We start from the raw sequence: 62,429 nt of genomic DNA on the forward strand, positions 1-62,429 counted from the left end.
AACAAAGTAGAACCTATAGTGATGAACACAAATGAACAATAACAATTAAAACAATTGACAGCGTAAAACCAAATGGCACTGGCAGCGATTTCCTTCTAAGAGCAGAACAGGAGATATATGATCAGCCAGGGTTGGTGAGGAAAGCCACCCTGAAAAGCAGCCTTTTAAGTTGCCTCCTAAATGTTAACAGGGATGGAGACAGGTGTAGCTCCTCTGGAAGCTGGTTCTAAAAAGCCGGTGCCACTGCGATGAAGGCTCTGCCTTTTGTGGAGGGGTGGCTACATGGAGGAGACTAGTGAAGATTTGGTGGGAAGAGGCGCTCTGACAAGTAATTGGGGGGGGAGCCTTTGTAAGCATCAAAACCCTGAACCTGATCTGAGACACAATGGGCAACTAATAAAGATGAGCAAGAACATGGCCATTCTCCAAGAACTTGTCAAGCCATTTAAACAGTGTGAGGGCAAGAGGAGAAGGGGACGACAGAGGACGAGATGGTTGGACAGGGTCACCGAAGCGACCAACATGAATTTGACCCAACTCTGGGAGGCAGTGGAAGACAGGAGGGCCTGGTGTGCTCTGGTCCATGGGGTCATGAAGAGTCAGACACAACTAAACGACTAAACAACAACTCCTCATTTTTACCCCACTGCCCTGCTTTTTTTTTTTTTAATGAGCTCTCCTTCCTCTTATGAAAATGGTTCGGAGGAGTAATGACCATGTCAAATCCAGGAAGAGGAAAACTGAAAAGTTAACCTTGGTAAGAAAGCTCAACTGTGATGAAAAAGAAACTTAAAACCAACAAGCAACTGGGTTTTCAATTATCCCATAATGGGGGCGGGATGGGAGAATCCGCCTCTAATACTTAAACTGGTCTCTTCAGGAACACTTAGGCGGGCATTCTTCTTGGCGGGGTGGCCATATGGAAATGAAGCTTTGGCTCCCTCTCTGTCTTCCTAATCCTGCCTTCTGAGGCATTTAATTATACTCCATCATAAAATGCAGCATGGTGCCTGACAAGAACAATATTCACCTTACTCCTATTGTGGTCAACAGGGCCCTTGTATAGTCAAGGAAGGTGAGAAACCTTTAGACCGCCTCACGGGGGATCGAAAAGGGGGCCATGCCTTTCAGGGATCCCATCACATCCCCAGGCTTCCTTGGAAGGCTATACACTTGCAAATTTCTAACCCTCCCTCCTGCAACATGGACACTTGCACAATGAGCCCATTCAAGGGAACTCTGCCGAGGCAAAGAGGGGAGAGCGCAAAGGTCACGGGGTCCTGAACTTTGATCTATAGTTTCGAATTTGCCTGGTCCTGAAAAACACCCCTCCTGCTTCAGTGGGTTCCAAAGAAGAATGACATCCGAAGAGCTGTGATCTCAGCCCTGCGTCGGATTAGCTGCCTCGGGGATGGTGCTCTGTGAAGCTTAAAGATCTCATCAAGGGGTATAATGAGAAGCCCGGGCGATGCAAAGGGTGATGGGCAGAGGGGGAGAAAGCAGCTCTGGAATTTATTATTTTTTTTTCATTATGCAAGGCCCAGATTTTGAAATGGAAGTTAGCTGGGACATTGTCTCTTTGCAACCAACCGCTCAGAGCATCTTCTGGCTAGTAAAAGCAGGATGGCAGTGGTTTGTTTTTTCCCCTCTCTCCCTCAAATACACTGAAACACAAAAACAAATAAGGGCTCATACTTGGAAGAAAACAGAAATAAGCAAAAGGTATGAGGAAGGGTATCCCCCTCCAGTTCCAGAACAAAAATTGCTTTTCCCCCCCTCTGCAGCGCACCACCCTCAGAGGTTTCTCGGCCCTTTTAGAAGAAAGAAATGGATCTCCTTGTGCTTAAGAAAAATGAAGATCCGTCCTTTTTTTAAAAAAAGGCCTTTGGTTGAAAAGGAGAGACTGTAAATGGTCTAGATTATGTACCAAGTTTCATTCCTGTGCTATAAATAGAATTTTTTTTTATGTGTGGTTCCCTGCTTAAATTAAAACTGGCTCTGCTAGAGCATTCCATCCTAACCAAGATTGTCTGTACTAAAATGAAGATGTTTCAGGTCCTTCGCGACCCAATGGTTTGGAATCCCTGTTTTTTCCACAAGGATGATTATTACCATAACATTATCATGAATCTCAACCTAACAATATGATTTCCTCGGGGAGGAAGCAGCCGCATGTTGAAAGTGGGGGAGTCCTTGGCTTAAACTGTGGAAAGTGACTGGGTGTAACTCTGTTGCTGCTCTTAGACTTTGGAACTCTCTCCCACAGGAGGCCAGGCTGCCCCCATCTTTGTTGTCCTTCCACAAGAAGGTGAATGGGGGCAAGGATTATGGAGGGTCACACCTGATGATCCATTTCAGGTGGTTTTTACAGCTGTGTTCTCCCACTGTGATTTTTCTCACCTCTTTATCTCGCATGTGGCGTGCCTGGTTTTTCACCAGAAGATGGATTCGCAAATCTTGACTGATAAAGCAGAACAACAGGGATGGAGACACACACACACAAAATCATAAGGACCAAACATATCCTTGTAACACCCAGTTTGACCCTGAGTTTCCCTCATTGGTGAAATACTCTGCATACTCAGAGCATAAGGAAACAGAAAGGCACATATGGAAAAATGCTGTACGAAATCCCGGCCGTAGAGACATGACTGCAGAGTGAGCTTCTGTGGCAGGCCCATCTATCATCACGCTAATCCCTTTGCTTCCACCTCGATGACGGAGCATTTTTGACCTACAGTGTATTCCCTTCGCTTCTCATGTATCAACGGGGAGTGAAGAAAGGTTCGCAGGAAGAAGTAAAGAATTGTTAAGATGGAAAGAGGGGGAGGAAGGTCTCCTCCCGGTGAGAAGGCAGCCAGAGGAATCATTGTTCTCAGAGAGACGGCCAGATCCAGCCAACTTCACATGTTACCGATACATCTCTTGATTGTTCCAAAAAAAAAAAAAAAGGGAAAGAGAGAGCGAGAGAGAGACAGAGGCTCCCTCCTAGCCTCCATGAAGGAGGGCTTATATTTAAAAGCAATTATTATTTGTTGGAATTCACCCTTCAGGGCAGGAAATTCCCTGCAAGAAAGAGAGAAAAAAGGGGAGGGATTTTCCATTGCCACAAGAGTAGGCTTGATGACAGCTGTACCCCCAAGGTGGTTGAAACAAGGAGAAGTTGTTAGAAAGTTCGTTGGAAGGATCACTAGATCGTCTCTCACTTTGGGAGGTGTCAAGGATGAGTAGCCCCAGTTTTGGATTTGAGGAAGGGAGGAAGCGAGGGAAGAAAGAAAGAAAGAAAGAAAGAAAGAAAGAAAGAAAGAAAGAAAGAAAGAAAGAAAGAAAGAAAGAAAGAAAGAAAGAAAGAAAGAAAGAAAGAAAGAAAGAAAGAAAGAAAGAATGAACACGCCTTGGTCAGACCATGGTCCAGGATTTTGATGAGCTGCAATGGTCAGCGGTAGAATGGTCTCTTGTGTGAGACCTTCACTCACTTGGACCAGAACGGTCCAACAGCATCTTCTGCCAGCAGAACTGCTGAAAGTCTCCACCTCTGCAATGGGAAACTGAGAGATCCGAGTTGAACTATGGTGGCAGTGTGTTATCCTACTCTGGTGTTCAACAGGGTTCAGCTACCAAACCTGGAAGATCTTCTGGAATATTTCTGCAGACTAGCAAAATGGCACCAGCTCTCTCTGTCGCACTTTCTCTCTCCCCCACTTCAGTTTTCTCTAACTGGAACATCTGTGAGGCACAAATATAACCCCTTCCTTTTTTTAAAAAAAAAATTATTTCACTCAGTGCTGAGGGGTCACCATATTTAGTCTCCCATGATGCTCTGGGACGATGTCGCCTCTGTAGCCTTCTGCAAAGTTGAAAAGGCAGCTACTCCCCATTGATCTCAGGAATACTGCCTGGCAAGGTAGGAAGGCTGGATGGATCTTCAACAGAAGCCCATTCCGTAACGCTGCGGCCACAATGAAGAAGGCTGTACTCCTAATGGAGACCTTGGTCGCTTCTTTCTGCATGGACACCTCTAGGAGCAGGAGTGGGAAAGCCTGGTGGAAGGAGGAGACGGTCTTTGTGGAGATGCTCCAACAGATAACGTGGCCCCAAGGCATTACAGGCTTTGCAGGTTAGTACCAAAACCTTGAACCTATCTCAGAGAAGAACAGGAAGCCAGTGCAGAGAAAACCGGACGGCAAATTCTAGACGATGCAGTATTAAATGAGGGAAATTGCATGCTCAGATCTTCTACCACCCATAAAAGGACTCCCTGGACATGGAAGAAGGAAGAGCACTACCCCCCCCCCCAAAAAAAGAGTACACCATGCTCCACCAACCCAGGTCTCTATGTGCAGAGAATTTTTGAGAAGGGGAGCATCCATGCATGGATACGCCAAAGTGACATGCTCAGACTTCCCTCTCACCTCTTCCTGTTGAATGTTTCCACCAGCCCCCAGGGGTGCCAGGAAAGGCAGGTGGCAACACCTAAGAGGTCTGACATGGCACTCCGGCGTAGCAGGAACAGAATGCACATTTAGTCTCTTCTGGCGGAGGACAAGATTTTTAACGGCACTCGGAGAAGAGGGAGTTGCCAGGGCACCTCGGCTGCCAGCATGGATCACAATGTCATGTTCACGCTGCCTCTGGAAGCAATTTGAAAATGCTGCCATTAGAAGGAGCTGGGAAACCTCCCCCTCCTTCCCACCCGATGCCAGAAAAGCTCATTTGTTCCAATGCACTCCTTCCCATTTTCTCCTCGAGATGTCACTGAGCTATCTCTTCTCCTTGGCAAGGGAAGCGAGCAATGAGACTACAACTGCAAAACACTTTATAGTGATGGGCTCTCCAGGAAAAACTGGGGACCCCCCATAATGGATTAGGGTGTCACTGTAACAGAGCCAAAAAAGAGAGCTAAGGGGGGCAGGTTACAGACATGTGTGTAACTCATGCCCTTGCAAATGTCTGTGGATGGTAGTTCCACATTTAGAGATCATTACTATAATTTATATGTTCCCAAGGCGGAATATGGGTTTGCCTGGGGCAGTAAAAGCCCCAGAACCTTAGGGGTGCCTGAATGGCTAGCTGGTTTTGTTTGGCATCAGCTTTCGGAAACCATTGCGCACATCATCAGATCATCGTCATCTTAGAACTGCAGAGCCGGAAGGGACCCCAGAGATCATCCAGTCCAGGAGGCCCAGGTGGGGGAATCGAACTCCCAGCCAGAGGCCTGAACCACTGGGCCATTGAGCAGTGCATGCCAAATAAATCATACCAGCTTCAAGGTAGCAGAAGACTCTGGGTGCTCGATGCAAATAGAAATGCGCTCCATCTCAGAAATGGGTGGAGAAAGTGTGACTGGTAATCTCCCAGTTGAGGGCCTGATCCCTGTTGGTGTCGGCCACACTGGAAGAGCCATCATCAATATTGGACGTTCTTTGGAATGGGGGAGTCATGGAGCTAGCTGGCTGCCGCAGAAGAGGAGCATGGAAGAAGGAACGCCCACATTCCACACGCTTTTGGGAAAACGGGCACGTGCCCCAGATGAATCACAGCCTCCGCTGCCCGTTAAAGTGAGGATGACAGCATTTGCTTATTTGATGCCTTGCTGCCTTGCAAGTGTGGCCAAAAGGGGACCAGCCAAACATCCGTGAGATCCATCCCCATCCACTCCTTGCCACTAAGGAGACCCAAAGTGAACAGGCAGTGGGAGGTCCGTGGTCTAATCATTTTGGAGATCTTAGTTCTGCCGTCCTTCCTTTCTCAAAACAAGGGGAAATGTTCACAGAGGCAATGAGCTAATGGGTTCCAGAAATGGACAGGTGATTTTACCGGGGGTGGGGGAACTATCCTTTATATGCACTGTCCATAATATTTTGGTGCACATTCCGAGAAAGACAGATTTACATGGAAAGCTAGCTGTTTGTTCAGGTTGTTTTGTTTTTTCAAAAAATAGTCTGATAAGAAATCCTATGTCTTTGCTTAAGAACCACCCTGGCAACCTTAATGACTTGATTTTGGATGCTCTGGTTTATCTTTAACAAGCCAAAAACTTTCAAAAGCAAGGATCACGTCGGTCCCTGCTAGGGCTGCTCTTCAATCCAGGGGGATAAGAGGGACGCCTCTGATTGCAAATGTTTGTGTACTTTCAAAAGGAAAGAAAAATGAGATGCAAATATCCTCCAGGGATGCAACCTCAAGAAGCTAAGAAGATGGATCTTTTATCCCGTTTGCTGGTGGCTTTGCTCAACACTCATAGACTTCAACGGGCTGCTTTTAATAGGGTGCACTATACTTCTCACACTTCTAAGAAGTGTTTTAAATTGGGGTGTATGGGTTTTTTTTTTTCATTTTTAATATGATTGCATGCTTCCTGTCATAATTAATTGGTACTTTTAGCTGTATCTGTTTTTTAACCATGCTGAATCATCCCTCTACTGGGAGGGGCAGTTCAGAAATATAAACGATAAGGAGATATGAGACCAAATTCATCATCATTTTCGAACTTCAAAGGGCCCTATGGATCATTGTGTCCAGCATCTATCAAGGAGGCACAGTAAGGAATTGAACTCCCAACCTAGACACCGAAACCATCAACAGTTCTTTTACACTGGTAACTGACATGAAGTGAAAAAAAAATACAGACTTATCTCCGTTCCTCTCCATCATCAAGCGAAGACCTCACAACGCTCAGACATGATGCTAGGATAGTTTTCCTGAACCTTGTGCTCTCCAGAGGTTCAAGACTATGCTTCCCATTATTCCAAACCATTGGTACCTGATGAGAGATGAGGGCCAGGAAAAACACCAACCCACACATCCGGAAGACAGGCGGAGTGAGAAAGTCGGATGAAGCCATGTTCAAAATGCCACATAGGCCTCACGCATGTGCCGATTCTTCAGGAAGGTGGGAGAAAGTATTCATTTCAACTGAGATGGTCCGATGCAGTGCAGTTTATTTATTATTTTATTCAAAATATTTTTTAAAAAAAATATTTTAAAATAAAATTTTACATAAAAATTTTTTTGAATAAATTTTTTTAAAAATAAAAATATTTTAAATAATTTTTAAATTATTTAAAATATTTTCGTTCTGTCCTCCTTAGTCTCACTGTGTTGAGGGGTAGGATGGCCATCTGAGTTAATCAGCAAGGTGGGATTTTTAGGATCCCGAATACCTCCCGAGTCTGCTTTTAAGGCTCTGTCCTTCTTTCCTCTCCTGATAGCTGGAGAGACACGTTGAACCAGATGTGGGGAGAGTGCGCCTGTCTGAACAGGCTTCAAACCACAGACCCTGCCTTTTCCATGGTGATAAAAGTTGGCCTGCAAATCTTGGCTGGAGGCCCGCCGGATTGACTGGGAAGCCGCTTTGGCAGAGGGAACGAGTTTGACGTGAAAGAGAAGACGGAAGGCTGAGAGCTTCTCTAAATAATTAATTTCAGATTACTGTGCAATCCAGGAACCCTGTTGATTTTCAGGCCATTAATTGCTTGTTAGGCTCCATTAAAGCCACTGTGAAAGGCACGTCAAAGGTTTCTTTGCAAAGGAGGAGAAGACTGAGATTAAAAGACACTTGCCTAATCCTGACCCCCACCTCCTATAGCTCCGAGTTGGACAGGAGAAAGAACTTCAGGCACAAGAGAGAAAGGGTATACAAATTGAGTGCGTCCGTGTGGTTTCCCACCCCCACCCTCTTTTTAAAAATGACCTGTTTTATCTGGAGATAATGCCTGAGCCATAATAGACCTGGTTTCTACTGGCACTGAAATAATTCCCCATTGCTTTCAATGGGATGCATGCCAGTCCTGCTAGCTGTAAATATGGAATGAGCATCCTACAGCCATTTCCCTGGGAGTAAGCTTTGCTGCAATCAATGGGCTCACTTTGGAGTAGAGAAGGTAATCTATTCTACTGCAAAATCTAGACTCCCATCCGCACGTAGCCTCACTGGTCAGAATCCTATCATTCGTGTGACTCAATTCTCTGGTGACTCAGTTCTGGTTGGGAAATTGAGATTTGCAACCATAGAAACCGGAACTGGGGGCTTCACCATCTATGTTTAGGGTCGATTCTCCTCCTGCACTATCCCCAGGAAGATTTCCCATGAATAGACAAAACAGTAAGTTTGTTTTCTTCCGCAAGGTAGTGTTCCAGACAATTCTAACAGAAACGTGAGAAATACAGAAGACAATATGCTAATTTATTTATCATCATCCGCCTGGCTATTACCTATGCGACTATTAAGAAGGAGGACATAACCCTTTCCTAAGACCAATAAATAGCCCCCAGACCACAGCTCTATGGGGCCCCATTATCAATTTGTTTTTCAACGCCCCAAAGTTGATTGTGCTCCTGGCTATTCATCAACTGGCACTTGCCATCTCAATACCTCACCCTGACTTTAGTCAAAGAATAATAAAAAGGTTTTGTAAACAGCTTAAGACAATTTAATTTTCTTAAAATCGGGTTTTTTTAAAAAAAAAAAAGATTTCAGATTGACTTCCTGCTGTAAAACAGCTTCGTGTTGCCGTTTGGCGAGGTTGCCACAACCGACACCAACACCCCCATCAGTTTGACGTTTTTTCATGACGGTCATAAAACAATCGTAAATCAAAGACCAGCTCACTCCAGATGTGAATGACACCATTATGAAAGGAAAAGGACCAGCAGCCACTTGTAAAGTGGAAGAAGGATGCAATTATTTCCAACAGGAGATTCTGAAGAGGAAGAACCCCCTGCAGTTGAAAGGGCTTGAGAATTAACTGTATAATTTAAGATTCTACCCATTTTTACTACTATGTGATTGCACCCAGGGTAGTGTCAGCGGTCCCATTTTACGCTGTTTTTCTGAGGTTTATGGCCACCACTAAAAATAATGTTCTGTGTTGGAACACATTTTGAAAGGGCCGGTTGTTTCTTTTTCTTCTGATGTGGCTTTATGGCTGGCCCGTTTTATTATTTCTGTCTGTTCGGGGAGCTCCCAGTGGACCTGAGTGTAGAAATAAACAAGCCAGCAAGTTCTGGCCCCTCTCTCCACAAATCCAGGATGATTTTTTTTTTTTTTTTTCAGAATTTAGCAGAGAAACAATAAGGTCTCTGCCTGCCCTTTCATGAGTAATCAGCAATGAACTCCCAAAGTTCGTATGAACCCAGTTCGTGATCATAAAGTACTCCAGGCACAACTGAGCAAAACTCTGTTGTGACTAATGTTCTAAGTGGCATTATGTCTCTCTGAATTTAGTGCAACATTCTTTCTACCTGACCTGGTAAATGACGGTTTAGACTACTCCAGTGTGGTATATGTAGGGCAGCCATTGAAGACTGTTCATTATTTTTAATTAGTGTAGAATGCCCCTGGGTGGTTACAAATGAAGACCATCCTGTTTCTCCAAGAAAGGGATCTTGATTTATTCACATTTTATTATGAATCTATTGAATGTGTACTTACTCACCCAATACGCAAAATGGAATGCAAGATCTACCCACCTCATGTTCCTCCAAATTTCATAGTGCTACTCCTAGGTATTGTTTTTTTTTAAGTGTAAAAAAATGAAGAAATTTAAGAGAAATTGCATGGAGGAGGGGGGAAGTGTACCTTTGGTTAAAACTATGTATGCAAAAAAGAGCACATAATAGAGTTCTTCAGACTGTAAATGCCAGTTAATGAAGAGAAGCCAAATTTTGCAGAAACGTCCAAAAATTGGCAGAGAGATCCAGAAAGAGAGGGGACAAGCTACGTCAGATCCAGCCAAGGGACCCGGTTACATTCCTGGCACAATATTAGGTCAAAGGGTGGACAGTTCTAAGCAATTTCCAGCACAAACCTTCTAGGGGGAAAAAAATCATAAATTCTGTGGGGGAAAAAATCCTGAATTTCGCCACAAGAGAGAAATTCTCACTGAGTGAAATTAAATTGCCCTCTACCCACCTAAAAGAAGGCGTTAGGAAAGCAGGCTTTACAACCAGAGGAGACAGCGCTGAATCCGCCTGACTAGGTCTCCCGTATTTTTTTTAACTGCTCTTTTTATGTGAAATGCTGATTTATATTTACATTTGCAGGCCTACACAATAATTTTTTAAAAAAATGAAATGTGAATTTCTTACTTTAATTACAAGACTAAATATGCCATTAAAATATGCAGTCATCTGAGTAGCTGGTAATTGCCAATCAAGTGCATAACATGTAATAAAGAGATTAAATTAAGCAAAAGAAGAAAATTTGGTCTAGATCTCGGGGAAGGAATTCCTGAGGGCGAGATTTATATACGGCAAAGGCTTCCTGGCAACAAGAAATAAAACTGGCAATTGGCCAAGGGGCTGCGGTTAATTTGCATCTTAATGCATAGAGAGCGTTCATAAAAGCATGATGTGGAGGTTTAGAAGCCTTTTTTTTAACCCCCCCCCCTCCTTTTTTAATTTTAGAAAGCCGTTAAAAGATGAGACAAGTGCCTCACAAAGCACACAAAGGGAAAAAAGAACAACGTGAGCCAGACCTGCAAAATAAGAATTTAAAGCTAACCGCCAGCTTCACCTAGGATGGCCAATTTCCTCAAGAAAGATACCGTTGTCTGCCTATTTCAAATCCATCAGCAGGCTCTGTTGGGGGTTTGGCAACCTCGCATGCTGCCTGGAGTAGGTGTAGCTGGGAGGGCCCTCTGTGGGCTGAGGTGACTGTCAATCTATCCGTCCGTGACCAATCATTCCCTTCTGCTCAGAATTGAAAGAGAGCCCCGCCTCTTCTTTCTGTGTCTTTTCCCCCCTTTCTTTAGTCTCTTGAAGCCTGATGCTGAAAGCAGTCGTTTCATGAGTTTGCAGTGTGATCTGTTCACAACTGTAAGTTTAAAAAAAGGTTCTTGTTCTTTCTCCTACTAATGTCTCAGAGTTATTGAGACAGTCTCAATAAGTTTGTTGCGTGGACAAAATAGCACACCCGTCCATGCCGGAACAAATTCAAACAGCCCTTGGACATGTGGGTGAACGTAAGCAAGAAATGTGCACCTCCAAGTGTGTGAATGTGTGTGAAGACACCATCTGTGTGCATATGACCAGGCCCACCTCCCCCAAAGAGTCACCCAACACCCTTGAGCTCGGCCGCTTTTGGAGGAAGCGGAACATCATCATCCTACCAACTTTTTAGGAGAAGCAACAGCGAGAGGCGTCGAACATGTTGCATAAAATTCAAGCCGTCTCTTGAGGAGGGGGCGTCTGTGTGTGAATAGAGATGTTGCAGACTGCCACAATGGTTCAGAGAGAGATCATCTCAGTCAAGGGGTGGGGTGAACAACTCATGACATCATGCCGAAGCCTAGTGGGAGCATTTATTTTGACACACACACACATGCTGGGAAGCCAGTGTGTAGAAACTCTTATTATTCAACTCTCAGCATGTTCCTAATTTGCACCCAGCCTGCATCCTCAGCACCATTAACATTAAGGAAAACAATGTTGGAGGTAATGTACTACCTAATTAACAGGGTTTTCACCAGCTGAAGGGGAAAAGAAAATAATCCTTCCTTCCTATCTCAGAAGCATCTATTGTCATTTTTAGGAGAGGCAAAGTGAGCTGCTGACAATCCAGGAGGGAACAGTATTGCTGGAATTTTTAACAGTCGTCATTTTTTAAAAATCATTTGCCTTTCCAAGGAATGCCACCTCTCTTCCTCCGCCAACCGTACCTGTTTCTGTGTTTATGGAGCTCATCGGTGAAATGGCGAATTGACCCCCTTTTGGAACACAGTTTCCTCTCTGATCTCCCAGTTTCTGATGGGTTCTTATTCACTGAGTCCTCCAAGACCAGAGGGCTTCCGCTATTACCACACCTCCTGCAAGAGATCCCTGCTATGCAGAGACGTGTCCGTATGCATTACACCGGCTTCCCAATGTCAACAATCCGTTCCAAATCTATCCTTTCTGTCCACATGGCAGGCTTTAAAATTTTAACGTTGCCGTTCCTGTTCCGATCTTCCCCGTCAACCCGCCAATCTGTTTCTCCCATCATTGGTGCACCTGATGGTTTCCCCATCAGGGTGCATCTGTGTTATTATTTTTGCTTTGCTCATAGCACAAACACCTAGTTTATTGCATCAAATTCAGTTCTGTTTTTTTTAAAAAATCTTTTGTGTAGCTAAAAGGAAATGGATAACATCCTTTTCAGAAGTTTTCGCATGGCTCAGTGAACAGAGAGAGTTGAGAAGTCTGTGTCTACATTAAGAATTTTCCAGAGAAGGCTTAGCACAACAGAAAAAAAAATGACGTATTTATTTTATTTATTTTAAATATTTTTGCCCCACCTTTTTCCTTAAATAGGACCCAAGTCCACTTACATCCTTGAACAGCAATATTTAAAGCTGAAAGCAAGGAGCATACAACGGTGGTTCGCATCATTAAAGGACAATATGTAAAGCTAAGGACAATGAGTATAAAGAGGCAGCTTGCCCATTTAAAGCTAGCATCAGCATCCGACATTCCAAAAACGTGGAGAGCAGCATCTGAATTGCCAAGATTTCAGGGCCAAAACACAAGAGTGGGTCTTTGTGACATCACAGAATAGAGGCAAGCAAAGGATCGGGAAGGAGAAGAACCACAATTTCCAAGCCTGATGATGGTAGAGATGGAGACAAGAGGAACCTAATGGGTCTGGAATCTGGAGAAAAGCTGGATAAGAGGGCAACTCTATCTAAGAGGGGGGAAATGTGTGCGTGTGGCCAACCAAGTGGCTGACACCAGTCCACCAGAGCAGCTACAGATGTTGTCACCATCCACGCATGGCATCTGCGGGAATTTTTCCAGGATTTGGTGATGGGAAAGCTATCATGTGGAGAGGTCATGAGCCAGGGGACGGCCGGCTCAAGGATGGCAAAATACTCCGTCTGCAGACTAGCAAGCAGAGGGATTGGGAATATGCGTAACCATGGTGCGCAATCCAGTTTTAATTCAGTTATTGATGAAGAAAGCCCTTCTCTGCTCCATGGGCATCACCTTCTGTATTTCCCCCCATCATCGACAATAGCTCACGAGTTGAAAAGTCAATCTTTCATAGAAGATCTGCAATAAAGCCTTAGGGATGACAGGAGGACCCTCACTTCCTGCCTTAAACTCTTCCTCACGGCTCCCTCTATTGCTTTTAATTAAACCAACATTTTCATGGGTGGCTGGTCTTGAGGGAACTCTGTGTCATGATAAACGATGGTCTAAATGGGGGAATTTCACTTTGCGATGATCGGTCCCCTGCTTCAGGAACCGATTCTTCGCAAAACAACGTTTTTAGAACAGCTGATCGGCAGTTTCAAAATGGCCGGCAGGTAATTAAAATGGCTCCCCGCTGTGTTTAGGGACGGATTCCTCACTATACAGGCAGCGAAAATGGCCGCTGTATGGAGGATCTTTGCTGGATGATGAGTTTTTACCCCCTTGGAATGCATTGAACGGGTTTCAATGCGTTTCAATGGGGGTCTTTTTCGCTTTACGATGTTTTCGCTTAACAGTGATTTTCCTGGAACAGATTATCGTCGTTAAGCGAGGCACCACTGTAGTTATGTTCGCTTGCAGCTATTTGCCCTTGAGATTTTTGCCAACTGAATTATACCTGTGTAAAAATTCATTTTAGCCATAATCCTTCTGTTTGCATGGCTTTTTATGCAAATCAGTGTCCTTTTTTTTAAAAAAAATACTCCTTTGGGGTGATGCGAGTGGTCCACTTGCACCAAGGGGCGTGTATGGCTCTTTGGATTGCTTCCCTTCCCCCTTTCCTTGCCCGTTCTGCCTCTCTGCCATCGCAGGAATCTGCACCCAGGTCTCAGTTTTGCCCCTGACCTCCCAAGTCCTAGCCCAACCCTCTATCCACAAAACCATGCCGGCTTTCTCTTAGCGGCTGAAACATGGATAATGGATCTGACCTACATCTCTTGGCAGTGTGCAAAAAACAAACCAAAAATCCTTGTTAAAATTCAGGTAATGAAAGAAGGAGGTCAAAAAGAGGAAGGAAATGAGAAGAGCTTGCAATTTCTCACAGAATATTCTGGCTCCCAGAAATGCATACTTAACGCCAGCCTTTCCTCTTTGTTACACAATTAACAGAAAGGTTAAACATTGTAGAGGGAGAAATCCTTAATGCTAAGTAATTACCTTTTCTTCAGTGGATCTATCATCTTTTTTCTTTTTGATTGCACTGAGTCTCAAAACTCGCTCTTGAGATAATGCATCTCCAGCAAGCGCTACGCCAACATCGCAATATGTCATCAAAACAGTTGACTAATTGTCCAAGGTCCAGGAAAAATACTGACTCGGATTGACTGGTAGCGTTTTCCAACTTTTTAAAGGGTGTTCCTTTGATTTCAAGGCACATGCTTTGATTGATGGGAGCTTTTTGCTGGGCCACAGGGAGGGCAACGCACCACATTTTAGAAAAGATCAATATTTCATTTATGATGCGCGCAATCCCTCAATGGCTAATGCCTTAATGGGTGGAAATGGATCACACCGGGGAGGTCAAAAAATCAAATGATGTCATAAATAATAGATCCTTCCCTGGGAGAGTCAGCAGAAATTCAGCTCCGTCATAGGCTTTGGGGCTTAAGAACGGGTTGAAGTGGATTTCTCGGGAGCAGAAAACAGCGATGTCGCTCGGTGAAAACCACACCCTGCCATGAGCGTATGCTCAGGATGTGAAGAAATCTAGGTAAATGACTCATCCACAACGAGACGGTTCATCAAGAGTTCATTAAGCCTTGGAAGCCCTCCAAGCCTGAGAGGTGTTTCCACAATTTGCACAACATGTTTCAATTGCATAAATACACAACTAGTGCAAAAGGACCAACCTGTTGATTTAAAAAGATGCAAGCACCCTATCCAATGCCTTTCGTTTGTCAAGGTCCACACCAAAAGGGAGCAGTGGTCATTCTTTACCTAAGCTATGGGTTCGCAACCCACAATTTGTCCAAATCTATTATCCTTGCAAACACGGGATTGATTTAACTATATTTCTCATTCCCATGCAAGACAAGGCAAGAGAGGATTCACTTCCTTAGTATATTCCAACAGCCAGATATTTTAGAGTGCCACTACACTCGCTTGACAACATTAATTCGTTCCAGCGAAATCGCTGTAGAGCGAAAACGTCGTAAAGCGAAATTAAAAAGCCCATTGAAATGCATTGAAAACCATTCAATGCGTTCCAATGGGCTGAATACCTGCTTGTCCAGGGAAGATCCTCCATACGGCAGCCATTTTCGGGTGCCTGTTAAGCGAAAAATGCCTCCTAAAAGCAGCGGGGAGCCATTTTGAGCAGCTGGCGGACATTTTGAAAACCCAATGATCAGCTGTTTTGATCATCGTAATGCGAAGAATCAGTTCCCAAAGCAGGGAACCAATCATCACAAAGCGAAAAAAACCATTAAAACATCATTTTGCGATTGCAAAAACATCATCATGAAGCAGATTTGACGTTATACAGGGTAATCGTTAAGTGGGGCACGACTGTATATTTTTGCTTGTCCTGTGGAAAGTACAGACGTGTGAGAAATTGCCCTAGTTGTGTCTTTTTTTAAATGAACTAGACAGATTCATGCCTCGTGGACCTTATGAAGAGGACATTGGCTCCCAGGTGTTGATAATGCCACACACAATAAAAACAGGTTTTTGCATCCTTCTGCAACATTCGCCTTGAGATTTTTCTCTTCATCTAAAGATCTACAGAAAAATAGCAACCCGCTCGAGGCAGTAGCCAGAGTCCAGAGTCTGGGCACCCTTACGTGTACACTTCTATGTTTTTTGCGGTGTGTCTTCAAATGTGAATCCTATGAACCCTGTCCAACATTCGGAGGGCAAAGCAGCGACTGGATGGAGATTCCAAAATCCATGCAACCTCCTGGGTTATCTACTGGTGGTTTGCAGTGGCATTAATCCCATCTCAGAACACATGAGGCCAAAAATAGTGATTTTGATAACCTTCCCCCTTACTCAGGGCTTACTGAAATTGGCTCTATGAAGGTCTGACGAGAGAAGATCATTATTTCATTCATAGAACAAACCACCTGGCCAAGATACAGAGAAGAACCAGGAGTGCTTCTGCCATTGACGACTCTGCCATTTATAAACTTTATTTTTTAAAAAATAAACTATTTTGGCTTGCTTATCTCGAAAACAAGGCTGTCCCCAGCCCTCCAGGCAAAAAACAAACAAACAAACCAGATTGCAGATTGGACTGATAAAATTAGACTCACAACCTCCTTATCTGTATATGGAGGAAATGTTATTAGTGCCCTTTCTGAAACTTGGCCCATGAACTTATCTCACTCTTTAAAAAAGAAAAAGAAAGAAGAAGAAGAAGAAGTGTAGATGAAAGCTTAACTATGCTATGTCTAATTTAAACTGACACCAACAGTACTGCACAAGGAAGGTCATCCGTTACTTACCCATCCTAGGATGTTCTAGAGTTTGCTCATTGTTGTGCACCGTGTCCTTCAACCGTCGGGGCGAGGGCGCCAGGACCCAGCCAACGGCACAGAGGGTCAAGCCCAGACTCACACACAGGGACCAACGAGCCAGGAGTGGAAACCGGGGCAGTGGGACTGGAACCAGGCCACAGGAGTGGGAGCACCGACCCACAGCAGGAATGCAGGATCAGGAATACCAGAGTTCAGAGCAGGAACTGGAGCAGGAGCCCCGGAACTGAGGAGCCCATGGACAGTACGGCTGAAGATCTACGGTGCTGAGGAAGCTTCTAGGAGGTTGAGTCCTTCCTTAAGTAGGCCTTCCTGCAGGACTCCCAGGTGGAGCTCCGGCAGCTGCTGCCCCAGTGGGGCTTGATCCTGCAAAGGCTGGGTTCTCCCAGGGTCCAAGCTGGCCCTGATCCTGCAGCTACCAGGACAGGGGTGCAGGGGAAGCCCTGCCGCCACCCGGATCCTGACAGATTACTTGTGAGAGGTGTGTGTTGGTGTGCATATTTGTGTGTGTAGATGGATAGGCAGGCAGAGAGACAGACTGATTGATAGACCTATAGGTGTGTGTGTGTGTGTGTGTGTGTGTGAGAGAGAGAGAGAGAGAGAGATCGAGATCCATCCACCCATCTGTACATCTGTCCATCCATCCTTCTGGCTCCCAAAGACCTTTAATATTCTACCTGATCTGCAAAAATAATTGCAGATTGACAGGGTTCAGGTACAAATATCTGAAGTCTGGTTTATTATTTTCAATACTTTTCATTTAAGTATGACCCCCAAATTGACCTTTTAGAAGAACAGCCTCTTTCCCTTCACACACGCTGGCACATGATCTGCTGATCAATTCTAGGACCCCTGGCTCTCTGCTTTCCCTGACCAGGCTTGAAGGGCACTGCTTTTCCCCTCTGCTTGTCCTCCCAGGGTGTAAACCCCCCTGACCTTCATTGGGTGACCTATTTCGGTTCAGCCAATGAGACCACAGGGGCCAGAAACATGAGCTGGCCGGTGGGGAGGGCAAGGTACAGGACGCGAGGTCTCTTCCCCATCCACCCCACTGAGCAACTGTGAGGTTTCCAGTAACAGCAACAGGAAGATGCAGTTTTCCCCCCTAATGGTGTGGGGGCAATGAGTACACAAAAATCAGTAGCACACCCTTGTGTAGTCCAAATTAGAAGCAAATGCTGAGGTGCTGTGCCAAGTATGGTTACAAGAAGGTTGTGTTTTTGGGCAGGAGGGGGGTCATTTCTGGACCCAAATTGGCCAAGAACTCAATGCAAAGCTGAAAACCATTTGCGACCGGAAATCCCTATCTTTCCAAGCTTGTGACAGAATTAAAATGGGGGGGGGAAGGAAAAAGGGAATAATAGCGGTAGTTGGAAAAAGTACACAAATGTGCTTTTAATTATAAAATAAAAAAAAATAATATTTGCATAAAAATGCACATATTTCAGAAAGGTGCCCCCCCAATATGTATATATCAAAATATCTGTATATATTTAGATTCTTTTGGAATTTCTCTCTCTCTGTCTCTCTCCCGAGAAAAAGTGGTTACTCTCTTGTACTTATTTACAGCCCTACGTCTCTCTCATCTAGTCTTCATAAAGTGTTTTAACCTTTAACATCATCCCTCCCATTCTTTAGTTGTATTGTTATGAATATTACTGATGCAGTGCCATTCATTTGTTTTCACCGGCAAGCAATGACTGCCTTTTGTAAATAGAAATATCTAGCAGATGTTCTAATCTTTCTTTTTAAAAAAGCCAGATGTGTAAAGGCACACGTCAGAGAAGAAGGGAGCTATAACATGAGCAGCCCACCAGTGATTTCTCTTAAAAGACGCTCCTGCAGTAGAAGGCAGGCTGCTTCAGATTTCAAGAATAGGGAGATGGGAAGGGAAGGGAAGCAACCCCCCCCCCCCATTATAATCCTGCTTTCTAGCACTGCCTATCTCCCCTTCTGGGAAATGCTGTTGAAATCAGACATCTTTAATAAACAAGAGGAAAGATCGCATCTACTAAACCACTACCGTTATCCGCTGGCCCTGTGGAGGTGATTCCTTATGGGCAGGCATCTGTTACAGTTGTGTTTCAACGAAGGCAAAAAAAAATATATATATGGGGGATGTGTGTGTGTGTGTGTGTGTGTGTGAAGCCATAGGAATATTCCGCAGTTTGGCTCAGCGCTCAAGTTGTAAAATGTCAGATATGGAGAACGTCAACACAGCAGGGTTACCAAGGATATGAGCCGGCTGCCCTACTTTCTTGATGAAGGAGAGAACGAAAAAAAGAAATAGGTCAAACAGGCAGCATAATCTGAGCCCAGCAACATATATGAATGACTGGAAACATCTCTCACGCATGGGCTGAGCAACTCAAGTGTGGAATAATCAATAAGGGCTGTCTCCTGTGTCCGGCGGCTGAAATGACTGGGACTCCATCAGGAAACGCCTTGTGCAGTACAACTGAACTGTGATGGACCTGGTGTGGTTTATTTATTTCTATTTATTTATTACTAATACTTATATCCTGCCCGACGTTGTGGGACTACTCCTCTGGGCGGTAGTTTATAGCAGAGCAGAAACCTTGACTCCCCCACCCAACCATTCCCCAACAGAATAATTTTTTTAAAAATCAATAAACCCCTAATGAATAAAACAAGCCAAGGAAACGGATCCAACAGAACCAAGTGGTGAAGACAGCCTTCAGGTAGCACAGAGCCAAAGGGTACACTAAGGGAAGGGGAGAAAATCCTTAAGGTCTTTCTCCATTTGTTGTTTGTTTAGTTGTGTCTGACTCTTTGTGACCCCATGGACCAGAGCACGCCAGGCCCTCCTATCTTCCACTGCCTCCCAGAGTTGGGTCAAAGTCATGTTGGTTGCCTCAATGACACTGTCCAACCATCAAATTTGGGAAAGGAGTACGATTCTCTCCATAGTCTGGTTTTCAACTGTATTTTGGAGGAACGAGGCCCTCCGGATCTCTAGTGGAAGGGCACTGCAGACTTTGGACTTTGGAGGCCATGATGAAGAAGGACCGCCCTCCGCATCCAGGCCAAGGTGGATCAAGTAGAACGGTCAGCATTTCTGTAGGAGAGATGCCTCTGCTATGTTAAGGAGGTGTTCCTGGTGGTTCCTAATTTGGAAAACCAGATTCTTGCTTTTAAATTTCCCACTTAAGGGCTTAGCATGAGACAAATGGGGCAAGTGAACTGAGTCCTGCTCAATCAAGAGAGAACTTGCAATGCACCCAAAAGAGATTGGGCTCTCAGCCTGCTTTCTCTTTGCATCGACAATGGCAGGTCTTATCCTTACGTTTGTATGATAAACTCCCCGTTCGTTGCAAAATACTACAAGAGAGGAAAGGCTGATGCATTGATTGCACTTCCCACATTAGGAACCATGATGACTGAACATGGGCCATCATCACATTCAGGACCAGCCTTGCTCCTGGGCAGATTGAAATGGTTGCTCTGGGCCTCAATTCTTCAAGTATGGTGGTGGAAGATGCTGTCCGATCACGAGAGCCAAATAAAGGACCAACCCGGTCGTTTTTCATGGGCATAGTGGGAGAGAGATCCATTTTGTTCTCCTCCAGCCATGCCAAATTTCTTAGGCAGGTCCTCTTCTCAGATACCGACAACAAGACCAATTAACAGCCCAGCCCCTTCTAGATATTGTGAGGGTGGCAGCCAAATGCAGAAGGAGGAGGACAGCTTTAGGAGGCTGGCCGATGCTGCTGTTTTTCTGATTATTCCTGATAATTGGGGTTGGGGGGAAGGAGAATGTGATTTGTCCCTGTGAAAGTTGGCTTCAAGTCACCACGGGCTGCACACACAATCCCTGTGTGCTTATATATATAATAGCACATGTACAAGTGACCCGTCCTCTTCCAAGCACACCAGCGCTGTTGGGTTGCAGCCAATGTAAATAATCAACCTGTTAAGAAAAATGTACTCATTGTTTAGGGACTTATTACAATCTGGCAGCTATATAAATCCTCCTAAATAAACAGTGCTCATAACAAAACAAAGCAAAATGAGTGTAAAGAAACAGCTACGAGCTTAGGAGAACATGTTTTTAATGCCATAATTCCCATGTAAATATGTTAAATAAGAAAGATACAAAAGCACTAGAGACTAAGAACTGTCTCTCTCTCTCTCTCAAAATAAAATGATTAACCAAGGGATAAATCTGTAGTAGAAGTAATGCTTTAAACACTATAGGAAGACTACAGGTATCTAGTAAGCATGTGTGGCATTTACTGAAGGTGTCAGTAGAATAATTTTGCTAATTAATTAGCCTTGGGAGATGGTGGCCTATTTTCTAACATGAGCATTTTCTCACTGATGTGACACATACACACATACAGAAACACAGTCCTGCACCCTCTTATTTAGGAGCCGTCGCAGCTGTCATTAAGTCATGTCCGACTCTTCGTGACCCCGTGGATCAGAGAGCATGCCAGGCCCCCCTGTCTTCCACTGCCTCCCGGAGTTGGGTCAAATTCATGTTGGTTGGTCCTGATAAATTACATCTGAGTAGACATGCATAACCTTGCACGTTAAAAAACAAAACAACAGCAGCAGTCTGAAACAAGCGCAGGACTATAAGCAAGTGGGGTTTTCAATGATTGATATATCACAAATTACTCAGGGTCAGGCTTGGTTAGTGTTAGGGCGGGAGACCACGGGGAGACATTGGGGACCTCCAGGTCGGCCAAGGGCTACAAAGAGAGTCCAAGGCATCTAGAAGCCACCAGGTTGGCTACTCTGGGCAGCCAGGACCCATGAAGGCTGTTTGGCTCTGCTTTCACAAGGGAGCTCTCCACGGTCCTGAAGCCCATCCTCACCATAGTTTCAGCACACTGGGTCGCTCTTCTAAAGTTCACAATGAAGCTCAAAACGGATGTGCTGATGCCTGCAGACCAGATCACAGTCAGGACTACGAGCGCTACTACCACACATACAGCATAGATGTTTAAGAGAGAGAGAGAGAGAGAGAGAGGCAGATCTCTGAAAGCATGTTTGAGCAAAAGGGGTAGGTTCTCCAGATGCTGGAGACCTTTGTTGTAAGTCCTGTTCACAGGGCAGCAACTGACAAAAAATGTGCTTGGTTACAAATGGACTCTGAAAAGAACTGTACACTGGGTGCAATGGTGCTCATTTTCCAACAGCTGAACACATGCAGCGCTTAGAACAGGAAGTCTGAGGTGGTCAATGAAAAAAAGCTAGTATCTTTGCTTGCATTTCCCATATTCTTATCTGGAAATGGGAGGAATGATGGAGCAACACCCAAGACTCCAATGATATATCAACACCCGAGTCTCGCCGTTGGCATGGCAAGACTGTCTTCTGAGGAATCGCCACTCCTGCTCCCTCAGATGTTGTGACACTGAGCAGTATTTTATTTTATTTTCATTTTTGTCTTCACAATTTATGTGAAGCATTTTTTGCACAAAGAATTGTACACAGTGAAGTCCTCATCGCAACCCTAAGAAGGCCCAGACACAGAGCGATCACAGAACCTCTGGTGACTGACCACAGAGATGTCAATGACCCATCCAGCAATACCATTTTCACATACAGATGAAACAAAGCAACAGGTTCCTGCACCTTTCATGGAAATAAATCATCACAAAACAGCGCTTCGGGGCCAAGTGTCTTGTTTGCTAGCAACCTGCACCTTTACCCTTCCCTGTTTGGTTCTGCAAAGAGAATTACACAATTTGAGAACAAAATTCTTCAATATGCATGCATGCAATTAAGCAATGTTGATTTCTGCGCAGGACGCCTGCCCCGTAGGTTAAACTTTTCAGCGTACAACTACGATACCGCCAGAACAAAATGGGCTGCTTTGAACAAAAGCCAGCTTAGCCTTGAGCCTCCTTGTAAAGGCTGTATTTACCTTTTCAGGAAAGCATCTCTCAACATGGATAATAAAGGCCCTACATACAAAAAAGAGAGAGGAAAAAAGCATCCAAGAACAGTCTATGCTGTTGCATAGTCACAAGACGGAATAATAAGGAGACGGTCTTGTCTCCAGTGCTGTGGCATCTGTTGAAGCTGATAAGCAATGGCAAAACACACACACACACCAGCTTTTCTGGAAATGTATAAATCCATGTTTGGGAGTTCAACAAAAAGACGCAAAATCGAAAAGTAGCCAGGCAAAAGCACAGATAAGAGTACAATCTTCTGAACGCCCTTGAGTTACCATCCAAGTAAACATGTAGAGAACCAGGCACAGAGTTCTGTTCAAGGGGAGGGTTTACTCGTGAGTAAGCACGCCCAGGCTTTCAGGGCCAGATTCTTACACTTTGGGACAGAACAGATAAAATAAAATAGGAATTTTTGTTACATTATGCTCTATCTTGTTATATTGTCCCGATTCAGTTTGTGCGGGTTTATTGCAATTTTTATTAAAGTTTTATTTTTATTTTAGGTGTTCTCAGATGTTCACCTTCTCAGTTAATCTTCTTTGATTCATTAGGGGAGATGATGAACATTTTATTTTTCACTGGGCTTATATAAATATGGTTTCCTGTCATGTAAATCTCCCTTAGCAGTGATCTCACTAAGTCGGTGGTAAATAAACAAAAATTCATGCAAAGTGATTCAGAAATACAAAGATATTAGAGTCTCTTAAAGAGAGACTCAGGATATAATATTCCAAGGGACCCTCCAGCAGCTTCAAATTTGCTATGAAAAACCAGTGCCCAAAAAACCGTGGAAGGTCCCCGTCTACCAAACAGATGGCAGAACCATTCAAACACGGTGAGGTGGACCAGGAACTCCTGCCCATGAAGCTAGCAACACATCCCTGCTCCAAAACCTACACCTGCAATCTGAAATACAGTGGTGCCTCGCTTGTCGAGGATAATCCATTCCAGCGAAATCACTGTAGAACAAAATCGTCGTCAAGCGAAAGTAAAAATCCCATTGAAATGCATTGAAAACCGGTTCAATGCATTCCAATGGGCGAAATACCTCAGCGTCCAGCGAAGATCCTCCATAGGGCGGCCATTTTCCGGTGCCTGTAAAGCGAGGAATCCATCCTAAAACACAGCGGGGAGCCATTTTACACAGTGGGCAGCCATTTTGAAAGCCCGACGATCAGCTGTTTTGATCATCGTTAAGCAAAAAATCGGTTCCCAAATTAGGGAACCGATTTTTTCCCTATTAAAACATCATTTTGCAATCGCAAAAGCGATCACAAAACTTCATCGTTAAGCGATTTCCTCGTCTAACAAGGTAATCGTCAAGCGGAGCACCACTGTAGTACGAATGACAATGAAAATATTTCTTAATGTATTACCTAGGATTTTGCATGGCGACTCTTACTTGAGATGTTAGCCACGCCTAGCAACACTGGTTTTTATTTTGGAATCAATGTGTTTTAGAGCAAACTGTCCCAGAGGGTATTTCCATTTGATTCTTTCACAGCACCCCTTGTACCCTTCCTTCCTAGCAGATCTGATTCTTCATTTTACCTATGCCTGTGGGGAGGGTCCCCCTCCCTTCCCCCCCCCCCCCATGTGTAAAAGCAGTGAACCGGAGTGAACTGGCTTGCACCACCTCTGACAGGATATTAGCCAGGACAGACTGTATATATTAAGTGCCAGGAGAGACGAGAAGGCTTTAATGCTTAAGAGGAGCTGAAGGAAGGCAGGCAGCAAAGGGCAGCGCGAGAGAAGTTCATTTTTATGTGCGCCTCATTTAGATGGCCCGATAGCTTATCGGCTCACGCCAGAAAGAGAAAGAAGGGGGTATGAACACGGAAGTGTTAAGAGTAAAGAATCCAAGCATCAACCACCCATAAATTCTGAAGGGAAAATATTGCTTGTAGGTTTAGAGAGAAACCTTTCCAAGAAGCTCACCAGAAATGTGGATCTGTCGGTAGCTTTCGGTGCTTATCAACCAAAGTTTTCTATACAGGGGTGTCATCCCCTCCCCAAATCTTAAATTCAGCCTTGACTGCTGAATGGTGACATTGTATTGCCAAAGCTCACCAGACTGAAAAAAAAAACAAAACCCCAAACCTTGTGATGAATTACCTATCTATTGATTTATTACATTTATATCTCACTTGTCCACCCACAAACTCAAAGCAGTGTTGATTGCTTTCCACTCCAAATCATTATTTGCTGCCCTCCCAAACTTGGCTTGTTTCTTCTGAATCTATACAATGCCATCATCGCTAACAGAATGGCAGAGCTAGAAGGGAGCCTCTAGATCATCAAGTCCAGCCCCTCTCACGGAGGCGCGTAGTGGGGGAATTGAACTCCCAACCTCGGGCTCCTCAGCCAGAGACCTAAAGCACTGAGCTCTCCAGCGGCTCTATCTATCTAGCCCCCAAAAGAGATCCAGTGCCTTGATGTCTCAGGGCGGGGGTCAATTATAATCTTGACCATTAGATCGCTTGGTCGAAATCTTCCCCTGCAGTGGCCAAAGTTAGTCTTTTTAATCTTGCCTCTACACCTGCAAGCTAGCATATATAGGCATTATACAGATGAATGTCCTTTTTCAGCCTATTTTCCATAATGCTTTAACGTGTTTTGTACATAATCAGATGACATCTAAATACAGCAAGAGGTGATTAAGTTCAGCACAGCCTCCACTGGAACCCAGGAATCTCGGCGGACACCATGTTCTTCTCCCTAGAAGTGGCCATGTGTGTTGGCCTTATGAGCGCCCTTTGCTTCCTTAGCTCTCAGACTTCTGCACAAACCTTGTTAACGAGGAGAAAGTGAGTATTTTATGGTGCCCACGGCCAAGCCTTTTTCTGTACAGACTGCAGAAGGTATGCCTTGCCATAATGCCATTTCTAAGTGTGGGGTTATTTTGTTTATTTGTTTATTTATTGGATTTTTTTGGTCGCCTGTCCAGTGGCACGTCCCCACTCTGGACAGTTTAAAAGCATGAGCATAAAGCATAAAAACACACTGCCAAGCACCAATCCATAAAGAATCCAAAAGATAATCCCAAAAACCGAGGACACCCCGGTGGTGGCAGCAGGCAAAACAAAACCAGAATCAAAATATAACACAGACATCAAAATATTAGGAGGTTAGCCGGGAGCCAGGTTGGGGTCCCCAGGCTGTCTCTCCTTTCTCTGCTCTAACGTTTTGAATTCTCTGGGCAGAGCAGAAGGAGGAAACTTTGCATTTCATATTGATGTGAATGAAGTTGCTTTGGTCCTCAGTGGAGGCCAAAAAGGATTCAAAGTAAAGTTTGAAAGGGGTGCGGTTGTGGTTTACAGTATCGAAAGCTGTCCAGTGATCTCAGAGTATTGGGGAAGAGGTACCCTTTGGGTCATCCTTCTGACCCACGCTGTTCCAGAAGGACCTCCTCAGTCCCATCAGATGGCCATGATTCGGACTGGAAAGGGTCAAGGATTCTGCCATGATCCAATGTGTTCCAAAATGGTCCCATTCTCTTCACCGCCCGTTTCTGAAGGGCTACCAATCCTAGGCTTCGCGATTCTGCCTGCCTGCGTGATCCTAATCCCGCTTGCCATCCCAGCTGCTGTGTGTCACCAGTTCCGAAGGCAGCTGTCCCCAAAGTGCCCCCAGATCCCTGCCAATCTTTTCAATTGCATTATACAATCAATTAAACTTCTCTGACCTTCCTGTCTCCAGATGAAATCCAGCCGTCGATGCTTGTGAGAAGCAAATCATGTGTGCAAATTGGGTCTAATGACAGCTGTAGACGTGTCGCCGTATGCAAATGGTGCATTATCGGCTCTTTACAAGTCCAGCCGCACTCGCTGGATGGGTGTATCGTCGAGAAGAGTTAACGAGGAAAATTCATTCTCCCAACACGTCCCACGACAGCACGTCAGGCAATTAAAAGACGGCAGAAGGGAAACCCAATGTGAGAAAATGTATTTCTTTTCAGGTGGAGCCTCTTTAATCCCATCTTTGGCCACCATTCCTGGAGGGTTTTCACAATAGTCAGGCTGTCTGGCTGATTCTGGGACCAAAGCAGCCATTTTTTCCCCTAAGGAAAAGAAGTGGAGTAGGAGGGTGATCAGAATGACTAGGCTTGGGAAAAGCCTGGGAATTATAATTTCCACCACTCCCCCAAAAAACCCTTTTTCTAAATTCTGCTTTACTGTCTACTAGACACCTAGATCCGTAACACCATCCCTGATAAGGTCTTGGATAATGCTGATATAAACTCCGACATAAATTTGATACCCTTTGGGAGCTATTCCTTGATCCAACGGTTGTTGGAAGTTTTGTATTGTTTTATTGTTCTATTGTTTTATTCCTTTCTGTGGCTCACATGTTTGGGCCTTTGAAAGCAACTAGAGTGTGCCGTGTTCAGTATGTTGGTAGCTATAGAGTCGGTCCTTGTGAACAGCTGAGGTAAGTTGGAGCAGCTGGTTGTGGGCTCAGGAGCTGGGAATCACAGCCCCAGTGTTGAAGGTTACAGGCCTTGGGCAAGCCGTACATTGATCCCAAAAAGTCACCAGGAGGAAGCGGTGGAAAGCCGTTTCTGAGTACTGTACGCTTAGAAAACCGTGGGCGGGTCGGCATCAGTTGGAATCAATCTGGCAGCATGTAATTATTACTATTATCATTCATGGGCTGAAGGGGGAGGGAATCTCTCTCCTTAGTGATGAGGGAAGGGTTCCTCTGAACTTGTGGCTATTTTAAGAATGGCGCTGTTGCTCCGTGTTGCTTGTTATCATTCTTAAAATCTCCCGAACGCTACTACCACCTTCTAGCTAAAAACCCAGAGCGAAGGACGACAGCTTTGTCGTCACTCTGATTTCACTTCAGACACCTTCACATAGTCAACACTCATTAGATCCCTAAAGTGTCATCAAGCCAAGCCAGAGTGAGGGCGTCTCACACCTGAAGCCAACTCGGAGTGACAGCAATCTTTCTTTTTCTGGACCAACCCTTTGTTGTGAAATGATTCCTCCAGTTCAACATATCTTCAATCCCCAGTAAACTTTGCTGCTGTTTTTCCTTTCTATATCTTTGCCTTCATCTCCCCGACATGCTTTCACCCTCTCAGGCTGGGAGCACTCGCCAGTTTTAATGAGCCATTGAAGAAACAGCTTCCAGACATAAGTGCCTAATGAAGAAAAATCAACTAATCTCCAAGAAGCAATCAAGTTCAGCGCTACCCATTTCACATGATGAATAGGGGATTACCCTGGACCGTTCCCCCTCTATCATCTCTTTCTCTCCTGCTGTGAGTTGGACCAGTCTGGGCTTCTGCCTCTTGCCATGGGTTGCCATGCGGGGAGGGGGGGCAATGACGATGGACCACTTGCACCATGGGCATGCACCATGGGCCATGCACCATGCAGGCTTTCGTAGAATCCTCGTCCCTAACAGAAGTAGCTCGCTTTAAGCCCAAATGCCACAGAATAATTCCCAGCTGAGTCTTAGTTGCTTGAGAAACACATTTTTGTTGAAAACAGCACAGAGGCTGTTTCCATCGTGGGCAAGGCGCCAGGCCTTTGTGTTCGAGAAGAAAAGCTTCAGTGACTGACTGGCCCTGTTAGAAAGCTTTGCCAGGAGCTGTAGTTAAGTCTGTAAGAGAGTTACAAGTTGATCAATCAGAAAATAAGCCTTCTGCTGTGTGCCTGTGCCTGTATTTGTGGGGTGTGTGTGTGTGTGAGAGAGAGAGAGAGAGAGAGAGAGAGAGGGAGGGAGAGGGAGGAAGGGAGAAGGAGAGGGAGGGATGGAGACAGATAGACAGACAGAAAAACAGACAGAGATTAGAGGCAAAGGAGCATATGTATTTCTGGAAATTCACTTGTTTTCCCTCAGACAAAGTGTACCTCAAATAACCATTCCTCAGGAACTGGCTTGGCAAATAATGCCCCTGTTTACCTTCTGACGACCAATCAGAAAACAAAGCATACTAAATGCAAGATACGTAGGTGAGAAAATCATGTGTTCTGTCACATACCGTACACTGCTCAGGGAGCACTTCTCCAAAACCATGCCCAACGTATCATCTGGTTGAACACAAACACAAAATGAAGCCTTTAATCAGCAGCAATTGGCCATCGCCAGTGACGCCATTCCCGTTGTGCAGGTGGAGCTCCCCAGAGGACGTCAGCCACAATGTTTGAGCGGATATCTGTGTGGCCCGTGTGCAAAAGCCAGTGGGAAAGTAACAAGAGAGCTAGCTTGTGGATTCTGGGAGTTGTAGTCCAAGAAAGCAATGTTGCCCAGCTCTGGGACACAAATGCAAGTGTTTCCTCGATATTCATTGATGAGCATCTATAAGCCATTTCCATCTAAAGATTCCAGAACAATCTGCAGCCTTTAAGGGACTGGAAAGGGCAATTTGGGGGGGGGTCAACAGCCTCCCTGTCCCTGAATTTCCCATGGTGGCTGGGAAATTTTAGTTGTTGGGATCCCAAAAAGTCACGTCCCCAGTGTTTGACAAAAATAATGAAATAAACATAATAAAACCATAGACACCATTAATACATACTCAGTGTCAGATCATATTCTATATTGCCCATAAAATATTGGGTGGAGCGGAAAGGTTTGTGAAACTGGGAATCCTTATCACCCATCCCCAAATCCAAATCTTGCAATCCGTGGCAAAATGTACACTACACATTAGCGGGGTTGCCCCGTTCATCTGATGGAGGGCTATGAAAGACACCGGCCATTTGCAGAAGACAACGCTCTGATTTTGACAGAGACTTAGCTCTCTGCTTCCAGATCACACCAGCGTTTTCTGTGAAGCCGGGATGAGATCAGCCGCCAGCACAATTTGTTCTTTGCCCCATGCCTGTGTGATCACAAGTCCTCTTTCAAGCAAGGAGGAGAAAGGAACATGTCATGAAAAATGTCAGGAGGCCCTCGTTAAAAGAGGCAACCCCAGCAAAACATTGCTGTCTGAAGGCTTGTTTTTCTTTTCTGCATGACTGTTGCACCCTGTGTCATCTTACTTCAACATGGAACCTTTCCAATTAGCCTCTTCATTAGCGGAAGCCTAGAAGGAACTCCTCAGGCTTCTCATTTGCGGGGATATTTGCTTCCACCAAGAGGAACAGACTCACGTGGACATCCTGCGCCTTCCACCAGGTTGTCACTGGTGTGTCCTTCCAGTAAAATAAAGGACCTTTCTGTTCATTCCTTGCAGGGATAGAGAAACTGGGGTTCTTTTAAGGTGTTTTCCATAGCTAGTTTACATTTCACAACCTAATCTTTTTGGGGGGGATGGGGTAGGGCAGTTGGATTGTATAAGATTACGAGCTAAAACCTTGGCTAAGCCCATGAGCAGAGGATGCTTTGATGCTGGGGGTTGGGTAGGTGGGTTGGTGGTTTGCAAGCCCATTTTGTATCCATTTATCTCTGGCTGAACTTGCTCCATCCTTTCAGGAAAGAGAAGAGAAGGGCATTAATTCTTCAGCGAGGCCAAGCTGAGCGGTTTAAGGAACTTGATGGAGAAAGAGGCTTCTGTCGGCACTGAATAGGCTGCCAAATGATGTGGGTTCTAGGTGAAGCTTTCCTCCCTGGTCCATGGTTTGGGAGGCATCAGATGGTTCAGCTGACGTCTTCCATGGCAAGTGGCAGGTTCAAGGAAGTGTAGTGATATCAGCCGAGTTTGGGTGTTGGTTGGTCTAGAAGACAACTCTATTGACCTGGACCAGTGCAGAAAGCAATGTGAAGAGCTGATCTCATCTGATTTCATAAGCTAAGCAGGGGCACAATCTCATGGCTCTTCAGGAGGAGTAAGGGAGGAGAGGCTGCAGAGCCGCGGCTGCTGGTCAGAGCTGGCAATACATGGCGAATGGACTGAGGGCTAGATCCGAGTATAAGAGAGCTTCCTAGGTTCCTTTCACTTCATGCTCATGATGACATTATATCCTCAGGGAATATCCTGCCATGGAATCCTCCAAGGAAACATGGAATCTCATGGCTCTGCTGATGAAGTGTTGAATGGGATCTCTAGCTTGTGGTTCTTCAAGCCAGAGGTGGTCTCAATGGAAGCAGGGGGGCGGGTTTCCACATGTGCAAGAGGGTGGTGCCTACCACCTAGGGAAAAGAGCAAAGACAGGATAATGGCATGTGCAACAATGCCTTGGGTTTAAAAACAAGCAGGATTGTGGCCACAGACTCTGTCAAGTCAATAAACCAACAGCAAGGAAGATCAAGGTCCCCCATCTGTGGTTTGTCACCAAGGAATTTGAGGAAATCCTTCTAAGTTAGTTGTTCTCAATGAGACAAGCTATCTCAGTACATCGAGACAGCCAATCAAGTGTTTCTTGGCCTCTTTAAACATTTTTTTGCCTCCAGTGCAAGAACGAGACAATGAGCACTTTTTGTTTCAAATTGTTGCCATTGGGTAGTCCACGCAGCCTCCCAGAGGTTCTGTAGGACAAAAAGTGGCCCATGAAACGGCCTCAGTTGCCCACACCAGGTGTAGCCAAACTTCAGATTAACCTGACCTCGATGAAGCCAGGGGCGTCTTAGGAAATTCCTTGATCTCTCTGTCCCGATCTTGCTTCAGATGGTTGCCTCCTTACTGGCAACACTACGTTCCACATTTTAAAAAGTAAAAGCCTCCCTTGGAATGAGTGAAAAGGGGTGTGGAAGGGGGCGAGCAAGTGATGGGACTAGATGAAGTGAAGGTTAAGCAGGACTTGCATCTCCTGCAGAGAATATCTTCTTCCCTGTAGTTGTGGTTGGGGCTGATATGAGTTCACCCTGATGGTTGCTAAGCAATAAAGAAAAAAAGGAGCAGGAGAAAAAAATGAGCAGGGAGCACAAAAGAGCAGGGGAATGTCTGTGAAAGAGACTTTGAGATCGTAAGAGTGCAAGATTAAATATACGTGCAGCCTGGCTTACCCGGTACGCTGAGATGCTCTGCGCCTCCAGTCACTTCCCCAGATCTCTGACAGGCGGGCGCCTCAACCGCCAACGAGTGGTCCAGCATCTCATCTAAAACATCCCGAGCATTGGCTGCTAGCAGATCGCACTGCCTGCTTCCTTCCACACTGGCTAACCACAGGTGAAGGGTTTCGCATTTGCTGCTCCGCACCGAAAAGGTAAGAAGGAACGGGGTCTCACTCACTCCGGGTGGAGGAGAAGGTCAGATTCGCAGAAAGCCTATTGCTTCGTTCTGATGTGGCAGGTCGTGGCGGCTCATTTCCTCAAAAACTGTGCTTGCACAGATGTGCATGGAATACAGCAAGATCCGAGTCAGTTTGGCTTTAATATCATCCCCCCCCTTGCATGAGAGGTGCCCCACATCTGTGATAGCCAGCATTTATGTATGCATATCCAAGAAATGGGGGGAAGGGGTTCAGAAGAAGTACCTATTCTGAACAGGGGCACGAGGGGTGTAAATAATGATCTGCATTCAATATTGCAAAGATCTGCCATCAGCGAACCATGTTCACCTATGCTGTGAGATCATGTGCCCAGAGCTTATATACATACAGGTGTGGGTGTGGAGAGGGGGCATGGTGATTTCTGCATGAATATGTACTCACAGGTTTTCCCTACTCACATCCTAGACCTCTAAACCTCCCCTTTTCAAGCCACCGATCAGTTAAACTCAGATGACATGCTGTGTTTTTGTATTGCATGGATTTCACTTCCGACAATGCGCCTGAGTTTGGTTTTTCTATCGTAGTTTTTATAGGACAGAGATGGGAAGCGTGTCACTCCTAAACGTATAGACATGCTCCTTATCACGCTCCCGCATAGACTCATAAACTTCAGCATTCAGTGGTGCTTAGCTTTTTATTGCTTGAAATTATTTACCATATGTTGGAGGCATTTTTATCCTTCCTGATCGTTTCATAGTCATTAAACTTTTATTCTTTACCTGTATTTTTTAACAGTTTGCTTAAGGCTCATCTGTAACATTTTTTAAAAAGTTTGTTAATGAAAGGCAGATGTCTGCATACACAGCAATGAGCCACTTAGATTTGCCAGCCAGCCATATCACCTACAGATGAATGGCCTCTTTTTTTTTTCTTTTAATTGTACTGGGTTGGGTCTGCAATCTGCCTTCCATGGACGGAAGACTCCAGCTTATGGTTGGGGCTTTTCGGGGTCCCCTTCTCTCCCACCTCCTACATTTCGAGAACTCTGTGGCTGAGCCCCATGGCTAACATTTGATCTGCTCTATGCAATATCGAATGAGTTAGCCAACCAATTATACACCTCTGTGTTGCATCTTTGGAAATCTGCATTATCAGAAAACTACATTCCATGTTCTCTCTAGGCTGGGGTAGTGAAAACCTGGTAAGTCACTTTAAAATAGAAAAAAAACAAACTTATCACTCATTCTGAATTAAAATAAACTAAGGCAAACTGCTAGTGGGAGAAAAGTGTACCTTTGGACTTGTGAGAGATAAGTGGCTTGTGCTGAGCGATCGAGCTGAGATTTGGCTCTTCTACGGTGCATATTTGAATTTACTTCTCTTTTTCTCTCTTTCTTTCTCTCTGTCTGTCTCTCACATCTCCCTTTTAATGCTGCAGGGAAAGCAAACATTCCTCTTTCGATCAACAGTAACAGCACCTGATGCAGGCGGATGATCCTTCTCTCCTGCACCCTCATTAGTGGAGCCGATGGAGCTTGACAAACAGGAGGACCGAAGGGATGCTGTTGGGTCTGAAAGGAAAAAAAAAAAGAAATCTGGGCAGAGCATGTGTGGTGTGAGAGACACATACCCCCACAAGCCACTCTCTGCTCAATAGAACATCCCCTTACAGTGGTCCCTTGCTAGACAGTTACCCCACATGACAGTTTTTTCACTAGACTTTGACTTTTTGCGATCGCTATAGTGATTCGCAAAACAGTGATTCCTATGGAGAAATTTCGCTGGACTATGTTTGGTCCCTGCTTCACAAACCGATTTTTGCTAGACAACGATTTTGACAGCTCCCTCCGCGTTCACAAAACAGGTGTTTTTGGGACCTAAGCTTTGCAAGACAGCAATTTAAACAGCTGATTAGTGGTTCACAAAGCGGCTTTCCTATGGCCAATCTTCGCTAGACAACAGCAATTATTCCCCATTGGAATGCATTAAACAGGTTTCAATGCATTCCAATGGGGAAATGCTTTTTGCTATTTTCAGCTCAAGTTAAACCCCTCAAATCAGTGGGGACTTAGTAAGCCAAGAGGTAGAGACATTCTGTTGATTCAGTGGGTGGGGGTCTGCCCTCGTCGGGACTTGGCAAGAGGAGGGAGGAAGTCTTTTAAATAAACAAAATAAAATCAATGTTCTCTGCCTTGGAACTAAAACCAGCAATCCTCCTGATTCCTGACTGGCTTTAACCACCAGGCCCACGGATTCAGAGTGATGGGATCCGGAGTCTAAAAAAAATCAAGTAGTCAGGTTTGGCAAGGCAGTTTGTCCACTCAGCCTTGAAAGAAAATTACCTGTTCTCACAGCCCACGTTTCCTGCAGTTTTACTGCCTCTGCCCAGGGCATGTGGCAGAACATCTGCTCCAGAAACACTCAAAAGCAGAACGAAAGCAAACTGGGCAGCTGGCAGTTATCCGGGCCCATAACAAAGCTGTCAATAACTGGGCAGATGGCATCTGGACTGTAGGAGGAGCGGCCAGCCCAGTGGGCCCTGTTAATGACTCGGATGTGTTTTTCATTTTGCACACCTCCCCACGGCCTTCTTCCTTGGGCCATGCAAAAGACAGCTCGGGATTCAAAGTGGGGAGGCCGTGGGCTTCATCAGCACCCAGGCATTTGCAGGAATGGACCTGTCACGCTGGAAGCCGAGTCAACCCCCTCCCTCATCAGCTCCCCTATCCATGCTGTTTGAGTGAAGGGCGTAGAAATGAGAGCCTGGAATGTAGGTCAGTAGATAAAGCTCAGCTGCTGTAGTTGCCATGCAAAGGGATTTCAAGCCCGAAAGGGCACACAGGTTTCCCGAAGCGCTGGGAGGCCAAGCCACTGTGCACTGCACACAGCGCCTCGCATGGAGAGGAAGGGTTCCCACCAAGAAAAGGAAGGAAAATGTTTAAAATCATTGCATCGGACGTCTCATCCTGCCTTAGATTCCTGTCTCCATCTGCGAAAGAAAGAAAGAAAGAAAGAAAGAAAGAAAGAAAGAAAGAAAGAAAGAAAGAAAGAAAGAAAGAAAGAAAGAAAGAAAGAAAGAAAGAAAGAAAGAAAGAAAGAAAGAAAGATGAGAACGACTAGTTTGGATACACAACTAAGGCAATTTCATGCTGGATCAATATTTTCATTCATGTATCCATCACCATCCCAATATTTCAGCACAAACTATCCGCACCAACCTCAGTGGAGCCATGAATCCCTTCAGGGTTTTCGTCCAAACTTTAAAGGCGGTAGGCAAGGGGCTTGGGCCCGTTTGGAGGACAGATCTCAGCACTGTGGAAAGCTTGTGTAAAAAGTCCAGATTGCAACCTGGACTGATTTCACCATTTTAGATTTAGATTTTAGAGCCACTAACCTTCAGGAATCACAGCCCCCATCCCAGAACCGTTTATGTCCAAATTGGGCCATTTTGCATTGGAGTGCCTTTGTTTATACTGGCTCTCCAATTGCTACCACTCAGAAGGGCCAACATACTTACTTACTTACTTACTTACTTACTTACTTACTTACTTACTTACTTACTTACTTACTTACTTACTTACTTACTTACTTACTTACTTACTTACTTACTTACTTACTTACTTACTTACTTACTTACTTACTTACATATTTGATTTCTATACTGCCCATCTCACCGAGCTATGAAGACTGACAGTGTGGCCTTGAACTTCATTATCTTTCTTTTTCTAGCTGGATCCACTTTCCCTCAAGAAGGGGGAAAAGCCAGAGGTTCTACCTTGAGGGTGTTGTTGACCAGATAGCATGTAAACCTAATGAATGGATGAATTATAAATTCCACCGGCTCAGATGCGCCATGCCTTCCTCCACCAGCACGCAAGGATACCGTACATGTGCAATGCCAGCCAGCAGACATAACCTGATCATGCTCTGTGCCTAAGTAGGATGCAAACAGATGATTATTTGTTTCTGACGCCACCCCTTGCTCAGCGTAACAGGCCCACCCTGCAGCTTTGAAGAATAGCGAGCTTTTCCGAATGCGCCTTGCCTGAAGGCAGAGGAGGAGGGAGACCATGTGGCTAAGTCAAGCTGTGAACTGGAATTGCATTACACATTCAGCATTGAATCACTCCCGCTCAGATCTCCCACCTTTGATCTGCAGTAATACAGGAAGTGTAAACTAAGATCGGGTTTATGCCATCAGTCTGGGCTAGACATCAAAGCAAGGGCAACAGCCTTGCCTTCAAGATAAATTGCATACAGGAGCTTGCATAGTTGCTGTGGGTGGGTGTGTTTTTTTTAAAACTCTGCCCCCATTGCAGGAGCCATGCATCAATATTTGTCACAGAATGAAGAATGAGATGACGGAATCGACGGAATTGTCCTTAAAGCAGTGTTACATCATCGAACAGTCAACAGCAGCAGCTTTCCAAGATTTTAAACTAGGTGTCCCTCTGCGGTCAGATGCCAAGGACAGAACCCAGGACATCAGAGGCCTGTAAAGCATGTGTCACGCCACTGAGTCACAGCCCTTCTCCAGAAGGAAAGGGCCAACCCTCTCTTCCTTTCTCACGTTATAGAGAAATGCTGGGCATTTGAGTGGCTGCATCTAGAACAGCAAAAGAGAGAGCATGCATCATTAAAAAAACTGGAAGAGGAGGACAGTAGTAAGAGTAAAAAATGCATGGGCAGCTTTCTAGCCTGCTGCTGGATTGCCAGAAAAAATGAACAAGTGGGTCCTAGATCGTATCAATCCTGAACTCTCACTGGAGGCAAAATGGCTGAAACGGAGGCTGTCCTACTTTGGGCACCTCCTGAGAAGGCGGGATTCTCTAGAAAAGACAATAATGCTAGGAAAAGTGGAAGGCAGCAGGAGAAGAGAAAGACCCAATACGAGATGGAATGGCTCCCTAAGGAAGCCATAAGTTTGAGTTTTCAGGAGCTGAGCTGAGCTTTTGAAGGCAGGAGATTCTGGAGATCACTGATTCATAAGGTTCACCCTAAGTTGGGAGTCAACTTGACATCAACAACACAACCTTTAACATCTCCATGCCCAGCTGCTACCAAGCGTTGATTTCAAGAACCCGCTCCCCCATCTCACTCTTTATAGTTCTTCATTTTTTAAATCAAGCTTGGGTTTGACCCTCCTTCGCCCCTTCGACAGCAAAAGGTGTGTTGTTCAGCAGGAGGTGCGGGGAGAGAATATGCCTTAAGAGGTTTATTTCCATTCATAGGAAACAAAAAAACTACGTCCAAATTGTGCATTTTTCAACCATGCTCTGGTTTATGCCCACAAAGTGCCACAGTTAGGATAGGAGGCATTTTCCTTTGTCTCTGATTTTGACATTATAGTGAGATATTGAGAGTAATAAAAGTAACGGTGGTTTCAGAGCTTCCCCCCTTCCTCTACATTTCCTGAGTGATCGATACTTCTATCTACTACCTGCATTTCTTTTCCCAGTTGCACCCCCCGACAACCGGATGAATCATGCTGTTTTCAAACCCTTATTCCCTGTTGAATCTGAGGATTACATATAGCCTTGTAATCCTTGGGTTTTATTAGCTGGCCGGATAGCTCAGGGGCTTGTGTCTCTGGCGGCAGAGCCAAAGGTTGGGAGTTCGATTCCCCCACTGGGCCTCCGGTGAGTTGAGCCAGCCTGGGTGGCCTTGGGCCAGCTGCACAACACCAGGGTTGCCCCCTAGAGGAAGAGAACGGTAGCACACTTTCTGAGTCCTCTCTACCTACAAAACCTTGAAAAGGGTCACCATTAAGTCAGAATTGACTTGAGGGTACCTGATAATTATTGTTGTTGTTATTGAGGATCATGCTCATACGTTCACTGGCAAAGTTGTAGGCTCTCAGGTGGAAATGCCAGGTGGTCATTTGGCCCCATCCGAGAACGTCACATCGAATTTCTCTCAGGAAACCTAAAACCCAATTACTAATTGCACTTCTTTATGGAATAAGCTCTAACCAATGGAAGCTAAGAAGAGGCTTTGGTTTTCCAGAGATTTCTGGGTATGAGGTGTCAGCAAACACGGGTTCGAAAACACACGTGTAAGCCGGGACAGAGAGCAATCAGGAGTTTGCACATGCTAAAGTGGGCTGAGTGAGTCCAATCTCAGCTAGCCATGATACAACACTCCATCTCACAGATCTGCCCACATACCAGGGTTCTTCCCCCGGTTGGAAGGGCTTCCCTGGGAGAAGAAGAAAGTTCTAATTAGATATTAAAGTCTGTGGCTGATGACTTCTCCAGCCTGATGCGCGGGGAGCCGCGTAGCCAGGATCCTGGCCTTTGAATTCTATTTGCATACATTTCGCATGTGGGGCAAAGCAACAGTTTTAGCACACATGGTGAGTCATAGCAGGAGACACTTCGGCAATGTGTGGGAGAATGAAGAAGGCCCTTTTGAAGAGGATATAAGCAGTTGTATTAAAAAATAATACGTATTATTGCCTGATTAAACAAGGGACTTTGAAAAGTTTTCTCCCTCCATCTAGCAGACTAATCAATTCAACATTGCAGCTCTTGAATTTATTTTTCCACAATGCATTGATACCAGCCTTCCTATGCATTCATAAATGAGATCTCTATCCATGTACAACCCAGTCTAGAAGGAAATAATTTACTGAAACCTGTTGAGGGCTACACCAGCACCGGCTAGAGAGATTAATTGGCTGTTACGGTTTGATTGTGTGGCGTTCCCTTGGCGGCATTTGGAAAATGAAAAGTGATATTTTCGTTACTACAGAAATCCTGATAAAAAGGACAGTGCAGAAATGTGTTGTTTGGTTTTTTTAAAAAAACTTGGTGCATCAAGTTATGCTTTCCAAATGCATCTAAGGGGTATGTTATTCTGTTGCATTATGAGAGGAGTAACGTCCACCCAGAGAAAAAGAGAAACAGATAACCAAATAAGGGGCTCAAACAGTGGCATAGATTGGGCTGAAGCCTGCATATGCGAGTAAACCAGTATAAATGCAAGGTTGAAAATCATGATTCCAGTACAAGTGCATGAGAAGGGAGAAAGGCTGACTGGTAACTTCAAAGCCCCTTTTCTCTGCAATAAGATGTACCTTGTGCTTTAGCAAAAAAAAAAAAAAAAGGTTAGGGGCAAAATGTTAAGTTTCAAGGCAAACAGAAATGGTATTGAAGGGTAAAATGGAAGTGCACAGAGCCTTTTTTTTACACTAAGAAAAGAAAAAGGGAAAATATGAAACACAACCTTGTATCACCTCCAGATTCATTTGGAGGAAATGGTGTGACCTTCCAGAAAATGTCCCCTGAGTTCATGGATCTTTCCTACCTCTGGATTAATTACAGTGGTGCCTTGCTTAACGATAATCCATTCCAGGAAAATTGCTGTTAAGAAAAAACATCGTACAGTGAAATTAAAAAACATCGTTGTGAAGCGGATTTGTCGTAATGCAGGGTAATCAGTAAGCGGGGCATGACTGTATATGTGATGGTGGATAGAATTATGTACCATGCGGCTAAAGGGAAGTATTCTTCCATCCCTTAATTCGTGGAACAATCTTTGGAACTGGGTAAGTCTAGGACTGACTAAAATAAGAGCTTTTTTGTGGACATGAGAAACATTTTGATGTTAAGAGGACACTGACAGTAGGGCCAATTATCTGGGAAGGTGGCGGACCTTCTCCTGCTGGCATTCACCAGAAAGAAGTGGAAGACCTTTAGCTCCGGTCAGGTGACACATGGAGCAGTATGCCAAGCTACATGACTTAAGAAGGCCTTCTCCAACTCTATGTTGCCATCACCATGAGCTTACAGGTGGAATCTGCCTCCATGCCTGGTTGTCTTTCTCCCACCGCTCTTCGGAGAAAGTTAGCCACCAGCAGCAGCATTCTGGGAGATGTAGTTTAAAAAAAACCCTCTAGTTGGGGTTAGAGTTGATGCTAGGGCAAAGGTCAGGAGAAGAACCAGAATTCAAGTTAAGATTCATCACCTCTCTGTATCTTGCTTCTTTGTTTCTGGGCCACCTTGGGCATCTTGTTCTGTACAGATCCCATGACAAAGCACAACTTTGGGTCAGATCCTGCATTCAGACAAATGCCTATCTTTCCTCCTCTTCCCATATTTTCCCTCTACCCACAAAGGTCTTCCAGAGATGCAAGCTTAAAGAAACTAGACCGTCAAATGAAGCCACGTTCTTCTCTAGTTGCCCAACGTACTTGGAAAAAGTTTTTTTCCCGCAGGGAGAGAAAATGTCGAGTGCTGAATGTTTCTTGGCTTTGTTTTTCCCCATTTTTGAAAACCACTGATGAAAGAAGATTTCGCAAGTCCCACATCTATAGACAAAGCAGTGCCACTTAGGAAGAAGATGGGATCTGTCTGAGACAAGAAGATATAGCATCTCATCCTGTCAAGTCAGACACTTCCATCTGCTGCGTTCCAGCCCATTCACTTGTCTTCCAAGGCTGTGTTTACATAACTGACAATTTCACTCAGCACCACTATTTTTAAAGGAGACCAGGGCTGATGCCTGTACATCATCCTGTTTAATTGTGTACCATAGACAAGATGTTGTAATTAAATGCCTTTGCCCAAATGCTCAGGGTAGTTGTATACAATTAGTACTGCATTTAACGCACAAGCCAGGAGATAAATTGTATGATTATTCTTTTGCTCTCTTCCTGTAGCACTCCCGCCCCGTCAACGGCGCTGAGAATCCAGCCACATAGTTCACATCATCACAAAATAAGCATTAACTGGAGGCTTTAGATGCAAGCCCCATTGTTCTGCTTCTGCTGTTTATAACGTCTCTCCACTCCCCCAATTTCATTTTGTTCGTGGGTCTGCCTCCAGTAAGGGTGAAAATTTGTTCTGAATCAACTGCTAGATCTCTGGGTGGTTTATTACAGTGGTGCCTCGCTTGACGATGTTAATTAATTCCAGCAAAATTGCTGTAGAGCGAAAACATTGTAAAGCAAAATAAAAAAGCCCATTGAAATGCATTGAAACCCGTTCAATGCATTCCAATGGGCTGAAAACTCGCCGTCCACGAAGATCCTCCATACGGGCGGCCATTTTCGGGTGCCTGTATAGCAAAAAATGGCTCCTAAAAACAACAGGGAGCCATTTTGTACACTCAGTGGCCATTTTGAAACCTGACAATCAGCTGTTTTTAGATCATCGTAATGCGAAAATCGGTTCCCGAGGCAGGGAACTGATCATCGTGAAGCAGATTTTTCCCATTTAAACCATCATTTTGCAATCGCTTTTGCAATCCCAAAAACCTAATTGTCAAGCGATTTCCTCATTAAGCGAGGCAATTGTTAAGCGAGGCACCACTGTATTTTAGAGCAATAACCTTACTGGACCACTAAAGGTTTAAAAACAGAGGAGTTAATAAGTTTTAGAATAAAGCCACTACATCTGTATTGGTAACTGTGCCTACAGTCTAATATATCTCCTTTTCAAGTTGTGTGTCAAGTTTCACCCACCAACTTTTAGAGAGGAATGCATAAATGCCGTGCTCTGTAAGCTTGTATTAGAGGAAGCAGAACAAACTACCACCAGTAGTCATGGGCTCATGTTACTGAGTCCTAAGATTTTTATTTTATTAGCAATTCTTTGCTTACGAGCAGTAATATACTCCCATGGACTATAGCGTTATAGCACTCTATCAGAAAGTATAGCGCTCTATCAAAATGTTTAGCACTCTATCAGAAACTACATATCCCAGGATGCTGTGTGATGGAGGCGTGGTGAATAAAGTAGCACTGAACTGAAATACCTGTGCAGTGTAGACACACCTTTTCGAAATTTTCTCTCTTTACTTATAGGACTTCAAACTGAAATCATTTATCTTGAATATGGGGTCGGTGGCACTTTTGAAGGTCAGAGGAGGTGCAGAGAAGGCAAACGTATACATGTAGGTTTCTCTTTCGGGCGTCAGAAAATGTTGCCAAAGTTCTTCTGAAAAAACATTTTAGTCCTCGAAATATTGTCCGGGATTTAAGCCGTCATGGCCGCAGTCCGCAACTGCCGCTCAGAAGGATAATGGCAAATCCAAAAGGCTGTAGAGAAGAAGAAGTCAGAGAGGCAGCTTAAGGAAGCAGGGAGCAGGGTCACCCCCTCCCCGTAAGTACCCGGCTGCCTTTTCAGAAAATGAGAAATTGGAAAAAGACCAAAAGCTACAGTAAAGGTGTCTTATTTCTTTTGGCTTTTAAGCACCGTGGCTTTGAATGCATTTTCCAGATGAGATTTTTTCCCCCTCTGCTCTGTCCGTATCTGCAACACAAAACTTACTGTAAATCTTATGGTTTCCTCTGGTGCTGCTCCGGTGGATTTTTCCAACAGCAATTTGCATGCAAGTTAACTGAGGCTCAACGTTTGGCCAAGTCGAGGAGTCTCGTCCGAATCCTTGTGAAATAATGTTTTCCTAAAGCTCCTGACTCCCCCCCCCCCACACCCTGTCTACTGCCTAACCCCATGGGCCGGTTGACTTGCCATGCATTTCCAAGTAATGGCCCCTTTCCAGCCTTCGCTCTGAATATAACTCAAAAGCTTTAATATATATATATATATATATGGAGGAAAATACAGGTTTGGGTGTTTCCATACAAGAGCACTGAAGTGTAACCGAGAGACTGCACATCATCAATTAACTGGAAATAAAATTAAAAGAGGGGGTGGGGTTCATCAGAAAGCCAAACGTTAATTTTCAAAGTATTTCCTTAACGTTTCCAGGCTCTGAGAAGTAGGTTCAGAGAGGGAGTTGTCATCTTTATAGCAACTTGTTGGTTTTGTGTTATTTGAAAATAACTATAAAGGGTTACCCTTTCTGTTGTTGGGTTTTTTTAATCACAACGTTGGATGACAGTGACTCTGAGTTTCCCATTGATCCGCTGCAGGATTTAATCCGAACATTACAAGAGCATGGCTCCATGGTCTTGAGCTTGATCCCCAAAATAGGTTCAGCACCTGTTGAAGTGCAGAATAAAACTTGGAGCAGATTTGTTGCCCTTTAAATCTTCACCAACACTTTCTCGATCTACCTTAGTGTTGCAATGGCATTGCATTGACCCCCCCCCATCAACTCAAATCAGATCCTCAAAATAAAAAAAAGATAGATTGATAGATCGAATCCCATTGGGGGCCAAGTGGAAGCCCCTCATCTCTTTAAAGCCCCAGCCCTCCAATTTTCAGTGAACTACAATGCTGAACAACAGAAATTAGTCAGAATTGAAATTCTCAGCAAATTCAGGAAATACAAGCCCTTATTCTAACTTATGCATTCATTCTCATTATACTGGGGCCAGAAAATACCTTAGAAATCATTCAATATAAGTTTCTTTGCCTGCCAGAGTCAGTGGAAGATTTCTCAAACATTGTTGTACCATGGAGAGACTCGAGCAATAAACAAATATATTAGCTCCTTGTTTTGGAGAAGAAGCCCTTGTTAGCTGGTGGGAACTTCTCAGAGAGAGAAAAAATACACTTCCCTCCTCTGAATAATTCTGTAAGCCCAGTCCTCTGTGAGCTTGTAAAAATCCATTCCCTGAAAGCACTTTTGTTGACGTCCTCCTCACACAAGCACGAACATTCGAACAACATGAGGGATTCGACAAAGACTTGCTAAATGCTTTGTTCACCTGCATCCAGCCGTGATTTGGGGGGTCTTTTTGGGGGGGAAACCCACCTAACACCGTCCTCTAGATTGGGAAGGGCAATTAAATCTGCACCGCCAGGGGTGGACCAAGCATTGCCAACCCTTGTTTTCAGATAAAATGCCTCATATTTTCATGATACAAGGAGGTTGTCCATGTAAATATGGCATAACTGAGGTCCCTATTAAAATCAGATAACAACCTGGGACCATTCCATTGAAAAGCATTATAAAATTAAAAAAAGGGGGGGAAGCAAAATGACCTCTAATCAGCCCATTTGAAAACTAAGTTCCTTGAGCAGATTCTACTAATTAGAAGGAGAAGCTGAAATAAATTCTGGTGATTTGGATGTATCAGATTATAGGCTCTCAGCGTCTTTCCGAACGAAAAGTCATCTTCTTTTCCTTCTAAATTTCAGACCTCAGCCATTTATTCTAAGGGCATTAAGATGGCATTTTTAATGAGCTTAAAAGGCTTGATACACTGAGAACATTGTGAAAGAAATCTCCAGTATATAAAATTGCCTTTCACTTATACAAGGCCGCTATGTGGCAATTTCATAGCTTCACCATCTGAGTACAATCTTGATGGAAAATGATTTTGGGGCCAGCATGGAAACGGTTCGGATGACCCGCTGAAGCAGCACATAATAACCGTTAAGTTATTCCTAAGCAGCTGAAATGTAGAAAAAATAAAGATTACCTCCTCACCTATTTAAAAGACCTGGAATATTTCCTTTCTTTCTTTTTTTAACTTTCTGAAAGTTCCTTTTTAAAAAACCAACAACATAGGAATGATTTTTTTGGATGCCGTCCATGTTAGCTCCATTCACTGCTACTGTTGTGTTTTATTATTATTATTATATCTAGTGGGTGTATTATTCTCCTCTAATGTTCGCAGGCGGCAACTTTATTCCTTCTTCACCCTAAAGGACAGGCTGAATCAGCTGCCTAGGGTAGCATATCTGATTGATTGATTGATTGATTGATTGATTGATTGATTGATTGATTGATTGATTGATTGATTGATTGATTGATTGATTGATTGATTGATTGATTGACTGACTGACTGACTGACTGACTGACTGACTGACTGATTGATTGATTGATTGATACCCTGCCTATCTAGTCATTTCGATCACTCTAGGCGGCTTACAACATAAAGGATAACAAGTTCAAGAAAAAATTATAACAATTAATTAATTAAATGATTCTGCAAGATGGAAAAAATACAAAATAAATCAAATAAAGAGGGGAAAAAAGGAAAGAAGACAGGAATTAACTGGAAGGGAAGGCCTGCCTATACATCCACGTTTTTAGTTGGTTCTTAAAAGTATCATACAAGCAAACCAAATGGTTGATTATTTAATTTATTGCTACTGAACTTTTTTTTTTACTGCTCTGAAAAATGGAATATGTTTCTAATATTGACTGCCTCTGGTGCCAAAATAAATTGGTGCACCTAAAATACTATATAGTTTTAAAGGGGGGGTAGCCCATGGCATCTGCTGTTCTGCCTCGAGCAGCAAAATATGTTAGGTCCTGCAAAAAAAAAGGTATTGTATCACAAAAGATACGATGAAATTATGGTTTATTTCTTATTGATTATTATACAGGGATGGTCGTGAACAAACTATGAACCCAAATCATGAACTGGTTCGTTTTTCCGAGTGGTTCTTGTTGGTTTATGGTTTATGGGTAGCACGAACCACAAACCATCACAAACCACTGTTTTTTTCGGTTCGTGCCCATCTCTTGTCATATGCTAATTTAGGTCTGGTAGATGCCAATCCCCTTTAATTCTGTAAAAGGCCCCCCTTGAACGCTTACAGGATATTCCTCCTTGTTGTTTCATTCTTTAGTCGTGTCCAACTCATTGCGACTCCATGGACCAGAGCACGCCAGGCCCTCCTGTCTTCCACGGCCTCCCGGAGTTGGGTCTAATTAGATCCATGCAAATATGAAGAACTGCACTGGGAACCAGAGTGACCATTTTAAAAGGGGCAGCCAGAATGGGTTCCAGCCTGTGTGAACCCACAGAGCTAGGGGGAAAAGAGTCTGACAAATAACCAGGCCGGCTTAGGGTAAGCTGTTGGTTTGAACCGACGAGGAAGTAGAAGGCCAGCTGCTCAAGACAAAACTTGAGTTCAGCTACTCAAGTGAAGAGGAAGTGAGAACCTACCTCCTTATCCTAACGTCAACTCATAACATCTTAACCAGGACAGCATGAATGCCAGTCAACACGGGAACGGCTGAGGTCAATGTTTGGAGGGTTCAGCACATGCAGGTTCTCTTGCCTGTTGCTCCAGAAGTGGGAAAAGTTCCTTTTTCTGGCCGACAATTCTGAGGATTTTCTTTCTCTGTTCTCTCTCATGCGTGCAACACTTGTTACAGTGGACCCTCAACTTACAGAATTAATCCATATTGGAACGGTGATTGCAGGTCGAAAAGTCTGTAGGTCAAGTCTCCATTGACCTACAATGCATTGAAAACCAATTAATCCATAACCAGCCATTTTTGTTCCATTTTTATTCCATTTTGGGTTTTTTTCCAGTCTGTAGGTCGATTCTCTGGCTGCAAGTCGAATCTAAATTTTGTGGCCAGAGAAGTCTGTAACTCGAAAAGTCTGTAAGTCGAGCCGTCTGTAAGTCGAGGGTTCAATGGATAATGAAATGTTCTTGTGGTCACCATCTTGGACAGCTTTGAGAGGGAATTAGATGACTCCATGGGGAACAGGCAGCTAAAGGGTGTGAAATGAATCATGGTGGCTGTATATATCACGGCCTTTAGAAAATGTCTTTGCCGGCTGCTTTGTGGGGCAGACCATGAAATGCGGATGCTGTCAGGGTTGGTCTCCTGGTTATGGGCTTCCCACTGGCCTCTGGTTGGCCAGGTGAGATCAAGATGGTAGACCAGCTACGGGACTTTGGTACGATCCCTCTTTGATCTCCTGATGTTTTCACATCCTTTGCTTGGTCAGCATTTATAGGGCATGAGTGCCCCAGACTTACACTAATGCTGGAGCCCACACTTGTTACGGAACAGGCAAGACAACGGTGACCACGAATATCACCGGAATGTGTTTCTGCTCCGCTTGACCATCTTCCGATCCCAATATGCCAGGTCAAGGTCCTTGTCAAGGAAATTTTTGGAAGCCGCTGTAATTCAGCAAGGAGTTGCAAGCCTTTGCTTGTTTCCACAGCTTTTATTTTCCGCCCCCTGCTGTCTCTGAAATGGAGAGTTTTATCGCCCTCATTTCCAGCCTCAGCTTAATGAGGTGAACCAGCTTGACCCTCAAAACGTCCTCTGTAAAGCATGGGGATTGAATTCTGTGGTATAAATGAACGATTTGAAGTGGCGCTGTGGCTTTCAGGAAGGCCCTCAGATGAAAGACTAGCCCTCAACAATGGCTGGAGCAGGTATTTTGTGTGTGTGTGTGTGTGTGTGTGTGTGTGTGTGTGTGTGTGTGTGCACGCGCGCACACTGAGAGCACTCTGACAACTATAAAGCTTACTGGTGAGAAACCAGCAGAGTTATTCATCTATCTGCTAAATGAATATGGTTGTACAAGCGCATACACACACAGAGAGAGTATTTTTTTTAAAAAAAATAGAATAGGGCTGAAATGCTATTTGAATTCCAGAGGCAAAAATCCAGGTGGCACTTCTCCTGAGCAAATGCCACTTACTTTCTGCTGTCATTCTTTGAGTTACATTTAGTTGATCTGGGGAGCATTTTTAGCTCCCCGGACCATATCCTCACATTCCACCCAATTTCAGCTGCATGGCAGCAACCTGAAGTATTTTTTCTTCCCAAAAGAACCACCTCAACCCAAAATCAGCAGCGGATGCGAGAAAGTGTAAGACTATGTTTTCACATGCATGTACTAGTTTTCTTCTACCATTTTCTGATGCCTCATTATCAAAACTATTGCTTCTCTCTCTCACACACACACACACACACAGAGAGAGAGAGAGAGAGATGTGTGGACACTTGGGAGAGGCAGGGGAGTGTCAAAACCCCTGAAACAACGGATATTTCTCACAAGGAGGGAAAAAGTCATAATTTTTGAAAGCACCCCCTCCACCAAGTCCTGTAAAATTGATGTCAAAATGTGCCAGTGAAACATTTGGGTGTCGGTATCGAGTCCCACATGAAGCAGCAGTTGTCATGGCAACGGCGGTACTTTTAATGACAATCAAGGGAGCTTCTGACACTTGTACATTTTCACTGGCTAAAGAGGCGGCTTGGGGGAGCGCCATCATCCTCTCACCTTCCCCTTCTGTTCCCAAGCTGGCATCTAAATGGTCGAAACTGAGGAAAAGCCTCAACTTTTCACACATTGCTGCTTGAGCTACATGCCCGCTTCCCTCAAGTTTCTTGGAAGTAAGCAAGCAAATAAAATTGGAGCCCAAGTACTAAACCTAACCTAGCTAATCTGAACCTCCATGTGTAAAATAAAAACCAAAATGATCCTCGTTACTTTATGTTTTTAAGGGAACATGTTTGTCTTATATCTATTGTTCCATATGGGATGATTAGATATAGACAGACAAGCAGGCAGAGAGACAGAAGGAGAAATAGAAAGAGAGAGAAAGAAAAATCTGTGGAAGATGAGAGACAGACAGACAGATGAAGAGACAAAGAGATGAACTGACAGACACAGACAGGCAGGCAGACAGACAGACAGACAGACAGACAGACAGACAGACAGACAGACAGACGGACGGACGGACAGACGGACGGATGGATGGATGGGTGGATTGATTGACTTTCCAAACTTGGGGCTCCAGGTATTCTTAAAATAGCAGAAGTCTTAGGCAGCACAGCCTGTGGTCAAGTCTTTTGAGAATTGTACTCCAATAACATAAAGGCAGAGGTTAAATATAGGTAGAGATATCTGTATTGAACCATCTGGACTTTCATCCCTTTTTCTTCCTCCTCAGTGTTCAACCGGCTACCTTGCTGAAGAGTTCTCAATGACTTGAAACCTTGCCTATTTTATGCATTTACAGGTGCCCAATAAATAAAGTCAGTGTCAACATGACCAACATGAATTTGACCCAACTCCAGGAGGCAGTGGGAGACAGAAGGGTCTGGTGTGCTCTGGTCCATGGGGGTCACAAAGAGTGGGACATGACTTAATGACTAAACAACAACAACAATAACTAAAATCACAAACCATCTGTAGATTTTGGGTGTCCTTTTATTCCTATCGCTTAATCCAACCTCATACCCTCTTTTTGGAACTGTGTTGGGCCATCTGAGGAGGCAACCAGAAGCAACATACCTGTCATTAGTCAAAACCGACTGGTGCAACCAATCACACAAACCGAGGAGGGTCGGGTTCCGAGTCATCCCCATTGCATGAGCAGCTTTTGGCAGCAGGATTTGGGGTCGAAATGTTGAAGAACAATTTTAAGAAACTCATGGGGGTGCTTTCATAGACTTCGTTGAGCAGGGAACAACCCCAATGATCAAAAACATGGCGGCCTAGAAATGGAAGGAAAAACATTCAGCCCCTAGAAAGCTCCAAACAGATGCCGTTGGTATCCCAGAGAAGGTTTGTGTTGTTTGATTTGTATCGCATAGCACAGAGCCACTGATGCACATTTTCATGAGAATTCTCCTTTGTTGATCCTTTCCAACATTTGGAACGGGGAGGGATAATTCAGTGCAATCCTTTTCTCTGCTGTCTTTCCTGTCTCTTATCTTTGGTCTCCAAAGCTAGTGTTTCATGCCCACAGATCTCACCTCTGCCCTTTTTTGAGGGTGGCTATTTCTTGTTAGCAAGATCCCCGATAAGCAGACAAAGCCGGTATCAATGCAAGACAAAGACTGGGTTCAGACGTCTGCCCGACGGGCTTTATAGAAGCAAAGTAAATTGGACGAAGATGACAGGCAATTTCTGTGTTCCGCTTCTTTTCCCGACGACTCAAAGGTCCTGTTTTCCTGATGATAAAATAATACAAAAAGTTTGCACCACACAGAACATTTTCGATGCATCGAACACAGCAATGCACTAGAGGAATCGAGAACAACATGCTGCGGTGGGGACACCTCCTGTTCAGGATTGCTAGGAGTGGACCAAGAGCATACTAGAAATTCCAAAGCTCGTTTTTCAGATGCAGGAGCAACCCATCTGAATTCTGTCCACAGCTGGACACAGCTGGAGAAGCTAAGTGTTGATATAAGAGACCTGGCAGGGTGTTTGCCACCACCAGTACAGGATCTTGACTAGAGATGGGCCTGAATCTAATCATGAAACAGGAAATTTGTTAAGAATTGCCGGTTTGTTGGTTCAGGTCCGTTCGGGTTTGGCCAAACCCGAACCACCCTGAACCACAAACATTCTAAGCCATTTTAACAAACTTCCTGGCTTTCCCCCTACATCCTGGGTTTTATGGCTGCCATTTTTCGTATTGCCTGGAATTCCACCCCAGAGCACCAGAGGTCTCTATTTTTACGGCTTGGCTTCATTTTATTGACTGCCATGTTCCCCCCCCCGCCACCGCCGCCCGGCTCACAAAGGCCCTGGACGCTGGCAGCCATATCTCAGTTACAACCCCAGCCCGTCCTTTGTGAGCCATCGAGAAATCTGGACTTTATTAGGTCCACATGCAGAGGCTTTTTAAAAGCAGAAAAGAATTTGGGAGTCAAGAGCAATGAGTTTGGGAAAAATCTTTCCCCCCAAAAAAGGTCTTTAAAAAACATTGCAGTTTGTGTGTGTGCTGGGAGAGAACTATTTCAGCTTAGAGGAAAGGGTTCTCTTTCTTTCTTTCTTTCTTTCTTTCTTTCTTTCTTTCTTTCTTTCTTTCTTTCTTTCTTTCTTTCTTTCTTTCTTTCTTTCTTTCTTTCTTTCTTTCTTTCTTTCAAAATGCAGCATTTATTTACGTCCAGTGGGCAAACAGCCAATGACTCTTGACTTGAAAAATGGACCGCAGGTTTCAGCTGACAGCGAAGCCCTCTCCAGCTCTTTTATTGGGGCCTGGACCTTGATCCATCCTTGGCCCAACTTTTTCTTGGCAAGGAAAGAATGGAGAGGGCAATCTGACAGAGAAGTCTGTGAGAGTCCATTCAGCCATTGTTGTCGTTGTTTAGTCGTTTAGTCGTGTCCGACTCTTCGTGACCCCATGGACCAGAGCATGCCAGGCCCTCCTGTCTTCCACTCCCTCCCAGAACTGGGTCAAATTCATGCTTGTAGCTTCAATGACACTGTCCAACCATCTTGTCCTCTGTCGTCCCCTTCTCCTCTTGCCTTCACACTTTCCCAACATCAGGGTCTTTTCCAGGGAGTCTTCTCTTCTCATGAGATAGCCAAAGTATTGGAGCCTCAGCTTCAGGATCTGTCCTTCCAGTGAGCACTCAGGGTTGATTTCCTTTAGAATGGATAGGTTTGTTCTCCTTGCAGTCCACGGGACTCTCAAGAGACTCCCATTCAGCCATTATATATATAGTATTATATATATAACTAAGAGAAATTATGTTGGACAAAAGACAGCAATTTTTTCTTCCTCCTTCCCCTTTTAGGTCTTTACACACACACACAGAGAGAGAGAGAGAGAGACAGAGAGAGAGAGACTTTTTTTAAAGCCTTGGGATATTTGACTTCCAACCTGGACAGGCACCAGCAATGAGGCAAGAAGAAGGAAGGAGAGCCAGCTATTAGTTTAACATTGGAAGGATGGCAGTTCTGTAATATTGCAGTACTATCATGTCAACATTGGGTAAAAGCCCAGAACCTTGGCTTTAAAAAATGAGGGTTGAGAGAGAGAGAGAGAGAATGGGAAAGCAAAGCTGTACGAGGGCTGCCTGGCCCAGAAGCCAAAATCTGATGGAGTGGGAAAACCTGCATAGAGAAGGCTCCTCAATATAGTGGATATTGAAAATCACCCATCATGGAAGAAAGTTGACCATGCAAAGGTTTTAGAGGAGAGAGAAACAGACATGTCCATATGCATGCCAATTTTTTTTGCATTGTTTTTAAAGGAAAACTCTTAGGGCCAGCTTATTAAAGTGTGCAGGCTGTTTATGGACCACTCCATAGGGCTAAAACATTCTCTGAGCCATTGACAACATAATTATGCAGGCGACCCATAGCATACACACCCCAGTGAGCTGGGTGCTCGGTCTACCAACCTCAGAAGGATGGAAGGCTGAATCCTCTTCGAGCCAGCTACTGAATCAAACCCCAGGTCATGAGCAGAGGCTTGGCTGCAGTCCTGCAGTTTAACCACTGTGCCACGAGGCTGAAATTTGCACTCCCCATTTTCTGCAAGTCGAAGCAAGGTGACGTATTTTGTATTGTGTGCTGTCAAGACACTGGTTGATTTAAGGTACCTGTAACAGAGTTTTTAAGGTCTCTGAGATGCTTATTCTCTCTCCTCTTACCAGCCGGCCCCCTGAGCCACTGTGCTGTGGATGGTTTCCCGGGCCCATGAACAGATGTTGGAGGGGCCTTGGGGTTGTAAGAGGGAATTCTTTCTGGTCCCTAGTTTCCATCAGCAGATATTTCCATCTGGATCCCAGCTCTAGACTTTTTTTGTCAGGGAATTCCAGGGTCCGGGAGCAGCTACCTAACCGTTCTTTATTTCTTACTTCTAGCAGACACGCTTTCCTGGCTGGCAGGACCCAAGAAAAAAGGGAGCCTTACCTCTCTGGAGAGCTTCGAACCTGGGCAACCTTCCCAGGGGAGTAACAAGACCTTGCACGTCGCTTGCACCCAAATTGCAATTTGTTAATTGATCCATTTAACTGAAGAAACCGCCTGACTGCAATGTTGCAGCTTTTCCGGATCTCACCACCCAAGAAAACCAGATTTGATTGGACGAGGGCGCACAAAGAAATATATATATCCATGAAGAAAATATGATAGACACCAATGCCTGCCAAGTGCAGAACCTCCCACACATTTCTAATTAAAGAAAACCAATTTCTCTCCACCTTGCTTAACAACGGCCCTCATTTCACACTGCAGGCAGTGTTTTCCTCTGCTCCAAGCCCTGCTCAGGCGCAAAAGGAGGAGACACAACATGGGTTATTAACCTTCCTATTTATCCTTCCCTTCTCGTAGGCAAACAACCTGCAGCCTTAAGTAAGGGCTGATAAGAAACAACAAAGGGGGTGTCTGAATAGATGGGGTTGCAAATTTTCAGATTTCTCTGCATTGCTTGTAAGTGGTACCTTCACAATTACTTCTCCAGCTTGTGCTAAATTGTCAGTTACTTGGAAACTGACTGCCAGGACGCATATTCTGCCTTTGCCCCCATAACCTCTGTGCATGTTCAGTCTGTGCGTGGTAATAAATAATTCTCAGATTGCTGCCAGACCGCTTGAAAGAAATGGCGGTGGGCCTATGAGAGGTCTCATGCTTTGCCTTTTGGGTTTACAGCTTTAGAGTAATCAGTTTTTCAGGTAGAGAGCATCCAATAGTGGTTCGCCCTTCCCTTCTTCTGGGGGTGCCCTGGGAATGTGCAGCTTGCCCAAGGTTACCCAGGATGGCTCTTCTCCCAGGAGGCACAGTGGGGGAATTGAACTCCCAACCTCTGGCTCCACAGCCAGAGACCTAAACCACTGAGCTATCCAATTAGCTAATTCTGACATATGGTGATCCTTTTCAGAGTTTTCCAGGTAGAGAGTACTCAGAGGTGTGTTACCATCCCGTTCCTCTAGGGGGAGCCCTGGGACTGTGCAGCTTGCCCAAGGCCACCCAGGCTGGCTCTTCTCCCAGGAGGCACATAGTGGGGAATCAAACTCCCAAATTCTGGCTCCACAGCCAGAGACTGAAACCAGCAGTCCTCTGACACCCTCGCCTGTAAAAGCACTTCGAGAAAACAAGGGTTTGAAAATGAAAATCATTCTCAGGGATGCTGACTTGAGAGCTTTCCATGCGTGCACAGAACACGCATTGCAAGCAGCACTGGGCAAATAATGCTTTGCTATAAATAACACAAGAGACGAGGAGGAGAATATACATATTTTTTGCAGATTAAGCAAAGATGCAGAAATAATGCTTTAAATACAAATAATGTAAGAGGCGACTATGAGAATAGTTTCTGGTGCAAATTGACATTAAAAATGTGTCAATAAGGCTTTACAGCAAATAAGGCAAAAGAGAAGAATGAAGATAAAAATATTTTGCAAAGCTTGGAAATCTCATAATTAAAGTTCAGTGAAAGATCGTGCAAAATGCACAGCGTGATTAGGGCTACCATGTTTTGCATGCCGTTGTAAGGATCAGACTAGAAATGGGCACAAACTCCCAGCTCGGAGATTTCTGCCAATTTGTTTCTCAGCCAAACAGGTGTTTGACATTTCAGTGCTCCACCTCCTCTGGCAGGCAGCCCCTCAAAGGCAACACACAGAGGAGGCAGGGCAGGGAAGCCAGGCGGCTGCCTCTGAGGTGCCACCTACTGGAGGAGGAGGGCTTGGAAGGGCCGAACACCTGTTCATCCAATAAACAAACCAGCCTGAACCACTGAACCATCTCTAGATCAGGGTGTGTGCCTTGTTGCTTCGTGTGTTTACGACCAGTCATCTTTTTGCTCACTGCCTGCATCTGTTGTTTCTCCACAGGAAAGGATGTCAGTTTTGTTCAGAGGCAGTTTGCACAAATTATGGAAACCTCGATGAGAAGGGGGGAAAAATAGTATGTGTTATCTGGCTCTCTTCTCTGGAGGGAACAATACTTATCAGACTACCAAAAATGTTAAACCGAGTTCTCTTGTCAAGTCGAGATCGTTTAGATGGAGAAGAGCAACAAATTTGGTACACATTTTTTATATGCCTGGAAAGACTGTTGGCCTTCCCCCAATGGCCACAGTACCACAAGCAAGCTGTAGCTGTGTTAGTTGTTAAACACCGGTCCTTGACATCCTGGAAGAACCAGCAGCAGTTGTCAGGGAAACAAAGAAGTCTGAGATTTTCTTTAAGAATAGTTGGGCTTTTTTAAAAAAAAATCAAAGCACAACACATTTGCAGCGTTCCGTGTCTAAATCACACTGGCCATGTGACCACGGAAAGATTGTCTTCGGACAAACGCTGGCTCTATGGCTTGAAGAGCGGGATGAGCGCCGCCCCCTAAAGTCGGACACGACTGGACAAAAATTGTCAAGGGGAACCTTTACCTTTACCTTACAACACATTTGCAGGTTTAGGGTTCTTGTTGTTTTCAAAGGAACTCATCTGTCACCAGATGAAGACACGTTTACAGGAATTGGCCCTTTGTTAACTTCTCAAGCTTTGACGTCAAGAGAGATGCCCCCATGAGTACACAATAAGTCCTGCTATCTTCTCACATGTTCCACCCAACATCTGGGGAATCTGCTCTTATTGTGTGCTGTTCCTTATTCATACCATCATAGAAAAGTAGAGTTGGAAAAATGACTGAGAGTCATTAAGTCCAAACCCCTGAAAAATCGGACGTCCCCGACAAACAGCCATCACTGTTTGAAAATTTCCATTGAAAGAGAATCCACCCACCAACTTTCAAGGGAGCTCATTTTCCTTGTCAAACAAGAGAATCCATAGAATTCTACTGAGAACAATAGAATATTCCTGTCTATTGTTGCATTACATATTGCAGATAAGGAAGGAAGTTGAAGACAGTAGTTGTGGGGGAAGGAATGTGCATGGTGACCATAATTTACACAACACACAGTAATAAGATCCAGTTGGCCTGGGACTAAGCAAAAAAAGAGGTGCCGTACTACACCGTGAGGATGATAAGTCTGCAGGGGATCCAGGGTTGAGTCTAAACTTCACAAGGAGTTCATCCTAGCTTCAAATCGTACTGTTGGAATTCGTAGCATGGAGTGGATTTGCCCATGGAATGGCTAGCTGTGGACCAAGCTTTCCCACTGCAGAATGAGAACGATCTGAATGGGGAATCATCTGAATGGGGCTTTGAGGTGGAAACGTCCCCTGGTTGCTCCATCTGGCAACAGGGATGGACCACCACTTTTTCCCTATCTCAAAAGGCTTAAGGTTGCTCTCCCATCTCCCAAAGCAGCCTTGCGTAGGGCGAAAAATAAAATCTAGCCACCAAAACACATCTGGATGGTCACTCGGCCGTGATGTCACATCTGGATCCATCTCCGTTTCAAGTTTCTCCACTGGAAAAAGAAAATTACAGGGAATATTCCTCAAGAATTCCCCCCCCCCAGGTACGTCTCATCCTGCTCACCTCATCAATTTTACATCTAAGAGGGTTTTTTTTCACATACTGTTTTAAAGGGGAAGCTTGCCATCCCATCAAAGCTACCCAATCTCATTTGTATATCAAATGTACAGATACATATTTATATCTGAATCAAACATTTAAAAAACAAACCAAGCGTGCTTCAAAGGGCATGCTGCAACTGAGATGAAGATCTACCTTGGAGTGGTTCTGGATTCGGGATGTCTGAGAAAAATGAGTTCTTACAGATGTCAAGTTGCTAGTTCACCTGAAGACATTTAGCAGATGCCTTGTAGACATCTGCTAAACCACATGAAGTGAGTGATTCTTTGGTGAGTGATCAAGGCTTCACCCAAAGAGTCTTCGAAAGACAATGGGAAGAAACGGTCAAACTTACCTGGGTAAGGAATTGCTACATCTCAAAGACCCTCTAACTATAGAGGGAGTTTAGCTCCTGGATAATGGCTTCTCTGTGCCCAACCGTTGACCCTCAAAGGCCGCAATGGGGCTGCGTCTGAAGAGGGGAGCGAGATCCTCTCCCGGTCCTCAGGAATCCCACAAGTTGAAGGCATGACCTGGACAGAGGCTCTGCAAGAAAGACGTCTTGGCAGAAGAGGTTTCCTCAGGAGTAGGGTCCTCTTTGTGAGAGAGCTCTCTTTCCCGGGGAGACCAGCAGCTGACCATTGCCGACAGGATAGGACTCAAGGAGCCCAGCTCAAGGAAATGTCTCTTCTGGTTCAGATCTCACTTACGGTGCCTCCTGATCCTTGTCGTTGAGCCCCCAGTTGATGATGCTTCTTAGTCTCTCCATCTTTGTTTCTGGTGACTATGGGGCTGAACTGAATTTGCTGCCATCCATCTGCTGAGAAATGACTTTTCCACCTCTCCCCTGATTATGGGTTACCATATTATCCGTTTTGCAACCATGCTGGGCCCACTCACTTAGATGCCTCTCACTCCAGTCTCCTCAATCTTCCTGTGACCCAGAAGCAATTCTCTCCCAGCTCCCCATCTTTGCCTGCCTGGCCCCTGTGACTTTCCCCAGATCCACCCACTGCTTTCAGGTTTCGGCTTCGAAATCTCCAAGAAGTGGTGGTTGTGGACCGGGCAACCATTGACCTCGGTGACTGGTCAAAAAGAGGGCTCGCGTTTGCAAAGCTGGCTGACCGTGGGATGGTTTTTGTCTTGCTGTTATTCAAAAAAAAAAATGTGAACCAACACCATTAAAAAAAAAAAAAGCTCAAAGATCGTGATCAACATTTATTTCTATCACGTAACTGTTTCCAGTTCCTGGAAAGAAACGGCATCCATTTTCTGCTCTAAGAGAGCAGTCCGCCGAGATAAAAAAAGCTAATAAAGCGCTCGTTATTCGAGCTGCAGGTTGCATGGGATACAAATTACACACTATAACCGGGGTGCGAGGGCAAGTGTCTTGCTCAGATCTTTTGTTCAGATAAAAGATTTCATGACAAATTGGTTCTGCTGCCAGAAGGAAGGAGGGGGGGGAGGAATGAGACTCAGGAGGCTCCCCAGGGGTGGACTTTTTCCCAAAAGCAGAAACTAAATCTGCTTCTCTATATAGTCGTCCTTAGGAAGAAGGTAAGCACAACTTCTATTGCAAGACCAGGCAGCTGCAGTAAAAGTGTCAGGCTAGGGTCTGGAGTAGAGATGGGCACGAACCGGTTCATCCTGGTTCGTCCCAGTTCATCAAGGTGGCAGCACAGGTGCAGCTGCTCCCCTCCCTCGCCTCAACCAGTCCCTCGCCAGGCCCGGAGTGGTCGCTTCCGGCACCTCCTCAACTGATCTTCCAGTCCCGGCAGCAACTCAGGCTTATTTGCCCCGCCCTCCTGGCTCATCTGCCACTCAGAGAAAAGGGCAGGGCAGAGGAGCCTGTGCTCCTGCTCGTGACTGGCAGATCAGCCGAGGAGGCGGGAAAAGCAAGCAAGCTGGGCCAGGTGAATGGCTAGATCAGCTGAAAGAACAGCAGCGCCTGTGCTCCCACCTTTACAAAATGGGACAAACTGAGATGAACTGGTTCATGCCCATCTCTTGTCCGGAAGCATGGGTTCAAATTTCCACACAGCCAGGAAACCTACTGGACAGCCTTCAGCCAATCACATCCTCCCAGCTTCACCTACCCCTCAGAGAAGAAGAAAGGAAAGCTCTTGCCAAGTAAGATCTAGAGGAGATGAAGCACAGCAGGTGAAGCCCAGTTAAGATAGGCATAAAGCAAGTCAACGCAAGCAAGGCAAGGTCAACCAGGTAGAATCTGGTTCAGTGTAGAATCAAGTTGGAGTCACAGTGGGCAATGTCAAACCAAAGAGAGAGAAGTCCATTCAAGGTAGGTAAAACCAAGGATAGGAAACCTATCATGCAAAGAGCAGGTGAAAACAGCACCTTGGAGAGTTCCAAGCGAATTCTGCTGGTTGACCCTCTTTCCAACCAGGATGTCTTGAAGAGGACATTGTCTCAGCAAGAAGTGAATCCCACACAACCGCTTCTTGAGGTCGTCAAGATTTGTAGCGTGGTTGGCTCCTTCGCCATCCCTGAGCTGCTGAGCCCACAGCTGACTTTACCATCTCTGAGGCTGGCAAGATGGAGACAACATTGTGTCCTCAGACCACGGAAGACCTGAATATTGCACCAACCAATCTCCCTCTAAGGATCATCAGAATTTTCTGTTGTGCCAAGTCTGATGGGTGGGAGTCATCACGTTCTGAAAATCCTGGAGAGTCACCACCAGTTGAGGTAGACTGGACTGGACTGATTCCGTGTAATATGTAACTAAGAGACAGAAAGGTGGTATCAGTGAAGGTATGATTGTTTTAAAATGCACCCAGTAAGCTGGTGAGGGGTGATAACATGTAACTATATATGGACACTTACCAGAAAAGAGGCTATGCTCTCAATTAGCTATAGGTGGGAGGGGGTAATGTGAACACCGCAAGTAAACATGACAGGTGATCCCAAGAGGTGATCCCTTTGCCACCATAAAGAGGTAGGAAGCCCCTCTGCTTCTACAGGACTAAGTCCATTAAACATAACAATTCTCTCCCAAGACACGGATCAAACTGATTACATTAGTTAAAGTTATGTAACCATGGGTTATGGTTGTACTAAAAGTCTGCTATTTGTACAGACTGCCACTATAAAAGCTTGTATCTTATTTCAGCTCTTCCACACCAGTGGCAAAGCATTATATGGTGAACAGAATGTCTAGTGGAATTATGAGGTGGTGTTTATGTGTGGTAGAAGTTAAGGCAAGAATGAAAAGTGCATCATTTTGCCCATATTTTGAGTAAGATTAGATGATCACCAATCTAAAATTCTTTGCTGGGGGTTGAGGATATAACTTCCACCACAACTTTTTGTTTTAAACCAAATGGGTGTTTTCTTCTCCTCTTTGGTAATATTTATAACTTCCTGGATGGGTCAAGGGAGTCCTACTCTTGGAGACAAGAATTAGAGTTTTCGCTTGGCACTTCCAATGTAGACTTTGAACTTATCTGATCAGATGCTTGGGCGAATGAAGAATACGCAACATCATGAGCTGACAGGAAAAGAAGACTGTCATTCATAGGTTTGAGGGTGATAATTATGGATCACTCAGAATCTTGGTTCGGAAGTGAATAATATTTCTGAAGCAGGAGTCAATTTTCTTTCACTTCCTCTTTCTTTCAACCTATTTGTGTCTAGGGTAGATCTGCATTACACCACCACAATGTGTGGTATCGTGAACTTCTGCCACTGGACTGCACAACTGCGACCCACAGACACCTCGCCCTGTGATCACAGCAGCCACATGGAACTACTGGCAGTGGATTTTATGTGGCCATGCCCGTCCGTGAACCAGTCTTCCTTCTCCAAAGAGAAGGCAGATAAAATCTCTAGAAGCACCCCAGCAAGGATCCAACATGCCCAGAATAATGCTTTTGAGGAGACAGGAGGGTCTGGGGGGGGGGGAGAAAGGAGAGACTGCAATCTTGAGCCAGAATCCCTACAAGCTACAACAATTTGTTGCAGTTCTCAGTGGTAAAAAAAATTGGATAAACTGAGTTTTCATCCATCCAGGTTGCCCCTCATGTACACCATCCTATTTGAAGACATTGCCTTCATTTTCACCCTAAAGGGAAAAGATTACATAAAATCCATTCAAAAATGGAGATACATACTGCACATTGAGCTTAACATCCAGCGCACAGTAAATTTAGACTCTCTCCTGAAAAGACTCTCTTATTGTCACGGGCAAAGGCTTCCAAAACCGACTTTCTTATTAGAAGAATAAAGACAGTCTCTCTGAGATGCTTTCTACCCTCTTTTCCTGCTGACAACTTTCAAGTGGAAGCCTATTATTTGCCCCGCGTGCTGTACAAAGCGTCTTAATTAAAGGTTGTCTTCAAAAAAAACCATCCAGAACTTTATTTTCTCTGTAGCCACATCTGCCATTAAATAATCAGATATAGTGGGGAGCATAAAACACCCGCTGGAGAGGGGGTGGACCTCACTTCACAATGCAGGAATGGAGAACTCCGCTCTGCAAGATCTTGAGGTTCAGAAGAAATCATATTATTTGATTGATTTATTTTTTTAAGAAAGAAGAAGGAGATTTTTCTCTTACCATGTTTAGATGTGCCTTAGCATTGAGGGGCAGGGAGAAAGCTCACACCGGGGGAAAGCTATGTCTGAATTTGGACGAGCACATAGAACTGCTAGGGAGCTCAATAGCTCAAGCAACTGGTTGGGAGTTCAAATCCCGCACAGTGCCTCTTCGTCAGGGGCCGGACTCAGTGGTCCAAAGAGCCCCTTCCACGTCTGCCGTTCTAAGAGGATGATGATGTTTAAATTGGCAATAGGATTCTGCTGAACGCATGTAACAGAAGTACGATCTATTTTGCTTTAGTATGGACCACAGAGGCCAGTTAGAACATACTCTTCCTGGTCACTCTGCCATCCAGCTAGTGATCACTGATGGGCAATATTATGACCCCTTCTCTCTAGGCTTCTTACGGCTCATGAAACATATTTTGCTCTGCGGTGGCTGCTTTTTTCCACTAGACTAGAGCATCTCTTGGGGGGGGCACATACTCCTCTCCTCTCACGTATTCAGCCCCCCCCCCGGCCAGCCTGATGGGCCTTAGAATTCAACCACATCTGGTGGGTCTCTGTTTCCCTAACCAAGAGAGAATCTAGAAAGAAAGGAGAAGCAACATATCTCAGTTGTTTCCAATTAAGATAAATGCCGGGCACGCTACAGGATCACATCTGAACTCCATTGAGCTTCGTATAAATGGATTTAAACAGGAAGTTGCCCGTCCTTTAGAATCTGTATCAGAACTAAATGGAGCTCTTTGATCTAATTTCATAGGGACACTAAAGTCACTCTTATTTCATGAAGCGTTAAAAAGAGACGGATACCTGCCAACAGGTTACATTTCTCTGGCTCCCTTTTTTTTTTGGTTCCAGCAGGCCAAAAAAAAAAAGAGAGTTCTGCTTCTCAGACTTAGTGGGTGTTTTCTTCCCAACCTTTCCTTTTACCCTTCAAAGCCACAAAGCAAAGTTACTTCTACTGCCCTGATATTAAATCTGTTGCTGTAGGTTTTTTTTTTTTTTTTTTTTAGGTATCAATTAGTTTTTGGTGTTCACCTGGCAGAATGGGGAAGCGTGACACTATTGGTTTAAAAAGTGGGATTCCAACCCAAACATTCCTAGTTTTGTTTTTATACGGGACACTCTTTTAATCGGATTATTTATACACCGCCCGACATAAATCCTAACCGCTAGTAGTGAGTTGCCAGCCCTTGCTGAGAAAAAGCCTGTTATAGCAATTGCTCAGTGGTAAGTCAACGCTTATGGAAATCCCATTGATTGAATGGGTCTACTCTAGTTGTGGCTAGCAATAGAACCTGGGCTGCTATTGAAGCAGAAAAAGGGAGAGAGGGTGGGGGTTCGGTGTTGAATATCGGAGCAAAAAGAGGAAAGAGTTTGCCTATCCGACCTCATGTTGCTTGCTCAACCGGCAGCAACCGAGCATGTCCTCCAACCTCAGGCAGTGGTTTTCCTTCCACCGTGCTTGTGACAGGAGTGGGTGAAGTGACACCCACTCATGGACCATCAAGTCCTCCAGAACATCCCACCCACACCTACCAGCTTTTGTTTAAGCAAGAAAAAAAGGGTGCGTCTTTCAGCTTTGGCAGTGGCAGTTTTCATTTTATTTCTTGGCTTTTTGGGAGCTCCTCAAAAGCCCCTCCCCATCTTTTACAACAGCATACCAGGAACATGCTTCCATAGAATCACAGAACAGGGAAGCTGGAAGGGGCCGACAAGGTCATCCAGTCCAACCCCCTGCTCAAGGCAGGAATACCATCAAAGCATATCTGCCAGATGATTATCCAAGTTGTCCTTGAATGCCTCCAGTGTTGGAACACTCACCACCTCCCAGGGTAACTTGTTCCATTGTCATACTGCTCTAAGAGTTGGGAAGTTTTCCCTGATGTTCAACGGAAATCTGGCTTTCTAACTGCAGTAGAGGGTCTGCCTCTCCCTCAGATCCCTGCCACCATCCTCTAATGAACTAGGATGTTGAGTGTTCCTGTGTGCTCAGCACAGGCAAGAGAGGTTGTTACTGGGTTAAAATTGACAGCCGGTCCTGCCATGTCTCGTTGCACACCTGCTTCCATCTGGATTCCCTCTTTCGCCCAAGCAGATGAAAGAAAGAAAGAAAGAAAGAAAGAAAGAAAGAAAGAAAGAAAGAAAGAAAGAAAGAAAGAAAGAAAGAAAGAAAGAAAGAAAGAAAGAAAGAAAGAAAGAAAGAAAGAAAGAAAGAACAAACGAACGAACGAACGAAAGAACGAACGAACGAACGAACTTTGGTTGCCAGTCAGGCTTCTAAAAGTTTCTGGAGGTGGAAGCAAAATAGTTTGTCTTCCTGTTGGCTGGAGACAGGGAAAACATTGTGTGTGTGTACTATGGCATCAAGTTGGAACCAACTTATAGCAACCCTAAAAGAGCTTTCAAGAGATACGTAAGGAGTGTTTTTACCAGTTCCACTTCCCCAGTGAAATTCCATGGCTGGGCGTGGATTTGAACCCTGTTCTCCAGCATCCTATAGGGAAGTCCTATAGGGGAAACCTATCAGGCTGTAAAATTTCTCATC

General features: G+C 44.7%; 2 long non-coding RNA genes across 2 annotated transcripts; one reads left to right on the top strand and one right to left on the bottom strand.

Annotated features, from left to right (window-relative positions):
• Nucleotides 1-17,928: 17,928 nt before the first annotated feature.
• On the bottom strand, nt 17,929-31,372 carry LOC140702402 (uncharacterized). Its single transcript, XR_012081548.2, has 2 exons — nt 31,259-31,372; nt 17,929-30,445 (listed from the first exon to the last, which is right to left on the bottom strand). It is a non-coding gene; the product is annotated as an uncharacterized LOC140702402 (long non-coding RNA).
• LOC140702401 (uncharacterized) lies at nt 31,373-37,950 on the top strand. Its single transcript, XR_012081547.2, has 2 exons — nt 31,373-31,458; nt 32,903-37,950. It is a non-coding gene; the product is annotated as an uncharacterized LOC140702401 (long non-coding RNA).
• Nucleotides 37,951-62,429: the final 24,479 nt, after the last annotated feature.

The sequence above is a fragment of the Pogona vitticeps genome, chromosome 12 (genome assembly GCF_051106095.1).
Source record: "Pogona vitticeps strain Pit_001003342236 chromosome 12, PviZW2.1, whole genome shotgun sequence".
NCBI lineage: Eukaryota > Metazoa > Chordata > Lepidosauria > Squamata > Agamidae > Pogona > Pogona vitticeps.